This window comes from Haliotis rubra, unplaced genomic scaffold (genome assembly GCF_003918875.1).
Source record: "Haliotis rubra isolate DU_JTF1 unplaced genomic scaffold, ASM391887v1 Scf320, whole genome shotgun sequence".
NCBI lineage: Eukaryota > Metazoa > Mollusca > Gastropoda > Lepetellida > Haliotidae > Haliotis > Haliotis rubra.
Genome location: NW_025766992.1, coordinates 1,131,351 through 1,199,416, shown reverse-complemented (window position 1 = coordinate 1,199,416; position 68,066 = coordinate 1,131,351). Strand labels below are relative to the sequence as shown.

The window sequence follows — 68,066 nt, the reverse complement described above, 5'->3', positions numbered from 1 at the left end:
TTTATTTAATAATGTATAAATTATATATATACTACCGGGCCAGAGAAAGTTTTAAATCAATTGTATAAAAACAAAACGCTGGTACAGGTTTGAACTCAAGCACAAAACGTTTGCAAAAACACATGGTTCCGATAACAACGCAGCTGTCTGAAAACTTCGTACGAATCATACATTTTTCAAAAAGTGAAAAATGTAGTTGTGGGACATTGGTCTAAATGCACATGCATAAAAGGGGCATAAATACCGATGTTGGACGGAGCAAGCATGCAGTAACCAATAAGAACACCACAATCATGCCAAGACTTACACAATCGTAACGAGACATAGCGATCGGTTTCGCCAATATGGTGGCTTAACAATGTCAGCTGGCAAGAATCTTCAACTGCAACCAGGCCACCATCAGGAAATTGATAAACCGCTACCAGCAAGCATGCCAGACACAGGACCGCCCAAGATCGGGAACACCACCTCCGGAACAGACTCGTGACGGCGATGTCAGCACACAAAGAGTCCTTCGACGACTTGACTGGTATATGGCTGGTATATAAGCCTACCAGCTGGAATGACCTTGACCTGTCTACACTTCAATGCAGACTGCAATGAGCACGAACTGTACGTCGGTGGCAGCGACGTGTCTGCGTGAGAGTGCTCTTCACAGATGAAAGTTGGTTTAGTCTGTTCAGAAACGATGGCAGTGTTTGAGTTGTTTGACGTAGAGGAGAGCGACTGGTGCCCAACTGAGTTCAAGAATTTCATCACGGAGGAGGCGTCATGGTATGGAGCGACATTTGAGGCCAGAGAACAAGAAGACGGATTTTCATCCAAGGAAATCTGAATGCCCAGCGATACACGGATGAAGTGAGACCTTTTGTGGAGTCCTCTATTCGACAACGGCCGAGATGGGCTATTTTGCAGCACGACAACGCAAGCCCTCACACCGCCGGAATTGTTGGAGAACACCTGCACAGTGTTAACGTCAACAAACTGCCTTGGCCAACGCATTCTCCAGACATGAAACCCACTGAACATCTCTGGGATCATTTTGATCAGCTGAAACACTGTGTGCCACCTCCAGCGAACCGACAGGAACTTGAGCAGACGTCAACGAGGAGACGCGTGTTGGCGTGTATGGATGCCCAGGGTGGTAACACTCGCTGTTGATGACTCCTGTCTCATTATTTGACTTTTTATGCATCTTTTGAATGAACTCTTATTTGTGTAATTGTTAATTGTGACTCCTTGGCTCTTTCTTAATGAATTGCGGCAAAAATATAAGACCAGCATTACAATGAATTTTCTGCTTGTAAAATAATTATCATAAATCTCACATACATCTATGTTTCTATGTTTTGGTCAAGTGAAGTAGATGATAACTTTCTATTGCCCACTAGTTTAGCTACTGTAACTTAAAGTGTTCTCAGGTATCTCAATGATCACAAAATCACGACAGTTGTCAAGGTTTGTGGGATGGATGTTGACGAGTCCATGTTTGTGATTGAACACAGATCAAGACCCCGTATACAAAGTAGACACTTACATTAAGAGTAAAGGTCATGAAATATTGCGGCTATCACCATATCATTGTCATCTTAATCCAATCGAGATGATACGGGGTATTCTAAAGGTGACGTTGCAAGATCAAATACCACGTTTAAATTACGTGACGTTGAGGCCTTGGTGACCGACTCGCTGGGTAAAAATCACTGTTGACATGTGGCAACAATGTGTAACAAAGGTTATCAATGAAATTGAAGCAGGTTACTGCTCTCGTGATGGTCTCCAGTCGCACCGTTTGTTATTTCAATGAGCTGTGACTGTGATGCCACTGATGACGAAGTCACAGATCATTCAGAATTGATTTTGTGACGCTGTCCTCCGCACCTGTCTATTGCCGTTGCTTCCGTGCGCCCCTCCGCGCCAACTGTCAACAATCAATTTTACAAGAAACGAAACAGAGTAAAAGATCATACTGATCTACCTCATGGCCCCCGGTGACGAAATTGTTTCCGCATATACACATGTATGAAGCGTTCGAGCTTGCATGACCTCACGCACAATGAAAGCTTCTGAAGCGAATCTTTATGGTGCAGCTTTCTTGCAGCACCTTGGGGCATACGCTTCTTCTTGGTACCAAGTCTGGGGATTCGCCGAGCACTTATGGTACTTGTTATCAATAATTCATCTCCTCTGTGGTTACCAACAACCCCATTGTGCAAGGCAGTCATTTGTCATTGTTACATTACGTCCTTAATCACATGCTCTTTTCATCTCATACCACCTAGCTTCACAACATCCAATGACTCATCCAGGACAGACCACATTTCGTCCCCCCATTACATCCAATGTGACACCACAACACCCATTGCATCCATTTTAGCATCCCGCAACCCATTGCGTCCAATCAGGCACCATGCCAATCCAATCTAGCAACAGATCACCTCTTTCATCCCATCCAGGAAGGCACCAACTATTTTATCCCGTCAAGCAACACGCCGCCCATTTCATCAGCTCTAGCGACACGCCACCCATTTCATCAGCTCTAGCTACATGCCACCCATCGCATCAGCTCTAGCGACACGCCGCCCATTTCATCAGCTCTAGCGACACGCCGCCCATTTCATCAGCTCTAGCGACACGCCGCCCATTTCATCAGCTCTAGCGACACGCCGCCCATTTCATCAGCTCTAGCGACACGCCACCCTTTTCATCAGCTCTAGCTACAAGCCACCCATTTCATCAGCTCTAGCGACACGCCACCCATATCATCAGCTCTCGCGACACGCCGCCCATCTCATCAGCTCTCGCGACACGCCGCCCATTTCATCAGCTCTAGCGACACGCCGCCCATTTCATCAGCTCTAGCGACACGCCACCCATTTCATCAACTCTAGCGACACGCCACCCATTTCATCCAATCAAATCACGCACTTCATAACATCGAGCAATAAACCAACCATTTCATCCAATCTAGCAGCAGGAGTGAGTGAGCGAGTTAATATTTAACGTCACATCGGCAATATTTCAGCCATATCGTGACGAGAACATTTTACATTGAAATGGAATATGTGTATATTATAAAACCTGTCACCGAAGGACAGTAAAACAACTAGAATATCACAATTAGATTTAAAACTAGTGTGGAACTTTAAAACTAATAGCACTATTAGGACAATACAAGATAAAAACAGGCTATAGATCGCCAACAATTGACTAGCAGCAGGAGCATCCAGCAGTATACCAACCATTCCATCCACTCTAGCAGCAGGAGACCCATTCCATCCGCTCTAGCAGCAGGAGACCCATTTCATCCACTCTAGCAGCAGGAGACCCATTCCATCCACTCTAGCAGCAGGAGACCCATTTCATCCACTCTAGCAGCAGGAGACCCATTCCATCCACTCCAGCAGCAGGAGACCCATTCCATCCACTCTAGCAGCAGGAGACCCATTCCATCCTCTCTAGCAGCAGGAGACCATTTCATCCAAATGGAATATGTGTATATTATAAAATCTGTCATCGATGGACAGTAAAACAACTAGAATATCACAATTTGATTTAAAACTAGTGTTGAAGGTTAAAACTAATAACACTATTAGGACAATACAAGATAAAAGCAGGCTATAGATGGCCAACAACTGACTAGCACCAGGAGCATCCAGAAATATACCAACCATTCCATCCACTCTAGCAGCAGGAGACCCATTTCATCCAATCTAGCAACAAATCACTCACTTCATAACATCCAACAATATACCAACCATTTCATCCAATCTAGCAGCAGGAGACCCATTTCATCCAATCTAGCAGCAGGAGACCCATTTCATCCAATCTAGCAACAAATCACTCACTTCATAACATCCAGCAATAAACCAAACATGTCATCCAATGTAGACAAGCCACCCATTTCAACCCATCACTTATCGTCCACATGTATTAACCATATTTTATCCCATCTGGCGACACGCCATTTCCGCTAATCAACACATCACTCTATTTCATCCCATCTTGCAAAACCACTACGATATTTCACTCAATCTGGACGAGCATTACCGTCGTTTCAACACACGTCTCTCATCTGATGATATTACTTCAATGCTGCTGTAACACACACACACACACACACACACACACGCGCGCATTCATTCATTGCACAGTCTGTGCAGACAGGAAATTACACGCACCAAGTACAACTTGAAAGTCAGTTTGTGCCATGCTACATAGATTGAAGTAATGGTGACGTACATAAAGTCATAGGATTTGACAGTCAATATGTGCCAACCTGCATAGATTGAATATTGCTGAGTACAGCGTTAAGCAATAAACAAACACACTATGTCCTACCCTTCTCCTCTGTACTGATTTAAACATGTTATATTCATTGAAAAAGAGGATTGGGTACAAGTTATCCAACTTCGTGATTCCCTCTCCCAATATTTACAACAATTATATTTACAACATGATATAGGTGAGGTGATTGGGTTTTACGTCGTGCTCGAGAATATGACGACGTGCATGCGTCTGTATAAGCCCAGACTTAAGCTGGTCAAATATGCAATACCCCACTCAGACAATTATACAGAGAAGGGACCAAGAATGACCACTCCAGCTCATGATCGATTCATCCGAGTGATGGACGCTGCGGGACAGGTGCCTGATCCTAGTGGAACTTGAGACCAAACCATTAGAAATCGTCTGAGAGAAAGGGATATCGAGGATATCAACCAAAAGTTGGACCTGTCCTGACACGACTACATCGACAAAAACATGTCCAATGGTGCAACGGGGTACAGGCGTGGAACGCATGGAGCGCGTTTGGTTCAGCGATGAGACGCGTTTCTTCCTTCAACGACGGATGTGAGATGTGAGACGTGTCTATCGACGTCAACATCAACGTTTTGTGCCGAACTGCGTTCGACAGGTGGACATATATGGTCGAGAAAGCTTTATGTTGTCGGGAGTCATGTCCAACACGGGCAAAATCGGAGCTAGTGGTGATTCCAGGCGTTGTTTCGGACATAAATAAAATAAGTTTCTTATTTTGTATGGTTTCAGCTTGAACCTGCTTCATGTGATATTCTACAAAGCAACAATACGAATGTGTTTCACCAAAACTGTCACAGCATATAGCGGTGAATAGGAATTTTGCAGATTCGGATGTTCTTGACTTTTGAAACTGACAGTAGGTCAAGTACCTTTTCTATGGCTGAGAGTCTAGTTTGCACTTTTGGTAACAGTGTGTTCAAGAAGACAAGCTTATTTCTCCCTGACTAACCAGGCCTGGGTTACACGCTCGTCCCAGGTGACAAACGGTCTCGGCAGACTGAGCTATCTGCATTTGCATCTCGTCAATTGTCTTGGCAGCGAGGGATTTAGCTATCTCTGATAGTCGTTATACTGTAGCTTAGCTTATCAAGTTATATATTTCCTCAAGATCTGTTCACCAGCGATCCTAGTCAGTTTTAATGGGGATCTTGATCCCATAGGTGATCTGTCTTTAGTTACACTTAGCAGTAAAAAAAATGACTGTGAACTGATACCATATTTTCTGGTACTACTATGTATTTACTAACATCTTCATCCAGAGAGTATAGCCCTGTGGCAGAATACTGCTGACTCAGGTGTTTAACAGCATAGAAGCAAACTCATTTAGTTTTACATACCCGCACATGTTGGCAGTCGTACTGACGATGAGGCAGACAAGCACCGAGCCAAGTGGATTGACCATACAGGTTCCTGTTAGTGCGATGCAGTATTTCTCTCTACCTCTGCCTGTGCACCTCCCTCTCTCTCTCTCTCTCTCCCTCCCTCCCTCTCTCTCGCTCTCTTTCTCTCTCTCTCTCTCTCTCTCTCTCTCCCTCCTCCCTCCCTCCCTCCCCTCCCTCTCCTCCCTCCCTCCCTCCCTCCCTCCCTCTCTCTCTCGCTCTCTCTCTCTGGTTCTACCTGTTATTCTGGTATCGCTCACCCTCTTTCGGGTAATTGTGTATCTGTTGTGTATCTCTCCCTTCAATGCAATCTCCCTTTGTCTGTAATACTCTGTAATATTCTTCTCTTCCTACAGTGCTATATGTATATATACATATACATATATAAATATCTTTCTCTGTAATGGTGTTATTCTTCTCTTCCTCTTCCTGTAATACAGTCTCCCTTCAGTTGACGATCGCCAGCGTAATGACGGTTGAGTTGACGTAGCGAGATGTTTATCATGTATGTTAAAGAATACACATCCACATCCCCTGAGACACTGAGTACTCTTGACAATCAACGAGATGGGTTTTTTGTAGGGCCTAGCATAGAGTATGCATGTGCATCAAGGTTTGTTGAGTGCGCTTTCCTGGTTCAGTTCACATTTCATCGTACACATGTAACCCGAGGTGACACTGATGTTCCAGAGAGTCTATGCCGCTCATCAACTCATCACCACCGTGTTATGTTTCCAGTTACACTTCAGAATACGCCCGTAGGGGTCCCGCGGAGTATGGGTGGTGGGGTAGCCTAGTGGGGGTCCCGCGGAGTATGGGTGGTGGGGTAGCCTAGTAGGGGTCCCGCGGAGTATGGGTGGTGGGGTAGCCTAGTGGGGGTCCCGCGGAGTATGGGTGGTGGGGTAGCCTAGTTGGGGTCCCGCGGAGTATGGGTGGTGGGGTAGCCTAGTGGGGGTCCCGCGGAGTATGGGTGATGGGGTAGCCAGTAGGGGTCCCGTGGAGTATGGGTGGTGGGGTAGCCTAGTGGGGGTCCCGTGGAGTATGGGTGGTTGGGTAGCCCAGTAGGGGTCCCGCGGAGTATGGGTGGTGGGGTAGCCTAGTTGGGGTCCCGTGGAGTATGGGTGGTGGGGGAACCTAGTGGTTAAACCGTTCGCTCATCAGGCCGAAGACCCGGGCTCGTTTCCCAACATAGTTTCAGTATGTGAAGCCCATTTCTGGTGTCCCCCGCCGTGCTGGAATATTGCTAAAAGCGGCGTAAAATTTCACTCAAGTGGAGGACCCTAGTTCTATGTCTGAGAATTATAATGTGCATATAATAATAATGGTGGGTTCGAAGAGGCAGCGTTTCCCGAGCAAAGTCCCATTCTCTGTCTCCAGATCAGGAGAGTGGCCGAGTTCTCCACCGGAAGCACAACCTTTCTGACACTCTGGGTACATATTCTCAGGAAAGTTCTTGGTGGGTTCGACTAAGCAGCGTTTCCTGGGAGGAGTGCCATTCGCTGTCTGGGCTACGTGTAGAGGGGGCGAGGGCCCTGAGCTGATAATGAGCCTTACCAGCCTGACTCTGTCAGGATCACCCGAACCCTCTCTGCTGCATATTTATCTTAATCTGTAAAATATAATAATAATAGTCTTTTTACATTGCGCATTTATCCATGCACACTGCATGCTAAAACCGCTGGCATATTACCCCTGGTCAACGAATCCAGAACACTCCCTGAGGAGAACACAACCGGTCGCCGGTGAGGTGCTCAGGGTTCAAATTCATACTATCATCGTATCATACCAGGTACTGCTGGGTGGAAAGAGTGTACAAATATCGCGTGTGGGTGGGTGAGTCTTATTCCCCTGTCCCCATGACAGTCTCCTTCTGTGTCTCGATAGATCTGACAAAAACAGGACATGATCCACAACATATGAAGGAGTGGATCAAGAATGACAACACAAACGTCCAGGATTCCTCACACAGGTAGTATATGTGTTCGTTTAGTTAAAAACTCAACTTTACTAAATAGGAAAGGATGTATCTCTTTTTTGCAATTGGTAACAAAGTGTATCCTTTGAAATGCGTGAATGGGCAAGGAAAACGTCTTCGCTAGCTATTATTCCTTCTGGCACACCTGCAGCTGCTTGTTGTGACTTCAACTGTCACGTGAGCGTCTTGTTCTGTCTGTCCTAATAGCTTCATCCACAGGCTGACTGTTTCATTGTTAAAGGCACAATGTCCTTACGACTTGCCTGAAATCTATAATCGAAACTTCGGGGCTTACAGCTTCCAAAGAGAGAATGCTTACCATATATGGAATGTAAACAATTGCTCCGTACATCGAAAACTGTCACAAGCAATGTTGTCGGTGGTTTCAGTAACACCTTGAATTATAGAATATTCGTAAAGAGTGAGTGAGTGAGTATAGTTCTACCCCGCTGTCAGCAATATTCCAGCTATGTGGCGGCAGTCTGTTAATAATCGAGTCTAGACCAGACAATCCAGGGAACAACAGGATGAACAGGATGTCTACGCAACTGGGACACACGTGTCAACCAAGTCAGCCAGCCTGACCACCCGATCCTGTATTCGTAAAGAGCGCTCCAAGGGACATAATTCTATGGCGTTCGCTTGAATAATATTCGGCTGGTAGAGGGCGCGAGAGTCGTTTTAATGTAACGTTGCATTAATTCATTCGAACTTTTTAATTTAATAACGTAATCTAAATACGTAATTTGTTTTGGAATAACTTATATGGTAACTTCCCTGAGGGCAGGTAGATAATATTATTGAGAGAAATGAATTACGTATTTTCAGAGAACTGTGGTGTGAAATAGTGTCTTTAAAATTTTATGAGATTGAAATGATTTCTTTGCCCGTGTCCGAGTTCTACTGTTGTAAAAACTGACTTATCCTAAAATCCCAATGTACTATGTGGGTCAGATTATACAGAAAGTACACGTGGCAAGGAAGCCGCAGCCAGATATATGAAACTCAGATTTTAAGATCAAACACATCTTAGAGGTGGCCATGTGAGTAATATTTGGTTGTGAGTGTGCTGTTGTTTTTACTAAGGAAATTAATATGCAATGTTGTAAAAGATCGGGTTTTTTGTGACCAGCTGAACAGGAGCGCGATTTGAGGAAGACAATGCATCGTCACACATCGATGTCATTTTGTTTCATCTCTAACCAGAAAAGCCTTGAGTAAAAGTTACATGCAAATCCGAAACCAAGTCGTTTGAGGTAAAAATGTTTGTGAATTGTATATCTTTATCATCTTTATCATCACAAGGAAAGGGTGACTAAGTTTCAAACAGTAAATGTTATGTAATTTTCAACATTGCTACTTTATTGGACACAGAGAGTGACGTTTACAATTCCTTTTCACAAATAAAGTTTGCATTGTACATAGTACAGTTCTCATCATTCCACAGATAGTTTTCATAGCGCCGTTTGATATCCAGACAGTGTTCCAGACCACCACCGTTATCGGGTTGACCAGGACTCCAGTGGCTGTAGATCATGGGCTGCTGACCCTCCCAGAGCCAAGTTCCTTCTGTGTTCAGATCAGTAGCTCCAAGATAATAGTTAGCAGCTGAAATGAAGTAGAAGATGATTTTAAGTCCCAGTACCGTACCAGCTTACGGTTCAATGGAGTAAAGGAACAAGAATAAGCAGAAATGACATATCATATTGCCTAATTTTACCATTAAACTGTTGAAAGATTATTTATGCTATCTGCCGTCGTTATGGTTATTCTGAAAAAAAACACACTTCTGGCGTAGCGGGTGAATGAAATCAAGGGAGGTAACGACAGTTGTCATCTGCAAACTTTCCACATAGCGGATATGGGATTCAGCAAGTATATTTAGAGTTAACTCCCCTGGCGCTTAAAATGTTGAGTGAAATATATTTTACATGAGTAATTATTAAATAAGAGTCTGGAAATCTGAGAGCACAACCCTGTGAGAAAATTGGCGTCTACTTGTGATGGTGGTGATAATTTATTTTGACGTTTTTTTGCGCTTCAGTTTGCCTGTGTTTAGACACACTACAGGTATTCTTGCTTGACACCGGTATAAAAATCTACCCCGGGACGTTGCACCATAGTATAATAAAGAAGTTGGTATCCATGAAGTATGGTACTTTTTCTCATAAATACAGTCAAATCCCGATGAGTCGAATCGTTGGGGACCAAGTAATAAATTCGACTTATCGATGTATTCGAGACATAGGTATGTCTATGGGGGTAGAAAAAAAAAGATGATCCAGTCCTAATTCCTCCGCCTAAGCATTTGTTTATCTAATGATTTCCATATCACTAATAGGGGCACCTTATCAGTTCCAGTCTGATTAGCACAGACAGTGATTTCCATAAAATCACTAATCTGCCTTTTGAACTCACCCGTCAATGGCGGAAAGGTGTGAGCCGCGCTGGTTTGTTAATTGGATCAGTTTGCTACACCAATCAACTTCTCATTGACTGACTTCGGCTTATGTATACAAGATTGCTGTTGTTTGAATCTCATGGGACCAAATTTCCTTCTCGAGTCATCGTGTGTATTTATGAGACGAATTCGTGTAACTGGTATTCAAATGATGACAACTATAACAGGGAATGATCAGGACCGACAGATACTTCGAGTTATTCATAATATTCGAGACACCAGCATTCGACTCATCAGGATTTGACTGTATATGTGTCGTATCAATATATAAACATAAAACAGAAGGCACGCCAGTTAGTATTTAGGCATTAAAAACTAAAGTGTGTAAGAGTAATTATTCAAATATGGACATTGGTAATAACGTTTAAAAAAAGGTATTCTTAATATGTTCTGACATTTCATTGCAAGAATTTTTCAGACTATATTGATGTTTTAAACATGATGTCATAGAACAAACTCGTACAGGACCCTAAATTTGCAATGCTATCAGTAAATGTCAACGTTGGCGGATCTTACGTACGTATATGTGCATAGGTCAGTGACCTTGCGCCACATGGCCTTATGTCCCCATCTAAAACACCTGACTGACATGATCTCCGGTGAAGGAGAAGGGCCCAGATCATTGACAGAGGCACACGGATGGTGCGGCATGTCATAGGTGTCGCCTCACCAACGACGATGAAAAATCGTCCCCCGACTTCTGCATTCGTGCAAGTGACAGAGAGGGTCTCTGCACCAGGAGGGCGGTGGGGGAGCCTAGTGGTTAAAGCCTTGGCTCGTCACGCCGATGACCCGGGTTCGAATCCATGGGTACAATGTGTGAAGCCCATTTCTGGTGTCCCCCACCGTGATGTTGCTGGAATATTGCTAAAAGCGGCGTAAAACCAAAACTCACTCACTCACTCTGCACCAGGAACATTGGTCACTCATTCACAATGTACGTTCTGTCACTTGATTACCGTCAAGTTTTACCATTTCGACCATTATTCGACCAACTACAATTAACATGGCTGCGGTCATCTTCAACTCTACCGCTGACTTTTGTCTTCCGTCTGTCCACCATCCTGAACTCTGAATCGAATGCTTTTTAGCAATAACATAAGCCGTAGATAGTGGCATCAAGCAACAATGTATCTAACTATCTGTTGATTTCCTTTTTTTCACCCTTGTCCACTATCAACAAAGGCAACGTGTGCAGTATTGGCCTCTATCTTAATAAATGGCATCTGTTATTTGTAATCATTGTCTTTGATACAGTGAAACACGCAGGCATCTAACACTTTCGGGAAAGCTATCACTGGATGTTTAAATCCAAGATTCATCATATTTACAGATTCGTCAACAAAATGCAACAAAAACTTACTCTTCAACACAACATATACATTTTCCTTCTTGTTGACTAGAAGACTACTTTATGTTCCACTGAATAAAACTGTTAACCCAATAGTAGTATCTGTCAGTTGTGTGCAATGTGCAAGACCGGAACTCATCATTCCTTCTTCATAGCTTTTTGCTGTGAGGTTGTGTTCACGATTTTCTCTGACATTATTTGACTGCCTCCGTAGTGAAGTGGTTAGAGCATCCTCCTGGAGAGCGGAAGGTCGCGGGTTCGATTCCCAACCGTGTCATACCAAAAGACGTTAAAATATGGTACTTGTTGGTCCCTGCCTGGCGCTTGGCATTTATGGGTACAACAAGGACTGGTCGGCTCGGAGTCAGTATAATGCGTCTAGCACTATAAAACCAGCATAAGTCTGGGCTAGTACAAGCAGCCGCACATGCACATACACACGCATGCACGTCGTCATATGAGCGAAATATTTTCAAGCACGACGTTAAATCCAATTTCACCTCACCTCACCTCTGATATTATTTTAGTGTTTACTCTTTCATCGGGCCTATTGTGTGTTTCATTGAGGTCGTGTTTCAATTTTGATTGTTGCACAACTATATTTTGGTGTTAGATTCGTATTTTCTGTCATGTTGCGTGTTTGATCAGTTTGTTTACTGGCGGCTTAGTCGAAGATGTCGGTGTTTACTACCAAGTCATCCTCGATAATCTTCAGGGTATACGTTCCAATAATTCCCCACTATACCCTGGATGCATCTACGGCTCGAGCCGATGATTTTATTACCTCCCTTGGTTGGCTTTTTATCAAATTAGGTGTCTACGCTGAGAAGTTGAGCATACCAATCACAACTCACTTTCGCTTATTAAAATATCTAACCGATTTAACTTGGCAAAATAATAATATATTGTTGCAGAGGTACTCTGAAAGAGGTAGGAGTTCTTGCATATATTTTTTTTAAAGATTGCAGATGTGTCGATTTGTCTGTATGTTTCCCAACAAAATCTGAGTCGCACTGCGAACAGACTTTCGCGGATGCGACCGCTATCTTTGTCGACACTGGCAAACTCGGTTGTTACGGCTGCTTATCTCATTGGCTACTGTGAGAAAGTGGAGCCACCAAAGGGAGGTAATAAAATCGTCAGCTCGAGCCGTAGATGCATCCAGGGTATAGTGGACATTTATCGGAACGTATACCATGGAGATAATCGAGGATGCTACCAAGTGTGACAAGTGTCCCAAAGAGTGGAAGGATCCACATGGTTGGTGTCCCGACTGTTTGGACATGACGTGCACTAAGGTCCTCCGTCTGTCTCGGCGCGGCTTAGTGCCTCTCCGGATCATGCTTCCGGTGTTGAGGATCTTGATACTCCTCCCCGTGTTCCATCTTCAGCGGAGGTCTAGGTCAATTAAGATTTACTCCAAGTGGAGCCAGGCAGACTTTAGAGCTTTGGTGAAGACATTGCGGTGGACCTTTAATGCTGACTCCCGGATTAGGGAATCTTCCACGGGTGGTAGACTTGCACTACCCCTCATAGAAGTTCAGTGGACACTGTGGTGACTGTGGAGAAGAAGGTTGCGGCGGCGGCGACCTTTTCTCATTCTGGCTTTGCTCCTTCAATGACGGCTCTGGTCAGTAGGAGAATTCCCATTACCTACCCTCACATACTGGTTGTGCCTTGGACATCAAGGACCTTGTGAATGTGGTTTGTCACAAGCACAAGATTCAACACTCCCTGACTGGTTAAATGGGACACGGAAGTCCGAGCCATGGCGGTTCTTTCTGACATGATAGTGCACACCTGCGATGCCCTTGGTTCAGTTCTAGTTACTGACAAGCTTTGGGAGAACTGGCAAGCATTGTGCTCAGATGCCAGCAGCATGAGAGAGCTTGACTGCATCGATTCTCTTGGCCTGTAAATCCTGCTTTCTGGAGGGTGCGAAGCTTCCCGATCATCCGAAGACAGAAATCCGCACATCCCCAGTGTTTCAGATCAGCTTTTCACTGGGTCAATATAGTAGACAGTAGTATAAACAGGCATGGGTCGATCTCATGACCAAGACAGCTGAGAACTCTTTCGCAAGGTCGTGGTGTAATCGACTCCTTAGAGGCCTACTTTTCCGTCACTCCAGGATCACATTTGGCAAGCCAAAAAATTAAGAAGTCCGACAATGCACCCAAGATCCTATCCAAACCCCCTGGCAGGGGGGCGTGGCCAGAGGAGGCAGTGACGTGGCATGGGTGTCTCCATCCCTTCCCGCTCCAGCTATAGACCCCAGCGCATGTGTTTCTTTACCAGTTGGTAGTCGTCCGTCGATGTTCCTACCCAGCTGGCATCAGATTTTAGATGACCCCTTCATCTTCTCTGTTTTAGATACAGGTTTTGGTTTCTCCACCGTTTACCACTAAGCCAATAGAGGCACCCCTAGCCAGACAAGAAGCTTCAGTCTGTGTCACAACTTTTCAGGGTGATGCAACCACTAACGCTCTATTTGCACCAGGTCGGCGTTCCCTTGGAGATGTACCTTGACAAAGTGTTCGTGGTTCGACTTTGTCTACGGCTGCTTGTCAGACAGAAAAACTAAGTCATCAGTCTTTTTCATCGATTGCATATTCATTGGGGTCACTTCCGAACGTCACTTCGTCTGGTAGTTCCCCAAGAGAGGCTTCACGCCTACTAACCTCTGATCCAGCAGGTGCTGCGCACTTCCCTCAAGTTGAGAGAGTGACAACACCTATTAGGCTTTCTCAGCTCCACTCAAGATCCAACGTCCTGAGGACGCCTGATGCTCACAACACTTCAGAGGTTTCTGACCCTGTGGGTCAGTCGCAAGGACATTTTCATTCGGATCCCTTGTCCCCGCAGTCTCCACCAGTATCTAGGGCGGTGGCTCCAACCATTGAGTGTCCTGATGCCATTCGAGGCTACTCACAATCTTTTCATGGATGCGTCCAAGGGTGGGGTGCTCTAATGGACAGGACAACATCAGCCAGGTTGTGGTCGGAAGAACAAGGTCTTCACATCAACAACCTGGAGTTTCTGGCACTGATCCTAGCCTTAGATCCCTGTGATGGTTGTGACCGACAATGTGACAATTGCGGCATTCATCAACAAATTGGGCTCAACGAAGTCGGCATCTCTATTTATCCTGACCTTCCGTCTTTTCAGTATCGCGGACGAGTTCAGAATTCAAGAGAATGCGCCTCATATTCCAGATGTAACCACCGTTCTGGCAGACGCCCTCTATCGACCAGATCTTCTTCCACTGATGGAATGGATGCTGCATCAAGCCGTCTTTCGCCAGAAAGCTGACCTCCGGGGTCGACCCATCATGGATATGTTCGCCACAAGATGCAACAAGCAGCTAGAGACGTTCATTTCTCCAGTCCCGGATCCTCTGGCATGGTGTCTTGATACTCTTGCCGTCAGCTGGGATGGGTTGGATGTGTACGCCTTTCTCTCCCAGGCCTCATACTTAAGTAGTGGAGAGAAGATTGAGCCCACCAATCTCCTTAGAATGCGTCTGGTAGGGCCGTTCTGGCCTGCACGCCAGAGGTTTGTGGCACCAACAGAACTGACAAGCGGTCCACCTCTACCTCTGTCGGAGTCAGAATGGTTTGCGCTGCACATATATGGCTTGACCCTCATTGGGCTCGAGCCCTGGGTCAGAAATAATGTAAGGCTGTTTCTGGGTTGGAGAGACCACCTTCACCAACCACTACTTTCGCGATCTTGCCACTCAGGACCTGGTTGGACTGTCCTCCCTGGGTCCCCTAACCTTTGCTCAACACACACTGGTCAGATCGCGAAGTCTCCCCAGACTGTCATGTATATATCAGCATTTGTCCTTCACTTTGTATGGTAAGTAAACAAACTCTGTGACAAGGTATTTTGCTTACGTACGTTGTGTTCTGTGGTTTATAGAGAATGGGGAAAAAAATGCCTAAACTTGAGCCTATACCAACCCTACTCTCTCAAGTCACGCAGTCTGTGACACTCAGTCTCCCACAGCCCTGGCGCCAGTGGGCGTCTGGGATTGCCTGCTCTGGCATTTTCCTGTAGCAGGTAGCCCGAGGGTACCTCTGTATCTGTCGTGGTGTAAGTTAAAAGAATAGAAAATTCAGAGTAGGTTCTTATTTTTATACTTATGCTTCACAGGTAAATACCCGGCCTCCCCACCTACCGGGGCAACTTCTCATTTTATACTTTTCGACGGAATGATGAGTTTCCAGTCATGCGCAGTGCACACATATGGGGATACATGGAACTCAACAACCTCCAGTGTAGGTGGCTAGTCCCTGTATAATCGGTAGCTGACCTTATCCTGCTACTGTTGTCTGCGGAGGATGCACCAAACGCACCTTAATGCCTAATCCAGTTTTAGTGTACGCTCATTACGTCCATAGAACAGGCCTAGGTGCAACGCACATCGTTGGTTTAGGTTTAGGACATAAAGTGACACAAGTGAAGTTTCTGTTTTGGTTTAGTAAACTTATTTACAGAGGCCATTCGAGCCTTTTGACAGAAAATGATGATCACAATGCAATGTGGTCGGTTCCATATAAGTCAACTGCAGTCACTCCACACACGTGTATGTGTTGGTCAGTTGGGCTTAACGCCCCAATGCTTCACTGTTTTATAAAATTAATATCGTGACATGTATATTTTTTCGGTTTGACCATATTCACAATTAACTTTCCTGATAAATCAGATATAACTGTATAACAATAGATGAAACACACACCAGTGTTAGCAGTGGGGTAGCCTAGTGTAGCTCTCGTCACGCAAAGCCAGATTAAATTCCCTATATGGATACTCTGTGGGTTGTGGAAAACAATTTCTAGCAATAACACCTTTGTAGTAATAGGGCACTTGTTACAGTGATAAACTGTGATGTCGCCTAACTACTTGAGGACAACTTACCTCTTCCATGGCTGGATGCATAACCTCTGACAAAGTCATCTTCATCCTTGCTGGTCACTTTGGCGAGGTGGCTTCCAAGGTACTGACAGAAGGACTGTAAGGATTACATTAACAATTAAAACGTGTATATTGTGAACTTCAGGTGTGTGGATTATCATTATATTACAGGATATTTATATTTATTATAGGACAGTTATGTAGCGCACAGATCCACGTAACTAGTACATGCTCAAGGCGCTGGTATTTTCCCCCTCGATCATTGGATGTCAATCTCAACGGCATATCGTAGTATCAATCTCGGCTCCTTGGATATCATACAATTCTTGCTGCCACAAGGCGCACCGAGGACCTTTCCCATCCTTACGAGGTACCCATTCACAGTTGGGTGGACTGGACACATAGTCACAATACTTTGTCCAAATTTACTGCACGTTGCTATACCCGCAACTAGGTGTTCATGTGGCCACCATCTGGTCATATACCAACATATTCGTGGGTTATTTTAAGCGCACAGGGTTGTGCAGTGTACACTGGGGGTTGTGACTGAAAGAGTCTGCACACAAAGTTGACTCCAAGGTTTTTACACCCGGTCACAGGTGGGCTCGATCCCGAGACCTCAAGTTCCCGGGATCACTAGCCTGGCGCCTTAGCCAGCTCGCCTGCCATACTGGGGCTCAATAACGACAATCAGGACCATTCCCCAAAGTTTAATTATTATATCAATAGCTGCAATATGGATCGAATGTAGAATGGTTGCACACTCTTCAAAAAAGGAAACGCATAAGCCATTTTTAGAAGAATGTATTGCGTTAGTTTAAGTGCAATCATTTCATGTAGTGTAAAAAGTCTAAATTTCACACGTCTATAGACAAAGAGTTCGCCAACACAACAGCAGCCATTATTGTTGTTTATTGTTTACTTGAGTCCACAAGATCAGTACTTTGGATGGCCACCATTGGCAGCAATTACTACTCGGCACCGTCTCGGCACGGGGTATTCTCGGGACGCCAGACAACAGACAACATTTTACAAGACTTCGGGCAATACTAAATTATAAAATTATAAGGAAACGAAACAAGTTTGTTTTTTTCTTTACAACTTAATATAAACACAATGGCGGTGGTTTCACAATTGTTCAATCTGTCCCTGGTGGCCTAGTCTCTTTCTTGAAGGTTGGAGTATTTTATTATTAGAAATCGACAAACCTCAATTTCATTCGGAACAGCAGGCTGGTTGTGTGCACTGGGCCGCTTGGTGAGGATGTCGTTGACGGTAGATATAATTGATTTACAATCCTTAATGAATCATTAGTCTTCGCTTCAGAATTCTGTAAGTGTGCCCATTCACGCGGAAGTATCTTCCACTTCGAGATCTCGGAATTCATTTTTTGTAATTTAACGGTACGGTTGCCACAGGGAAAGTGATGATGATTGACCTCATTTTGCCAGAATTATATAGTGCTATTTATTGACACTGATTAAACGTTTGAGAGAATTTACGCACCTATCATTCTATATACTTATCGGATTGAACATATTTTATGAAATCAGACAACACTGAAAACAATTTCTGAGTGAACGCACTCCCCTATCATAGTTTCATGCTTACCAGAGTGAACAGAGTTCATGAAACCTCAACAATTCCGGATAACACAGTTCACATGTAAACATTTCCCGACCAGTTACTCCCTTCCAAAAACAACAGACATCAAACGTACAGCGTCTGTCCACATCCTGCGAATGCAAAATTTCAGGTCGTCCAGCCCTGAGAATGAGCCCTCGGCACAGTCTGGATAAGTCGACGAAGTCGTTCGTGCGGAACTCTTCCACACTTTTCCTGCATTGCGATGGTCAGTTGTGGAAGTACCTGGGGCCGTGTTTTGACGTTGGTGTACACGTTTATTATCCCACAGGTCTATCAGGTTTCGATCTGGTGACCGGGAAGGCTATGACAAGACACTGACGTTAGATTTTGGCAAGGCAGCGGACCGTGACGCCTGCTGTAGTTGAAGTAGTGTTGTCATGCTGGAACAACTCCCTCCGTCACTCCATAAACAGAAGCATGTGACGTGCGTTGATGGACAGATTTGCTGTCAAATGCCCCCTGAAACACTACTATATCAGATCTATGTGTGCTGGATATCGCACCCTACACCATGACACTGCCTCAACGAATCTGTTGACCTGTCGAATGCAATTAGGGGCAAAGTTCAATTCTCTGACGAGAAACACGCTGTCCTCTATCTCGCCGGTGAAGAATAGATCGTGCATTTTGATTTGCATGTTTTTGGTGACGTTTTGGCGTAGATTTCTTAAAACGCTATTAAAACACGGGAAAAAGTGAAAATTGCCGCGTTTTTGTGCTGAGACTGTTTACAATCACACAAAAATGACGTTTTGGAAAGGAAGAGTATATTTGTATTGCTTTGAGTCAAATATTATCGAAATCACCTATGCGTTTCCTTTTTTGAAGAGTGTGTTCGTCTAATGATCGTCTTGTGCAGCATGCCAAAACTCATGATGAAAACAAGGCACTCCACAGCTATATAAAACGAGTCAAGTATGTTGGACAGAATCTCAATGTCAATGTTGATTTTGTTGACGGTTCTGGACTGCTGGATACAGAAATGAGATTCAACCAAACGAGATGGCATAGACAATCAGCCCAGACATTTTGAAGGGAACGTTCTCTGATCACCAGCTGCACCGAGGTGTATGTGAAGTGTGTAGAGGGCACATTTGGTTGTGGATGCAGTCGGCTGGCCTGAAGAGTGAGACACAAGGCCTCCTGCTTGCTGCTCCATCATTCACTCCCCATGTGTGTCAAAATGTAACGAATTTAATGAGACTGTCTGTGTCAGTGGATCCCTGCCAAGTACTGACACAAATATCTTAGGCGACATGACGGTATTGTTCAGTCCTTTGCCATGCCTGTGGCTTTTACTCCAAGGTTCATTCATGGTACTACCCAGAGTATGTAAAGGGCGTCATGGAAAATTTTACAAAATTACAATTACAATATTCTTTGGAATAGGCCCGTATACAGCCTCATATATGATCTTGTGAAAAACCCAATAAAAACTATATGTATCATTGAATTTCATGTCCCCTTTGATTACAATGTTGTTGACAGGATTCAGGAAAAGCATGATAAAAATATGCGGACCTCGCCTTGCATCCTAAGTCCACTATGGTCAGACTCCCCATTGTTTTGAGTGCTCTTGGTTTGGTACCTCCTGATCAGGTGTGCGCCAGCGTTCTCCACCAGCCCATCTGACACTCCGGGTAATGCAGGAGGCTTCAGTGTTGGGGCGTCTACATATTCTCTGAAACGTTCTTGGTGTCTTCGACTCGCAGCGCTTCATGGTAGAAAACCCATTTGCTGTCTGGGCTACGTGTTCATGGGAAAGGGTACCTGAGCTGGTAATGAATGCTACCAGCCTGACTATGGGTCACCCGAACCCTCTTTGCTGCATACTAATTTTAATCTATAAAAGATTATGATTCTAAATTTGTATTTTATGACTGTGCCCTTGTGTACGTCACCATTTTCCGATCAGGATCCCAGCCTGAGAATGATTTTACTAAGGTGTATAGTCAATAGGTAACACAAATCCAATGCTATGAATACAAGATAAATATAAGATACACATAATATTTTATGTAGGTGTTCAAAAACCCTATCGATTCAAAACAGGAGCAGAAGCGACTGTCGAATCTGAAAAAAACCTTGAGGCGTAACATGTTACTGGTTGAGTTTATGACAAGAGCTATTCCTTTGTTTTTTTCAAGAAATGTTTGGGGAGTTTGATTCGTGTTTGACGTATTCCAGGTGTGTGACTAGAGTCAGCATGTGAACTAAAGTCTAAAATCCAATGATTTGCGTTAAAGAGTGAGTAAGTGAGTGAGTGAGTGAGTTATTATTTAACGTCACATGGGCAATATTTCAGCCATATCGTGACGAGATTTGTGTTAAAGAAAACTCATCTTCGCAAATGGGATATTATGATGAACTAGCGAGCCTGACTACAAAATCACGTTTGTGACATTTTACCACGTGTCGCGGGTTCCTTAAGATTATTTCAAACCCTTGTTTTCAACTTCGGTTTACTAAACTTGTCCATAAACTTGTATATATTAAATCAAATAGAAACTTTGTCCATGAATATACGTCTTCTATATCAAATGTAACCCAGGTGTGCGGAAATAAAAAGTAAATAAACCCCCAAACAACAACTCTGACAAATTTCCCGATGACCATTTTAAAGAATTTATTTAGTAAACCAATGTTAGACGTGACGTAAGGTAAGAAAATAGTTTTCCTGCTATGCAGGTGTATTTTGTAAATCAAGCGTTAATGCAGTAAATTATCTGTCATTGAAATGGAAATCTTACCCTTGCTTCAGGAAAGTTTGCCATTGTCGAGGAGAACCAGTAGCAGGACTTCTTATATAGTACAAAACCTGGTGGACATGGCGAGTTAACAGCAACAACTGATGCAAGCGCGAACACCAACAGGGATGCTGTTTCACACCTCATTGTTTCACTTACACAGAGCGAAGTTTCTCCACGTCGTCACAGCTTCGCAGCGCTCTCTCTCTCTGTGAATTGTGCAAAATAACCAGTCAGCGTATATATTCCTAAATGGCAGGTGATCACGGATATATCATGTGACGTTAAATGTTAGCGTGACTGAAACGATCAAACAACACCAGCTTGCTGAAGTGTTCTGAGTTTTAACAGAACGTTTACACCAGGCAGGATGTGTTCACACCATGGCAACCGATTGTATCTCAGATTTCACTGATGGTTCGTCGATTTCGTTGAAACTGGTGGGTGTGATCACTGCGACATGTTGTAACACTTGGTTGTAATCCAACACGGATTTGTTGAGTAAATAGATATTTTGTTTGTTTGGTTTTCCTGATATTATAAGTAGATGCAGTAGCAAGAAACGTTGCTGGTCACCAAACCCGATATCAGCAATATTTTTATTATAGGATATTTATATAGCGCACATATCCACGCACTAGTGCATGTTCAAGGCGCTGGTATTTTCCCATCGGTCATTGGATGTCAATCTCAACGGCATATGGTATTATTAATCTCCGCTCCCTGGGTAGCATACAACTCTTGCTGCCACAAGGCGCACCAAGTTATTGCGGCTTTCTCATCCTTACGTGGTACCAATTCACAGCTGAGTGGACTGGGACACATAGTCACAGTACTTTGTACAAGTTTACTGCACGTTACTGTACCCGCAACTAGGTGTTTGCACGTATACATGTGGCCACCATCTGATCATATACCAACGGATTCGTGGGTTCTTTTTTAAGCGCTCAGGGTTGTGTTCTGTACACTAGAGGTTGTGACAACACTGAAAGAGTCTGCACACAAAGTTGACTCCAAGGTTTTTACACCCGGTCACAGGTGGGCTCGATCTCGGCACCTCATGCTCGCTGGATCACTAGCCTGGCGCCTTAGCCATCTCGCCCAACACACCCCATGCCATGAATACATCTGGGTTTTTTAATGAAACAGCTTTAGTACTCACTATTCTACTGCATCAATCGATTTTTCCAATTTCTAAAACATGAACACATCTGCAAAATTAATGTAAACTGTGTAACTGTTTTATCAGTATGATTATAAGTGTGAATGCTTTACTTATACTTTGATTATATAGTCCAAGAGCAACCCACACTTGTCGAGGATAAATATTTCAATGTCAAAACAGTGAAGGATCTTTTTAATGCTAATTATCATTTTTTAAAGAAATAGAAGTACTAGATAATGGTTTGTAAATAGATAAATATTTTATTATTGGTAGTTAAGATTAGTAACTGAGATTGTTAGAGGCGGTACCCTCAAAGGGGGTTGAAGTACTGTAAAATTATTGTCGTCCTGAGACAGTACGTAAGTCCGAAAGCATTGAAGGTAAATTTAAACCTACTATTATTTTTAATCGTAGTATATATGTTGTTTTATTTTGTGGCTAGATTATCTTAAATTGCTAAAAGCTGAAGGTGTGGTGTAAATCCAGCTGGGGTTCACGCAGGAAGCAAATGTACTGTAAGTCCCCATGGTCCCTAGAATGGTGATCTACCTTCAGTTGTTGGCAATACATAGCCTGGTTCTATATTCAATTGTTCTCTTTAAAAACATCATTTCATGATAACATGCTAAAGCTGGAATAACAGGCAAATCAAACGTCAGCATCTTGTCATGGCGTCCTGATCCTGAGATAAGCATCTCTGTGACGACATCGATAAATGTGTACGTCAACGTCAACTTACGCTACAAATATTTGCATAATTAGCAACGAGCTGCAGGACAAATAGACTTAAATTCCACAAGACAGGACCAGTATACACATCCCATCTATCCAAAAGAGGTGCAATGAAGAGATAACAGTACACTGTGGTCACACAAGGTACTCCCCAGAACGCAGCGCCCTCGTGGACGGACGTGCCTCGTGACAGGGACATCAGTTTTGCAACTATGTCGACAGAACATGCGACTATCACCATGCCAAGTTTCATCCTTGTATCAATCACATGTATGCACTTACAATGCAGCACAGTGAAATATTCAGTAAGCCCGTGGCTTTTTTGTTATGACGGTAAGAGATGGTTTCATGGTGTTTTTCAGGTTTGCACGGAATAGGGAAACATTGTGTTTATGGATGTTATGAAATACAATATCGTTCTTCCTTCTGATGTAGTGTCTAGTGAGGGACAGACATTCGGTCACCTTACATTCACTGCAGCATTGAATCAACAATAATTGCTGATGCTTAGATGAACACGACATCGGCATTGGAGACATGAACATAGATATAAAATATATATGAGACATGAACAAATAAATAACCCCCCATATTCTATATATGGTATTTAAAACAGATATACAATAAATGGTAATATTCGAGTTTTGGAACATAAAAACACATCCACAAATGTAGGATTGTCGACATGGGGGTCATGAACATCACGTTTTCCTTATTTCCCCTTTTTATTTATTTATTATGAAAATTACTCGTGTAGATCATTGTTTGTGAAATGCAGTGATTGAACTAATTTGCTTTTTACCTTACATGTTCCAATATCCAAGAAAACATTAATCTGGATTCTAAATTTTCAAAACTGTGAAGTAATACCTTTTAATATTCTACCACTTCGGGCATGATCGTCACTGAACTGAAAAAAGAATGTCTGTAAACATCTGGTGCAAGAGTAAATATTCAGCACGATGTGGACGGTTTCCATCAACGGAAATCTACCAACCTCAATGTTATATAATCAATAAATACATAACCTGGACATCTGGTAACTTACCCACAGTGGGATTGATTGGTGTATAATACTGCTATCATCCAGGTAACAATACCGACGATGTAAAGTGGCATTGTTTCTAGATGGGGTGGGAGATGAGCGTGTACAGAGAGATCAGGCAGGACAGGGAGGTGTAGTGGAGGGTGGAGAGATCAAACATGAGAATTGGGGGGAGAGGGGCGATCAGGTAGTAGAGGAGAGGGTGGAGATATCAGGAAGGGGGGATAGGGGGTTGAGGCAGGTGACTGATGCGTCTGTGTAACACTGGTCGAATATGCTTAAATGTTGCATTCTTCTGGCGTATGGCGTTAAATTTGACGGAAGACCATGCTCTGGCTGACACGATATTACGGCTGATTAAGAATTAGTTGTAAAAACAAAACAAAACAAATATAACAAAAACATGGCTGGACGAGCACTCCCTATGCATTGGGATTATGTGTATATATTTAGATACTGTGTGTATACATCTAGATACTGTGTGTATACATCTAGATACTGTGTGTATACATCTAAATACTGGGTGTAATCTAGATACTGTGTGTATACATCTAAATACTGTGTGTACACATCTAGATACTGTGTGTATACATCTAGATACTTACTGTGTGTACACATCTAGATATTGTGTGTATACATGTAGATACTGTGTGTATACATCTAGATACTGTGTGTATACATCTAGATACTTACTGTGTGTACACATCTAGAAACTGTGTGTATACATCTAGATACTGTGTGTACATCTAGATACTGTGTGTATACATCTAGATACTGTGTGTATACATCTAGATACTGTGTGTATACATCTAGATACTGTGTGTATACATCTAGATACTGTGTGTATACATCTAGATACTGTCATTCTAGATACTGTACATCTAATACCAATCAATACTGTGTATACATCCATGATACTGTCGTAAATATCTATACTTACTGTGTGTACATCTAGAAACTGTGTGTATACATCTAGACAAGCTAATTGTGTGAACATCTAATACTGTGTGTACATATCTAGATACTGTGTGTATACATCTAGATACTGCGTGTACACATCTAGATACTGTGTGTACACATCTAGATACAAATACTATTTTCTAACGCGTGTGTATACATCTAGTACTGACACATCTTACATCTAGTGCGTGTATACCTATTACATCTAGATCTTGACGCCATAAAATGATGGACTAATCTAGATACTGTGTGTACACATCTAGATACTGGACACATTGATTGTCATTAGTTTGTCCAAATAACAAGTATTTTCTGATACTATCGTCGAATGTTCCAAAATATCACTGCAGTCTATTTTGAATTACATTTCACTTGTATCCACACATAGAGGTTATTCTCAACTGCATTCGTTTTCCATTTCTTGTTGAATATTGACAAAGGTTTTTCCACATAGTTTATTTCGTTATTATACACATCGCTCTATTATATCGATCTAATATGTTGCAATAGGTAAGTGTTCTAAAGTGCTCACGGAAATAGAAATAAAATGGTTTGGGGCGTATATTTCGTAGTTTTGAACGCAACTATAGTTTGATTGTTAAATATTCTATCGTTTTCCTCACATGTTTTTTTTACACATGTTGTAAAATCATCCGAAATGAAATTGAAATTTCATCCAAGTCAAAATGTACGTTTCTGATGCAAGCAACTGTGGTATTCTCTCCATACGTACGGGTCCATACTATATTCTTTGAAACACGTCAGGTACCATTAATCCTTTATTTCTTTCATCCTAATTGATATACAACATAATTGATTTTGGGATTTTCTTAGTACATTTTTCATGCCTGTACCTTTGTTGAATGTTAACTATTCTTACGCGTTCATTCATAGCTTTGATTGCCAATTACACAATCGCTATGGCAACGCACGTGCAAATGCATATTCCCGTCTAAACAGTGCTGCGGGTAGTTGTTACCACCCATTTTTGAATGTGACGTAAGTTATCAATATGTTGTTAATATGTCAATTTTCGTTATTTTCACCAGTGAAATGCTATTTCACCAGTGAAATGGATGATTAGAGGACCAACTTAAAAGGCCTAGATGGGAAACAATAGGTAATTTTACAAATATTAAAATAACTATATTTTAATAAACAAATAAACACTCGAACCGTTTTATTTCTACTTCCGTGTGTACTTTAGGTTGACTTTCTGGGTTACGAGTGCCTAGGTTGGGTTAGGCTGGGTACTGACCCAATGTTTCACCAAAGTCTAAACGACTGGTACTGTCAAACACACCCCAGCGGTGTGACATGACAGTTATGATAAAACGGAAATATTATGCCTGATCAGAGCCACGTTAACTACCCGAAAATTCAGACACAATCAAAACCAGAAGAACACATCTTTCCAAAAGAGTTTATTTCAGTAAAACGTGGGTGCATTCAAACACACACAACATCAGCAGGATTGCAACGTATGTAGAAGAAACCAAACAGTCTAGCGGAGCGGTGTTCAACCGAATATAGTGATTGTGCTGTGTCAAACAGTAAACAACATTCTTGTCTACCCCATTGTATTTATGCTTGAATAACGCCCATTGGAATCGTTTGAACCGAATCGAGTTACCCGTGCATACAATTAGTAGCCTTCTTGGGACATGCACCTTTTCTTGCCACCAAGTCTGGGAATCCCCTGTGCACTTATAGTACTTAATTATCAATAACTGATGACCTTCAATACCTATAATCACAATATGCAATAAAACATCATTCTAACAATGTTACATTACATCCTTATCATATCGTCTTTATCTGTAAACCAACCAATCTATATCATAACATAGCAGCACAGCATCCGTTACAATTCAGTTTCGCAGCATCCCATTACTCATCGTCCACTTGCATTCTAAACAAACGCCAATTCATCGCATCAAGCCAAATTTGAAACAGATCACCTTCTTCAGCCCATCCGGCTCGCGACACGCCATGTCCTCTACTAAAACATCATCCCATTTCATCCCATCTTACAGCTGCGGTACATTACTCATTCCAAGAATGTAGCGTTCCTGCAGGGGACCAATACAGTATGTAGTTTCAACACACATTTCTCATCTGATCATATTACTTCAATACTGCAAAGGATGCTGATGTGACCAGGACACGTATACCGTTTATTGGGTGTGTATCTTACAGGTGATTTTTTGAAGAACTGTGCAGGCACAAAATCACACGTACTAACTACTATTTAGTTTACGTCTTTTTGAGATATAAAACGGTAATGTGAATAAATTCATATGAACTGACACTGCCTTGACCTTGCTTTCTTATATGTACAACAATGTTAAATCTGCTATTCGGTGCAGTAAGCAAACTATGACCGATGTATTTTATTCTATGACAGGAGTCCGTCAAGGTTGCAGCTTATCCTTATTCTATCCATTCTATATATTAATGAACTTAGAGATACCGTGAACAGTGACTACAGCATTGCATTTATTGACGCAGCTGTTTACGCACTTTCCATTCTCCTGTTTGCCGATGTTGTTGCAATGTTTGTATGCTATGAATGAGAATTGATATTTTAGAAATCTATTGCAACAAGTGGGGACTCTCTGTAAGTACCGACAAGACCAAGGTCGTAGAGTTACAAACAAGGTGGCAACGTATCAAAGCATTAAAAGTAGTATATTGGTAATGAGAAACTTGAAACTGTCAACTAATATAAATGTCTTGGATTAACTTTGTCATTTAGAAATTTGTTTTCTAAAGGTTTTGATGTTGTGTTGTTATCCAAGCAAGTCGAGGAAACTCTATATCCAATCAAGAAATGTATCTATGCCTTTAAAGCAGTACTTCCAGAGATTGCTTTTATAATATTTGTTGGAAAAATCCAGCCTATCCTACTGTACGGCCAGAAATCTCGGGGACAGTGTTTCGACACAACATTGAAATGGTACATTCAACTATTTGTAAATTTGTCTTACGAATTGGTTACCGGTCACCCACAAAAGCTATCCTAACTGAATGTGGACTATATCCACTACATGTAAATTATTTTGCCAGAGTAATATCGTATTGGATACGGTTGCTCAGATAGCCCGATTACCGTAATTCGAAACGATCTTATGTTAAAACGTTTAAAGATGATTCTCGATATGTTAATTGGACCTTGGCGGTGCGAAAGTTCCAGTATGTTGTTCCAGTATGGCTTGTCCTATGCTTGGTTAAAGATGTTGGAAGTATCTAATTGTTCATGTGTATATTCAAGCAAAGATGTAAATATATTTATTATCAAGAGTGGTCAGCTACTGTGACTACTTCCAAATATCTACGCACATATTCAACCTATAAACTTGATATAATGCCGGAAACGTACCTACGAGTGCTACCTTCTGTTCATCTGCGTAGAGCACTGACGAAATTTCGATGTGGTAATTCTGGTTTTAACATACAATCATACAGACGTTTGAAAAATGCAGATATCATAATTACCATGCGCCCTTATTACGTTTAGCTGTGTATTCTACAAAAGTAATGCCTTCCCATACAATTCATGTTTAAATCAATGCCAGGCACTCAGGACCCTCAACTACACTGTATTATGATTGTCGATTCGTACAAATAAAATCTTCTGTCTAGATCTGGCACTCGCTTTGTACAACCTGCATAGATTGAAGGTATGGGTGTTCGTCGAGTGTACGCAAGCTACTTCACCGAAAGTGAAAATCAATCATTAAATGTCAATCTGACAAACGTAATACATCGCCAGCTCGCACCGCTCGTCATGGAGACCGTCAGTGAATACGGTCATGCAGTTTTCATCCGTTGAATTTGCGGGTTGGTCTGGAGCCCAGAAGGAGTTGACAAGAACCCTGCTGTCTGCCCACACGTACTCCCCTTCAACGGCAATGTCGTCAAGGCCAATAAACACACCTTCAGTGGCATCTACAAAAATATAATAAAAATGATGAAAATGGTTTGCCAGGACCCGGTTGTATCAAACTTTAATAAAGCTTTAATCGTTAATTAAACCATGATTAGTTAATCACTGATTATCTTCAGTTGCATGGAATCCTTAATAAAGGAATCCCTTCATTAATCCATCATTAAGCTAATGAAGGTTTGGGGGTATCATTAACTCATCATTAGCTGTATCAACATGGCAGACGACATACTGTACCATCAACTTCGACGTCGGAGAAAAGAGAAACACTTTCGCGAAGGGATTAATTAACCCCCACCGGGTGCCACAGGGACATATATGTCCTTCCTCTTTATATAACCCTCACTTTGAAGTTCAATAACATTCTAAATATATCACATATTTATATACAAATATACTTCACAGTTTTGAATTCTGCGGGAAATTCCCTGTTTCTTGATACCATCCACTATTAAATCAGACAAAACTAAAGTGCTTAAAATAACCTTTCAAAATAGACTTCGTCGTGTCGCGATTTTTGACACAATATGTAATCGCGATTCAGAGAGTTATTTGCTGTAAGTTTTGAAATGTGAAAATTTGACAATTACTGGGAATATAGAATTTCAAAAATAGCATAGCAATGAACACTGATATCAGTTTTTCATAAAATCACTAATGGGGGCGGTGGGGTAGCCTAGTGGGTAAAGCGTTCGCTCGTCACGCCGAAGGCCCGGGTTCGATTCCCCAAATGGGTTAAATGTTTGAAGCCCATTTCTTGTGTCCCCCGCCGTGATATTGCTGGAATATTGCTAAAAGCGGCGTAAAATCAAACTCACTCACTCACTAATGATAATTCTGAAACGTTGCCGATGAACCTAGAATCGGTTGGGATGTTTTCTAAAATACACTTACACAAACGCCGAAGTGAGTTTTCCGCCATATTGGATACTGTTTACAAAATCACGTTTCGCGAAGGCCGGTTTTGAGACGCCTATTACATCACGTATATTTCATATTCAGCTGCGAGAAATACACCACTGAATTCCCTATACATTTTGGAATCAAATTACAAATGGTCTTTGTCACCAATACCAACTGTCTAGATGAAATGAAACGAAAGATATTGGGACGAAAACGAACATTGTACTCGGAAGATTGCACTTGTTTGAAATGAAAACAAAGAAAAAATCCGATTTTACTCTGCGTAGCATTTTCTGGAATTGTCCGACACCCAGCCGTCCATTCTTTGCTTGCAATGGCTCAATATTTTTAGAATATGCATGGAAAGAGTATCGTGCCAAGAAACAGGAAATTAAAAACAGATACAATGCAATGATTTGATAATTCATAAGAATTTATCAAGGTTTCCATGCAGTGTGACGCCATGACTGATGCAAAATAACGCAGAACGACAACGGTAATTATCAACATTTCTGGCTTCTTCTCTTATTTATCCAATGAAAACTATAAAAAACATATAACAATACACAGAGAGCGAGAATAATTCTGATTACTTACATCACATATTTATGTACAAATGATCCCTGAATCAAGGGAAGAGTCCTCGCCAAATTCTGTGTACCCTTGTCAGCGAAGTCGCCATTTTGTAAGAAATCGGTCAGCGATAGTGATGTCATACGTCAACATTGTTGCATTAGGCAATTTCTTTGAGGTGAAGGTCGGCTGAACAAGCGTAAACACAATCGCCCAATCCTTTCGATTACACTGTCAGTATTATGTATTTTGCGTATAGTTCAGATACTTTTTCATGAAACTGACTTCAGTATCTACATTTAGTTTTGTTCAATATCATATCATACGTGGATATAGGGTATACATTCTATATTTTTTGAAAGTTTTTGATTGTTTGAATAATATTTACATAAGAAATTGACATATTTAGTGTAGTAGACCATATTCTGTCTGAAAACACTTTTTATTTGCATTTTGAAACATGTTGTTCCATTTTGTATTGATTTCTTTGGACGTTCTATTGCTTACCCCAATGCTATTGAGCTAAGACGTTTTTTTGTCCCATATCTGCTTCTTTTTGTCATTAGTAATGGAATTAGTCAGTTTGCTGTTTAACACACTGATATGATCTTCAACCAGGCCTGTATTTCACAACTTTCAAAGTTTTTACTGTGATTTCTGACGGCAGCCATTATGCAGACTATAGATGAGTGTTTACCTGCAATGCATCATGGATAATAATTAGGGGATTTCCCTAAGTTAATCATGGTTTAATGACGGGACCTTTGTTAGAGGCATACTTACTTAATGGGTGTTTAAATAAGGGTTTATACAACCATATTTAAACACTTCATTAACTAATCAAACATTATGAATTTAATCAATGATTAGTGTTTAATTGATGATTACATAATTACGCGTTGATACAACTGGGTCCAGAGCATCACAAATACTGACAAAAGTTAGTCTTTTCCTGAAACAGCCCGTGTCATTCGACCACATTTGTCTGATTAAATCTGTTTGACAAAAATAGTTGCTAAAAAACCGTTCACCGCGTACTTATGGTGCATCGTGATATTCTTCTGCAGTGACCACACCTCTGGGTATGTTTTAAGGGTACTCGTTTCTGACCAAACAGAGCTCACTTGCTCCTCAATCTTTGACAGCATTAAATTGGGCTTTGACCCATCATATCCACCGTAAGTAACATTTCGCTACCATTTTCACCAAGACAGGCCCGACACATTTGAGAGATTTTTTTCTGTTGACATGCATGGTGACAAGATGAGCCCTTAACTATATCTTCCTTTGAGACCAATATATGAAGTCACAGACACTATTTAGTGCATATTATCACGTGCGACAGCATCACGTGCGACACCAAGCAATTGGCACTCTGATACCTGTTGCTGTCGAACATTATTCAGAAAGGAAAGTCCCTTGAAAATGCTGGAATATATACAATAACTGATATTCAGACGGACAAATCGGCGGAAACACACGTTTTAATTAGCAATGCGCTGAACAGTTTAGGACTAAGACGCTTGAACGGCAGGTGTCCGGGTTTTTTTATAAATCAATGCGTTTGTATTTGCTCTCACTTGGAAAGTATTGCAATGCGTTCAGAAGGCGCATTCGAATGGCCATGTCTTCCAGGACGACCAGATGACCCCCATCTCCTTCACAGTCAGTCTTAGCATCAGTCCAGTTCTTCTTCACCCAGCGTGTGCTGTAACATCCTGGCGGGTTGTCCAATGCTATGTAGCCTTTATAGTAGGGACATTCCTCTGAAACAGACAGTCAAGTGTGGATCATCACTTAGGGGAACAATGTTTTACTTCTTAATGACACCATTATTAATGGCCCTGGTCATCTTGTTCTTGGACACTGAGAGGGGTCGAGTTACTCTGTGCAACACTAACTAATTGGTGCAACTTCTGTAACATTAGTTTCTTTTAGAATTTCTCGTGCTTCGATAATGTTTCTCGTTATTTCGAGTTTCTCTCCACCTTTCGAAATGTCGAAAAAATATTTTAAAAATGTTTGAATCAACGAGGAAAACAGACATTTCGATTTTTTACTGCAATAAGACAACGGTACGAACAAGGAGCAATTAAGCTGGAGAAGAAGTAGTTGGTGATATTTAATAACCTTTATAATCTTAGTCTTGTTTCATGAACAACGATTGTAGTCGAGTAAATGTAGGTAACCCGTGACCTCTAGTATAGATTCTCTGCAATCCATGCTTGACGTAAGAGACGACTTACTGGATCGGATGGTCAGGCCCGCTGACGTAATATACATGTCATCCTATCTCAAATGCATAACTTTATGTACATGCCAATCACAAGTTTGTGTGGTTCAGACTGGATTGTTTGCAGACCATTGTCATGTATGTTGTATAATAATAAACAAAATACAAACAATCGACGGATCCGGACATAGGATCCGGGAAGCAAAAGGACATAACTCTAGACAGTGAATGACAGAAATTTACAATGATCGTTCGTAAATAATAATCCATATCTACCTGAACCACGGTAAAAGAATCGGACGCCAGGAAGGGGACTTAGGATGGGAGCAGGGAAGAAGGCAGGCAACAGGCGACATTCGCCTCGGATGCTGTTGATGCTGAATAGAGCACAGCTGCTGTTGTCGTTACATGCTTGTGCGCATGTTTCTTTAGTCTTCTTTGTAAACTCGGCAATACTCGATGGAGTTGTCATGGCCATGTTGTCAAACGTCGAGAGCCAATAGTAATGACGACGTTCATTCAACCTAAAAACCACAGCAACATCCAATAATTAGTTAAGCAAATGTTTTCTTCAAATACAAATTCAAGTGTCCATTTAAATTGAAATGAGTAACAAAATGAATTGATTCATATATTTTTTTCCAAAAGGATATACTGTGTTTACACAAGATTTCATATATTGTAATGATTTGTAGATGTGTAAATGAATAAAAAATGATTATAAGGTGGCCTGCCAGAAATCCAGATCTCAATCCAACAAAATATCTAACTTTTGCAAATTGGTTTATAGTTTAATTTACTTAGATGTTGTTATTGTATCCTTTAGGGATTAAAGTTAATAAATTGTCTATTGTTTGTACTGATTGTGATTTATATGTTACAGAATTATTCTTATTTTCCAAGAAGATATTTGACTTCCATCTGAAATTTTTCACTCTGTTTTACAATAGATCGAATCAAATACAAAAGACTGTGGCCCAGGTGCTTAGCAGATATGTATACACTGAGGTCAAAGGATCCATACACATGGAATTAGCTGACTTCTGGAAATATATCTGATGCAAAGAAACGTATCCCCTTTGTGTCCATTGGAGCTGATCATGCACGTGAACAACTCAACAGACTAATGAAGGTACACACTGGTCTCTGTGGCATATCACGGAATGCAAATGCTAGAGACTAGATAGTGGTTATTTCTGGCAGCATCCGAGTTGTCATGCTTAACAAATGATTTTGAAGCTGCTAAAGTCAAGGACCATCATGAGCTTGTGCCAGGTGTTATCCGGCGTGGCCAAATTGCCGTTGACAAAATCAAGAATGGTATCCTGAGTCATGGGAATTATTTTACTGTTGAAGGGGACAAGCTGCAGAATCTGATAACACATGCCATATTCAAGATCAGTAGGTCTCTCAGATATTCCGAGCAAAAGTTGTGTGAAGAATATGTCGTAGAAAGGATCAATGGATCAGCCTTAGGGCTCCACGAAGGATCTCTACATGTCTGATAGCAAGAAACACACAGTGAAACATCGAGACAAGGTTATGGACCTGAAAGAAACAAAGGACGTGCATGCAAGATCAAATTGTGATATTGACCTGAAACATGCTATGAATTCACACTGACACCAAGAACATTCTTTTCCCCGGACGGCATGTTGTTGCAATGTCGAGACAAGTCAAAACTCATCAGTTGCCTTGATCCAGAAATGACCTATCAACCTGTCCAAAGCGACTCTACAGTGATAGGATTGCTGTAGTTGATGGTATGGATCTTCTTCAGAAGATGACACAGTTACCTCCTACAGCGGAGACAGTAAAGGATCACAGTCAGTGCTTCATTAACTGACTGATGAGCCTCACAAGATAATTTAATGAAGTCAGTCTTGTGTTTGATACCCATAAACCTGCCTCACTTACATGGTCAACAAGAGAAAAAAGACGTTATGGCAAGGATCCAGCCCCGAACCAAATAACTGTTGAAACAAGAATGAAGCACATGGCATTTAAGCGATTCGTATCTCACTCACTCACCAAGTTACCTTGCACAGTACCTAGCAATAAAAGCCCGTGGAGTACAGCAAGGATTCATCAAAAGTAACAGCAGCATAAACATTGAGTCAGTCAACCATGAAGAGACTGACACACTCATGATCTACCAAGCCATCTGTGCATCTCAACGAAACTTGTCTTCTTCTCTCCAGATACTGACGTCCTCGTCCTAATCATAGAAAATTATGATCGCCTGCCAGGAAAGACACCAATCTCCATGGCATCAGGTGAAGTACAAATAATGCCTATATGGAAATCACTTTGGGTTGAAAAAGCGAAAGATCTGGCAGCCTTCCATGCATTGTGGGGATCTGATAATACAGGTAGATTTTATCTTGAGTTGGGAAGACTACTTGCTTCAAAAAGTTTCTAGGAACCACCGAAGACACTGTTGAAGCGTTACTGTTGTTGTCTTGTAGAGAAGATCTTGATGAAGAAACAGTTTTAACATTAGATATATTTGTATGTACTGTGTATTGTCCAAAACAATCACCTTGAATAAAATTCAAGAACTCAGATGGTATCTCTTTTGCAAGCATACAGCTGAAAGTGACAGGTTCCCTCCAACACTTGGTGCCTTGAGATTGAGTTTAAATGAATCATGGGTATGGGCTCAAGTTCATGTTGCCAAACAAGTCTTCTTGGACCCAATGAGTTACAGGTATCATAAGGATAAAGATGCTAAGCTTGGGCCAGGCACCACAGATGTTCTTCCTGCTCCCCAGATTTTTGAGATGGGATCGATGCCAGTGCAAGACAGATTGTTCAACTCAACGATGTACATGCAAATCAAAAGATTTACTATGTACTGAATGGTAATCAATGTGAGAATGACGAGTCTCAAACAGTTCCTGATGATAACTTTGATGTACTGATATATATATCATCATGATGAGTGTGAATAGTTGTGGAAAGACCTCTCCTTTCGGTGATATTGCAGATATTGACTTTCATCATTAATTACAGCTTATCTATTGGAGAATGATAAGATGTATTAAATGGAAATCATGGTGATATTGATGAATTGCTGTAAAGAGTGTTGTGTATGTGGTGCTTGTGATGGCTGAAGATTGCAACATCTGACGATAGACATTAACCTATAAATTCTGTGACATTGTGGACATTCATCTTCAACCATTTGTTTCGCCACTTACACCACTTATCAACACGTTAGTAGTTTAATTCATGTTTAATAGCTAATGTGGTTATCATAACATTCATAATATTCTTGTTTTCCACACAGAGCAAAACCAGTATAACAATATATAGGTGTCCGGAGTTCAGTGTATAATTATTTATAATAAATAGCTGATATATAACATATAATGTTTCAATCTGGTACATTTTCCCTTCATGTATACACAGTAACTAGCATAATGTTTTTTCAAATATACTGAGTCAAAAAAGAAACCTCACAAAATGTAATTTGAAAAACAATGAACAATTTTTCTCTGATGATACATCTATGTATCCGAAATGGGATCCCTATCTTTCGACTGTAGAAAAACGTGAGCAAAACCCACTCATACCCATCCATTCGTCGTGCAAATGACGTCAGTGCCAAATCAGGTTTTGCACGTGCAGTCGATCACGTGATCTTCGCATCGAAGTTTTCTACATATGCACGTGTTTGAATTGGCCTCAAGAATTGAAAAAAACACTTTTAAACCACATTTCTAACGGTATTTGAAATGCCACGATTGTCAAATGTGCAACGTGAACGTGCCGTTGGCATGTTGCAAGCGGGAAGATCAGTTATTGACGTCGCAAGAGCAATGGAGTGCACCCGTCGTACTGTGTATGACTTGCGATGTCGTCTACAACAAACTGGCTCCACTTCTGATCGCCCAAGCTCGGGTCGTCCCCGTGTGACGTCACGAGCAGAAGACCGCAAATCGTCCTACGTCACCTACGTGACAGATTTCTGCCGGCTACATGAACCAGGGCTGAGATGTTTACAGGTCGACTGTCCTCATAGACCATTCGAAATCGGTTGCGGGATGCCAATCTCCATTCTCGACGTCCATATCGTGGGCCAATATTGACGCCGTTTCATCAACGTCAACGTCTGCTGTGGGACCAACGTCACCTCCGATGGAACCAGAGAGACTGGAATCGAGTCGTCTTTAGCAATGAATCCAGGTTTACCCTCAGATTCATAGAGTCTAGAGACGACGTCGTGAACGGTATGCCCAATGTTGTGTACAGGAAGTCGACAGATTCGAGGGCGAAAGTTGCATGGCGTGGGGTGCTTTCTGTGGGAACAAACGTTCCCGACTTCTGGTCATCCGTGGAAACCTCACAGTTCCTGCTTACCGCGACCAGGTGCTCACCCCTGAACTCGTTCCTTTCATGGCGGCTCATGGCCCAGGTCTACAGTTCCAGCATGAAAATGCTCGGCCGCTTACCGCGATCCAATAGATGACCTTAATCCAATACAGCACGTTTGGGATGCACTTGGGAGAAGGCTTTGTGGTCTTAGGAACCAACCTCAGAATTTGCAGGAACTTGGCGCTGTCTTGCAAGAGCAATGGCGCAGAATCCCCAACCACGTGTTCACAAGCATCAGGCAGTCGATGAGGAGACGGTGTTTGGCAGTGGTGAATGCGCGGAGCGGCCATACACGATATTGAACTGAGAAATTTCGCATTTTTATTCTTGTGACTTGACATTCTGTATACCCATGTTTTGGAACGGCGGTGTAGCCTAATGGAACTGATTATGGCACTGTCAGTGTATCGAGTACATCACACAGATCTCAGCAATGAAATAATAACAATTTAACCACCTTACCATCTCTTGTTCTTTTATAGTACCCTGAAGAAAGAATGTGAAGTTTCATTTTTGACACAGTATATATAGTGGAACTAGAAACAGAATAGCATTTAAAGGTGAAGAAAAGGTTGCACATTATTGAAAAAATGGGAATGACTTCTGAAACATAAAGGTACTTTATAGTCCATTGTATAATGTCTTTTCGAGTACATCACACAGATGGGGATGATGGTGAAAATTGGAAACATTGCTTTTTATGTTAAGTGTAGTGAGTGGTTTCAGATTTTTTCCCGTCATCCCATTGGTGGCCATCTTGGATTCCAAAATGGCCGCCAATGGGATGATGGGAAAAATTGGAAACATTGCGTTTTATGTTAAGTGTAGTGAGTGGTTTCAGAATATGCATACTGTTGCTAATCTCCAATTTCTTTGAGCGAAAATACATTATACAATTGCCTATAAAGTACCTTTATGTTTCAGAAGTCATTCCAATTTTTCCCGAACTGCCGGGGTTACACGCTCTACAGAGCGTTGAGTTAGTTAACTCCCAGGTGACAAAAGGTCGCAGCCAACTGAACTGATTGTTTTTGCATCCTGTTGGTTGTCATGACAGCGAGAGGTTTAGCTTATCTTTTGTAGCCGTTATACCGTTACTTAGCTTATCAACTGGTTATTATGTCCTCAAGATTTCTTCACCAGCGAACCTTGTTAGTTTTAATTAGGATATTGATCCTGTAGGCCATCTGTCTTTAGTTACATTTAACAGTAAAAATAAGACTGTGAGCTGATACCATGTTTTCTAGTACTCCTATATTCTCTTATTCATTGACATTTTCATCCAGGGAGTATAGCTGCAAGACGGATTGCTGCTGACTCAGGTGTTTAACAACTTAGAAACAAAACTCATTTAGTGTTTACATACCTGCACATGTTGGCAGTGGTTCTGACGATGAGGCAGACAAGTAAAAAGCCAAGTCGGTTGTCCATACTTCTTCTTCTTAGTACAATTCTGTATTTTGCTCTTCCTTTGACTCTACTAGCTCTCGCGTCTTCCTCTGACTGTGTACTAGCACTCTCTCTCTTCCTCTGCCCGCGTACGTTTTCTCTTTCCTCCGCTACCAGTTATTCCGTGTCTCTGTTACTTGTCATACAATGCTGTATTTCTTTCTTCCTCGGCCTCTGTACTTTTTGTCTCTTATTCCTCTTACTGCAATGCTGTATCTATCTTCCACAGCAGTGTGTCCTTTCTCTGTCTTCTTTTCTGGGTAATATGTTGTTCTCTCTCCTTCCCACAATGTTGTATCTATCTTCGTCTGCTATGTTCTTCTCTCCCTCTCCTGGCTGCATATCTTCCTCTGTAAAGTTGTTCTTCTCTCCCTCTTCCTGTAATACTGTCTCCCTCAGTGGACGATCGCCAGCGTAATGGCGCTTGAGTTCACGGAGCAAGATGTTTATCATGTCTGTTAAAGCATGCACGTCCACACATCCCACCGCGAATTCTCTTGACAAATAACAACAGGGTTTGGGGATAGAGCTTAGCATGGACTATACATGAGCATTAAGGTTTGTTGAGTTCGCTTTCCTGGTTTGGTTCACATTTCATCGTACACATGAATCCCATGTTAACGCTGATGCTCAAGGGAATCTATGTCGTTCATCAACTTACAAACGCATCTTTGGTTTCGTTTCCACTTGCACTGCAATATACAACCATTCATGGTCCCGTGGTAGACGGTGTCTGAGTAATTCCATGTACAAATATCGTATGTGGGCGGTGCGACCTATTCCCCTGTCCCTCTGAAAATCTTCTTCTATGTCGAAGCAATGACATGATCTGTAATAGGCGGATAGGAATAGGTCATTTCCGGTTTGACAACACAGATTCAGATTCAGATTCAGATTCATTTTACTCAGTATTTCGGGCCTAAAGGCCTATAGTACAAATACACTTGCTTCAATTATATGCACGTGGTGGTTGTGGTGACATTTCTTGCATTGAAGACATGTTTTAAATAAATTGCAATAGATTTGATAATATCAATATTTTTAGAATTTAACAGACTGGACAATATTTGTTCATCTCTTACAGGTGTTGATACAAATGATAAATACTTACTTCTTAAATCTAAATACTTGGTACACACAAATAATACATGAAATTCACTTTCAATATTACCTGTATTACAATTTTTACAGATGGATTTGTCTTGTAGATTCATAATATAAAACTCCGGTTCTAACAAAGATTTATGAGAAGAATAGTGCTCTAAGAAACTTGAATTATCTATAGACATAGACCATTCTTTGAAGAAAATGTCCTCAAGACGTTGCTTAAAAACATATAAAAAATTACATTCATTTCCAACCATTTGTGAAATCCAGACATGAGACCACACAATCCAGTGATTGTCGCAAAAATCACCACGACTATGGGCGATCACAAAACTACGGCTTTCATCCACAACTAAATTTCACTTGCATAGAGTAAGTGAGTATTGTTTTACGCCGCTTTTAGCAATATTCCAGCAATATCACGACGGGGGACATCAGAAATGGGCTTTACACATTGTACCATGTGGGGAATCGAACCCGGGTATTCGGCATGACGGGCGGGCGCTTTCACGATTAGACCACCCCACCGCCCCTCAAATGAAATAATAATAATAATATGTTCATTAATAGCGTAAAAACTCCACACTAGGTATGCTCATAGCGCTAACAATCAAGGCACAGCACATTATTACCCCGGAAAACCCAAGCTGCCTGTATGGCGCTAGAAGGTTATAGTCATATCATATGACTTTTTCCACCGGGTACCCAATTTCCTGCTGGGGGAACAGAGACAATTTTGAACAAACTCACTTGCATAAGGTGAGACCACATGTGTCACAAGTGCTTCGTTGTGGGGTAGGACTCAAGTCCTAGAAACTCTCAGGAGTCAAGCTGCCAAACACGGTCACTCATCCAAGGACTCTCTGAGCTCGACGCTGCTTAACTTCACCGATTTGTGACCTGAGCTTTGAGCACAGGACCAAGCGCCACCACAAATGCATAGACATTTAATGTGTGTTTGGCACGGTTGTTATTAACGTCCATTGGGTTTCTTGGGTTCGAATCCCAGGCTCTCCCTGTGTATGAACCTTCGTCTGTCAGCTTCACATTTATGTTTTGGGGTAATAACGTCGAGACCTATCCTTACCGGACATAGGCGCCGATCTTCGCCATGATGAGTCCGACAATGGGTTCGATTCTCAGATTCTCTCTGATTATGATCCTTGGTTTGTCTGGATCATAACGAAGTTTTTCCATTTCACCTTTCATCCTACATTGACCCGTAAAGATCCATGCTTGTCGTAAGACCCATGGTTCCTAGTATGGTGATCTACCTTCAGTTGTTGGCGATCTATAGCTCGTGTACATTGTATTGTCTTCTTTAATTGGAATGTTTTAGCTTAGCTCGCTAGTTTTATATTATAAACTCTGTCAAAAAAGAAACGCAACCCCTGTCCTCAGATATGAAAAATTCGTTTGAATGAAGTTATTGCTTCCAAACTAAATTTTATTCGAATGTATTGAAATGATACACGTAATTAATGAAGATTACCATCCAAACAACTGCATTTGTACGCATAAGTGTATTTTATTGCTTATTCCGTCACAACGCATGAAATGACCCTCATGGTGACTTCGCACAAAAAACACATGCAAATCATGAAAATGGCAGTTAATGTAGGGGTGTATAAAAGCCCATGTGCTTCCGTATTATATTCATTCATTTGTCGCCGAAAGCTGTGTTAAAATGCCACGATTGAGTGCTGCCGACCGAAATATCGCCATTGGTCGTGTTCAAGCCGGAGAAAGTTTTGGAACTGTTGCACGGCACCTAAATGTTCACAAAACAACGATATCCCGACTTTGGAGCCGCTACAACAACTTCAATTTGACCAACGATCGCCCGAGAAGTGGAAGGCCAGAATCACGACCCCCTTCAAGATCGGTACATCCGGGTCCATCACCTGCGTAATCGGCATGCCCTACCAACCGTGACTGCCACACAAATACCAGGTTTGAGGAGAGTGTCAGCTCAAAAGATTAGGAACCGTCTGAAAGAAGCGGGTTTACGTGCCTGTAGACCAGTTGTTGGACCTGTACTACGCCCCTACATCGACGCCGACGACTCAGGTGGTGCAACAACGTAAGGATACGGACTTTACAAAACTGGAGGCGAATCTGGTTTTCTGATGAATCACGTTTTCTTTTGCAACGTCACGACGGAAGACAGCGTCTGTATAGGAGACGTCATAAACGTTTAGCGCCCATCTGCGTCCGACAGGTGGACAGATTTGGCGGAGAAAGCGTCATGGTTTGGGGACCATCTCATACAACCAGAAATCTGACTTGGTGATCGTTCAGGGAACCTGACAGCCCAACGTTACATCAACCACGTGTTAGAGCTTCACCTTCTCCCGATTATTGACCAACAGACACAGATTTTTCAACGGGACAACGCCCGGCCTCATACTGCACGTGCAACAATGAACTTTCTGCAGAATTCCAACGTCAATGTCTTGCCATGACCCTCTAAATCACCAGACCTCAACCCTATTGAACACCTGTGGGATACTCTGGATCGACGCGTACGTCAACGTCAGCCGCCGCCACAGACGCTGCAACAGCTCGCCGTTGCACTGCAGGAGTGGAGAGCCATTCCCCAGGAAAGAATCCGGCGTCTTATCCGTTCTTGTCCAAGGAGATGCCGTGCAGTGATTGCAGCGCGTGGTGCTCATACGAGATACTGAGACAGACGCCCCCCTGGTGACAAACTGGTGTCTGTGAGATGACTTTTTTAATGACAATTTTAAACATGCCCATCTGGGTTATTATTCTGCCAAATTTCAGACTTCTGTCTTAAATAATAAAAATGCCGTGTCGTCCTAAAACTTCAGATCAAAATCTCTAAAATACAGGGGTTGCGTTTCTTTTTTGACAGAGTTTATGTGTGATTATCTAGTATTTTTACTGTCCATCGTCGACAGGTTTTAATCTTCAAAATGTTTTCACTATTTCCCGTATAAATTATTTTCGACACGATATGGCTGAGAGATTGCCGATGTGACGTTAAATATTAACTCACTCACTCACTTGTCGTAAGAGGCGACTAGCGGGATCGGGTGGTCAGGCTCGCTGACTAGGTTGATATATGTCATCGTATCCCAATTGCGCAGATCGATGCTGATGCTGTTGATCACTGGATTGTCTGGTCTAGAGTCGATTATTTGCAAACCGCTGCCATATAGCTGGAATATTGCTGAGTGCGGCGTAAAACTAAACTCACTCACTCACCCACTTAATCATCCCACACTGATCCATGATGTAACTGGCGCAACTCACATATTTAGATAAGTCACATAGATAAATAACTACATAAGTTCCAAACAATTCCCAACTATTCTACGTTGAATAAAATTTACAAATTCCACAATGTAGAAGCGTAGACAACGCAATTCCTTCTGCAAAATGTTGTATTTACGACAGTGGTGTTGGTTGTTGTCAAACTAATTAAAATTAAGTCAATATATGTGGTATTGGTATTTGGTAACTAGAACTCGGTTCCATTTTAAAAAAGGAAAATATATTACCCCATAACGTCTACCACAAAGATATTACCACCCAAAGCCCAAAACGTTGGGTATTGTGGAAACTCCAACAGTGCTATTGATCACTAAACACCTAATCGATAAAGTATCGTGTAAATAAAGAAACCGTATTTCGGTGGTGGGCAACAAGTATTTGTAACATGACACTTGAAACTCACATATATTATGTCTGAATGAAATCTTATTTTTATATCCGCAACAATGCCTTGGTACGGAAGTACATGAACAAAAGAAGCGCCATCTCCTTGGTCCATGCCTGTGTGTTGTCACGCATTGACTACTGTAACTCACTCCTGCAAGGTTTGCCATCATGTCTGGTCAGGAAGTTACAAGTTGTACAAAACTCAGCGGCCCAAGTCGCAACAAGAACAGCGAGACATGATCACATCACACCAGTTCTCCAACATTTACAGTGGTTGCCAGTGCCACAGCGGATCAAATACAAAGTTGTCCTGCTTGTCTTCAAGTATCTCCACAATCAAGCCTCTCAGTATCTCTCCAGCATGATAACCAGATATCAGCCAGTCAGATCTCTTCGATCCTCTCACCAGTGTCTCCTTCAGCCACCTGCACTAAAACCCAGTCGGATCACCAGCCGTTGTTTCCAAATTACCGGACCAAGCTTGTGGAATCAACTCCCACAACACCAACCACGACCTGGACTGATTCAAATCACAGCTAACTTTAGACTCACTGCTTCTGTGAAGCATACAACAACTAACGTTTCGTAAGATTCTCAAGTGCTGCAGAACAGCTTATTCGGGATACAGCGTAATGTACGTGTTTCCATGGATGGATGGATGGATGGATGGATCTATTTGGGTGGTGTGTGTCATCAGCATTCAGTTATAAAACGTTCTTGGTCAGTACAGTAGATTCCCGGTACACACATCTACAGACAGGTATAGTATAAAGTACAAATATATCCCAACAGTCAAAAAAGTATGGTTGAACTTTATGTGTCCATTTCCATTCCTTGTTCGCCAATCTGAGGCGCACGTAAAATCTCGTAGGTCGATCATAGATTGAAATCTGCGGAACATACTTCATGAACCATCAAATTAAGTTGTTATTTCGCTGTTCAGCTTACAAACAGTAATTTTCGTTATAGCTTTTTCAATACAGTCATTTCTTCTGTTCCAGGTGCAGATATCCAATACCACCCGTAAACAAGCAGAACAAATAGGGGCCGGTGGGGTAGTCTAGTGGTTATAGCGTTGGCTCGTCACGCCGAAGACCCGGGTTCGAATCCTCACATGGGTACAACGTGTGAAGCCCATTTCTGGTGTCCCCCGCCGTGATGTTGCTGGAATATTGCTAAAAGCGTCGTAAAGCCGAACTCAGTCAGTCAGAACAAGTAGAATCAAATTGCAAATGTTTTTATCTTCTTTCAGTTTAAAAAAATCTTATTATCTTTATTTCAAACCGACCTTCCAAACTTTTTATCACGGTGGCTTCGGGAAATTTGGAAAAAAAGCTGCCCATGATCACAGACAGTACAGGATTTTACTTAATTGCCATTATTGTCTGTTCAGATAATGTTTTATGCATATTATTGCATTCCCCAAATCATTTGTGTTTTTGTGTGTGTTTATTCAGCAGTATTCCGTCCATACATTCATTCAGACATGCATGCATGTACACCTGCATGTACGCATGCATGCATGCATGCATGTACGCACGCACGCACATACATACACACATACACACACACACACATACATGGTAATATTCGTATAGCACCCATATCTAGCTCAGCTGCTACGTTCTAGTGGTGTGACGATTCATCGATACGCATAATCATCTACTGTAAGAATGACAAATCAGCGGACTAAACAACATGGTAAAGACATGGTACATCTCCTGTACCACCCACCAGCTCGACATGTGAACTATACAGTTTCTAGAAAATTGAATTCAAGCGGCGAGATGGGAAGGTGTTAGTATCAGTGTTTCATAGACACCTCGGGTTGCCCTCTCCCAGTGGATCTGAGAGCCACTGACAGGGTTAATAATAGTGTGCTTTGGGAATAATACCCAGCTTTGAATGCAATGCCAACGGTCTATGCCATTGCAGAATGGCCACGCGTCTTATAGCAATCGTGAGTAAGTAAGAAGATGGACACATTAAACAATACGCCACAAGGCAGAGTCAGGAAATAGTACGTCAGTAAACGGAATCTGTGCACTTTGCATAAGGTAGCAGACATGGTACATATCTCATCAAAATAAATATGGAGATTGTTAACGTTCCCTCGAGTAGCAGAAACCTTAAACAGTAAGTCAGATGGGGAAATCACATTGGGTTCACTAATGCGAGTAAACAGGAAGGGAGTAGTAATGTTAAACAGTAAGTCAGATGGGGAAATCACATTGGGTTCACTAATGTGAGTAAACAGGAAGGGAGTAGTAATGTTAAACAGTAAGTCAGATAGGGAAATCACATTGGGTTCACTAATGCGAGTAAACAGGAAAGGAAGTAGTAATGTTAAACAGTAAGTCAGATAGGGAAATCACATTGGGTTCACTAATGCGAGTAAACAGGAAAGGAAGTAGTGATGCTAAACAGTAAGTCAGATGGGGAAATCACATTGGGTTCACTAATGTGAGTCAAGAGGAAGGGAGTAGTAATGTTAAACAGTAAGTCAGATGGGGAAATCACATTGGGGTCACTAATGCGAGTAAACAGGAAAGGAAGTAGTAATGTTAAACAGTAAGTCAGATAGGGAAATCACATTGGGTTCACTAATGCGAGTAAACAGGAAAGGAAGTAGTGATGTTAAACAGTAAGTCAGATAGGGAAATCACATTGGGTTCACTAATGCGAGTAAACAGGAAGGAAGTAGTAATGTTAAACAGTAAGTCAGATAGGGAAATAACATTGGGTTCACTAATGCGAGTAAACAGGAAAGGAAGAAGTGATGTTAAACAGTAAGTCAGATGGGGAAATCACATTGGGTTCACTAATGCGAGTAAATTAAACAGTAAGTCAGATAGGGAAATCACATTGGGTTCACTAATGCGAGTAAACAGGAAAGGAAGTAGTAATGTTAAACAGTAAGTCAGATAGGGAAATCACATTGGGTTCACTAATGCGAGTAAACAGGAAAGGAAGTAGTGATGTTAAACAGTAAGTCAGATGGGGAAATCACATTGGGTTCACTAATGCGAGTAAACAGGAAAGGAAGTAGTGATGTTAAACAGTAAGTCAGATGGGGAAATCACATTGGGTTCACTAATGCGAGTAAACAGGAAAGGAAGTAGTGATGTTAAACAGTAAGTCAGATGGGGAAATCACATTGGGTTCCCTAATGCGAGTAAACAGGAAAGGAAGTAGTAATGTTAAACAGTAAGTCAGATAGGGAAATCACATTGGGTTCACTAATGCGAGTAAACAGGAAAGGAAGTAGTGATGTTAAACAGTAAGTCAGATAGGGAAATCACATTGGGTTCACTAATGCGAGTAAACAGGAAAGGAAGTAGTGATGCTAAACAGTAAGTCAGATGGGGAAATCACATTGGGTTCACTAATGTGAGTCAAGAGGAAGGGAGTAGTAATGTTAAACAGTAAGTCAGATGGGGAAATCACATTGGGGTCACTAATGCGAGTAAACAGGAAAGGAAGTAGTAATGTTAAACAGTAAGTCAGATAGGGAAATCACATTGGGTTCACTAATGCGAGTAAACAGGAAAGGAAGTAGTGATGTTAAACAGTAAGTCAGATAGGGAAATCACATTGGGTTCACTAATGCGAGTAAACAGGAAGGAAGTAGTAATGTTAAACAGTAAGTCAGATAGGGAAATAACATTGGGTTCACTAATGCGAGTAAACAGGAAAGGAAGAAGTGATGTTAAACAGTAAGTCAGATGGGGAAATCACATTGGGTTCACTAATGCGAGTAAATTAAACAGTAAGTCAGATAGGGAAATCACATTGGGCTCAAATCACATTGGGTTCACTAATGCGAGTAAACAGGAAAGGAAGTAGTAATGTTAAACAGTAAGTCAGATAGGGAAATCACATTGGGTTCCCTAATGCGAGTAAACAGGAAAGGAAGTAGTGATGTTAAACAGTAAGTCAGATGGGGAAATCACATTGGGTTCACTAATGCGAGTAAACAGGAAAGGAAGTAGTGATGTTAAACAGTAAGTCAGATGGGGAAATCACATTGGGTTCACTAATGCGAGTAAACAGGAAAGGAAGTAGTGATGTTAAACAGTAAGTCAGATGGGGAAATCACATTGGGTTCCCTAATGCGAGTAAACAGGAAAGGAAGTAGTAATGTTAAACAGTAAGTCAGATAGGGAAATCACATTGGGTTCACTAATGCGAGTAAACAGGAAAGGAAGTAGTGATGTTAAACAGTAAGTCAGATAGGGAAATCACATTGGGTTCACTAATGCGAGTAAACAGGAAAGGATGTAGTGATGTTAAACAGTAAGTCAGATGGGGAAATCACATTGGGTTCACTAATGCGAGTAAACAGGAAAGGAAGTAGTAATGTTAAACAGTAAGTCAGATGGGGAAATCACATTGGGTTCACTAATGCGAGTAAACAGGAAAGGAAGTAGTGATGTTAAACAGTAAGTCAGATAGGGAAATCACATTGGGTTCACTAATGCGAGTAAACAGGAAAGGAAGTAGTGATGTTAAACAGTAAGTCAGATAGGGAAATCACATTGGGTTCACTAATGCGAGTAAACAGGAAAGGAAGTAGTGATGTTAAACAGTAAGTCAGATGGGGAAATCACATTGGGTTCACTAATGCGAGTAAACAGGAAAGGAAGTAGTGATGTTAAACAGTAAGTCAGATGGGGAAATCACATTGGGTTCACTAATGCGAGTAAACAGGAAAGGAAGTAGTGATGTTAAACAGTAAGTCAGATAGGGAAGTCACATTGGGTTCACTAATGCGAGTAAACAGGAAAGGAAGTAGTGATGTTAAACAGTAAGTCAGATGGGGAAATCACATTGGGTTCCCTAATGCGAGTAAACAGGAAAGGAAGTAGTAATGTTAAACAGTAAGTCAGATAGGGAAATCACATTGGGTTCACTAATGCGAGTAAACAGGAAAGGAAGTAGTAATGTTAAACAGCAAGTCAGATAGGGAAATCACATTGGGTTCACTAATGCGAGTAAACCGGAAGGGATGTAGTGATGTTAAACAGTAAGTCAGATAGGGAAATCACATTGGGTTCACTAATGCGAGTAAACAGGAAAGGAAGTAGTAATGTTAAACAGTAAGTCAGATGGGGAAATCACATTGGGTTAACTAATGCGAGTAAACAGGAAAGGAAGTAGTAATGTTAAACAGTAAGTCAGATAGGGAAATCACATTGGGTTCACTAATGCGAGTAAACAGGAAAGGAAGTAGTGATGTTAAACAGTAAGTCAGATAGGAAATCACATTGGGTTCACTAATGCGAGTAAACAGGAAAGGAAGTAGTGATGTTAAACAGTAAGTCAGATGGGGAAATCACATTGGGTTCACTAATGCGAGTAAACAGGAAAGGAAGTAGTGATGTTAAACAGTAAGTCAGATAGGGAAATCACATTGGGTTCACTAATGCGAGTAAACAGGAAAGGAAGTAGTGATGTTAAACAGTAAGTCAGATAGGGAAGTCACATTGGGTTCACTAATGCGAGTAAACAGGAAAGGAAGTAGTGATGTTAAACAGTAAGTCAGATGGGGAAATCACATTGGGTTCCCTAATGCGAGTAAACAGGAAAGGAAGTAGTAATGTTAAACAGTAAGTCAGATAGGGAAATCACATTGGGTTCACTAATGCGAGTAAACAGGAAAGGAAGTAGTAATGTTAAACAGTAAGTCAGATAGGGAAATCACATTGGGTTCCCTAATGCGAGTAAACGGGAAAGGAAGTAGTAATGTTAAACAGTCAGGCTGCTTTACGAGCTACGAAGTATAGTGAGTGAGTATGGTTTTACGCCGCTTGTAGCAATATTCCAGCAGTATCACGGCGGGGGACACCAGAAATGGGCTTCACACATTGTACCCATGTGGGGAATCGAACCCAGGTCTACAGCGTGACGAGCGAACGCTTTATCTACTAGGCTACCCCACCGTCCCAATTACCCCTTAAGCATTGGCAGTACATTTATATATAAAATACAGACGTGGAGGCTAAGTGGATAAGTGGATAGGATAAGTGGATAACAAAAGATTGGAATCGTACATCACTATAAATACATTCCCTTGGCATAATAGATGTGTTTTCGAAATGGTAGCAACAAACCGTCACTGTTTCACTTTGAGTTGGTGTTTGAGGGTCAAGTACAAACGGGATAGATTCCATTATAATAAATTGAAAACTGTTCTTCAAAAAGGTGCAAAATTAGATCTAAAACCATGTGATATTGAATAAGTGTAAAATACGTGTACAAGAAAACTACTTCAACAGACAAAACGATGAATTATGAAACATCAAATAATAAGCGTGACAAAATCTTTCTTGAAATTTCCTTAAAGTAACAACTTAAATTAAATATGACATTAATGCATAGAATCAATAAATATCAAAAGTTAAAAGGTACAGATAGAGATAAACTAGTATAGATGCTATAGATGATATTAGGTGCAAAACTAAAACCGTATGATATTGAAAAAGTGTAAAATACACGGGAAAGACTACAACAGACAAATCATAACCGCTTGTCAAATAAAAAGCGTGACAAAATCTCTCTTGAAGTCTCCCTAAGAGTAACAACTTAAATTAAATGTGACATTAATGCATATAATCAATGAACATCAAACGGATAAAGGTGCAAATAGAGATAAAATATAAACTAGTATATGTGAAATATGATATCATAAAACACAAGTTGTATTTGCTGACACATGACATAAATCACTTTATTACCCACGTGGTCAACGTATGGGTAGTTGCATACTAATCTCGTACGTCACACGTGTGTCGTATCGCGTTGACCTGTGTCGTAACGACTTGACCTGAGATTCTAACGATTTGATTGGATAACCGTTGACCCCTCAATTAGGTCACATTCTGACGTAACTATTTTTTCATTCATAACAAACACGTGAATTCATTCATTCTACAACTTAAATGCATTGTGGGAATGTAAACATTGCGAACGTTGCCGTGTCGCTGTTTAATTGTGAGTCGAACTGAGACATTATATCCGTCGAAAAACATAAACGCAATGTTTCCAACAGTGATGTTAGCCGAATGAAGCAACTGGAAACCAAGAAACGAGGTGCAACGGAGTAGTTTACTGTAGGGGGCTGTACGAGGCGATGACAACTGACATGCATCGTGACGTCGGTTACCATGGCAGTGACGTCATTAGTGTGACGTCATGCAAATATTGTACTACAGTGCAAAACTCTTCCGCAACCTCTTTATGAAACCGGTTTCGGTTTGAAACCAAAAACATAACAAAAATACGCTATTTTGTCAATTTAAATGCATGTAAGACGTGGGTAATAAATAAAATACCACACTCGGTCTCATTACATACGAATTATACGAAACTCGTGACCTTCCTATGTTATCTGACCTCGCTTTCGCTCGGTCAGATACCATAGGAAGGACACTCGTTTCGTATAATTCGTATGTAATGAGACCTCGTGTAGTATTCTCTATATACATATTGCTTGAACTGTGAACACAACTTACACAACATTCACTATACATATTGTTTGAACTGTGAAGACAACATACACAACATTCAATATGCATATTGATTGAACTGTGAACACAACATACACAACATTCACTATACATATTGATTGAACTGTGAACACAACTTACACAACATTCACTATACATATTGATTGAACTGTGAACACAACTTACACAACATTCACTATACATATTGATTGAACTGTGAACACAACTTACACAACATTCACTATACATATTGATTGAACTCTGAACACAACCTACACAACATTCTCTATACATATTGATTGAACTGTGAACACAACTTACACAACATTCTCTATACGTATTGATTACCCGTGAAGATCCGGGGTAGAATAGGTCTTCAGCAACCCATGTGCTTGCCATAAAAAGGCGACTATCTTGTCGTAAGAGGCGACTAATGGGATCGGGTGGTCAGTTTCGCTGACTTGGTTGACGCATGTCATCGGTTCCCAATTGCGCACATCGATGCTCATGCTGTTGATCACTGGATTGTCTGGTCCAGACTCGATTATTTACAGACCGCCGCCATGTAGCTGGAATATTGCGGAGTGCGGCGTAAAACTTAACTCACTCACTCACTCACTATACATATTGATTGAACTGTGAACACAACTTACACAACATTCACTATACATTTTGATTGAACTGTGAACACAACTTACACAACATTCACTATACATATTGATTGAACTGTGAACACAACATTCACTATACATATTGATTGAACTGTGAACACAACTTACACAACATTCACTATACATATTGATTGAACTGTGAACACAACGTACACAACATTCTCTATACATATTGATTGAACTGTGAACACAACTTACACAACATTCACTATACATATTGATTGAACTGTGAACACAACTTACACAACATTCTCTATACATATTGATTGAACTGTGAACACAACTTACACAACATTCATACATTACTGTGAACACAACTTACACAACATTCACTATACATATTGATTGAACACACAACACACAACATTCTATACATATTGATTGAACTGTGAACACAACTTACACAACATTCACTATACATATTGATTGAACTGTGAACAATAACTTACACAACATTCACTATACATATTGATTGAACTGTGAACACAACGTACACAACATTCTCTATACATATTGATTGAACTGTGAACACAACTTACACAACATTCACTATACATATTGATTGAACTGTGAACACAACTTACACAACATTCTCTATACATATTGATTGAACTGTGAACACAACTTACACAACATTCTCTATACATATTGATTGAACTGTGAACACAACTTACACAACATTCACTATACATATTGATTGAACTGTGAATACAACTTACACAACATTCACTATACATCGTCACTAATCGTGGGCGTGGGTCATTATTAAGGCTGCACGGTTTTACCGGTATAACGGTAAACCGCAATACGAAATTGTAACAGTTACGTATCGCGATTCGTTTATGGTGTGCCGGTAAACCGAAAAAGGTTTTATGTTCAATTTTAACCCATTCAAAACCGAGGTAAAACTTTCGGCCGTATCCCCCTAAAATTTAACAATGAGAAAAAATATATATCTATAATTATGTATGTGTATATGCTACAGGAAACAAGTATAATCAGTGATTATGTGCAATGCCTGTTTCACTCAGTGGTTATATCTAATTACTGACATCTTCAGTAATTAGACATAATCACTGAAATGAACCGGTGGAAATTATACATGTTTACTGGAAGCATATTCTTCAGTTGTTTTGTGAGATGCAACTGTGCTGGGGCCACGAGTGGCACTTAAAATGTTAAATTAAATATAATATTGTACGTGAGTAATTATTAAACATGAAGTTGGAAATTTAAGAGCACAACCCTGTGAGGAAATGGGGGTCTACATTTGATGGTGGCGATATTTTATTTTGATATCAAAAATATTTTTCGAACCGAAGCGAGGGAAGTACGTTGCCAGCAATCACAAGTTCAACGAAGGATATTCGTGAATAGCGTACCAAGGGACATAACTCTATGGGGTTAGCTTGAAATAATGTTCGGCCGGAAGAGGGCGCGAGAGTCGATTTAATGCAAAGTTGCATTAATTCATTCGAACATTTTAATATAATTTTGTAATCTAAATAAGTATTTTTTAATAGATTATGTGGTAGCTTGGAAAATAGAGATAGTATGGAAAATAGGGAAATATACATAGCTGTATCCTGTTGATGACTTTCAGAAATTATGACTCTATTTTTAGCGTAGTTTGTATATCCACGGTGCTTTTGGTTATCGAAAGATATTGTTACAATGAATATGGGAAAGACATAAAATATTTGAGGTACGCAAGGTGAAAGAAGCGCACGTAAAAGAATATCTGCTCTCAGTTCCTGTCCCGGTATGTTCACGTGGAGAAAACGTAATTTGTTCTAAATATTCTTTATGGGCAAAAGGCTTTCATCAATTTGGACATATGATGTTGGTCATTTTCTGCATGCATTTAGCCACCATCAGTCATGGATGATCTATGAGTACATTCATTTATGTCTTAATTTTCATTTAATTTGAAATTCAATATGCATTGGTTTATTCATAGGAGGGGTTGGAAAATATATTCGAGTTAAACAGATTTCGATTACTTGCTCTGGAAAAGGGCTGAGGTGATACAAGTCTTTGAGATGTACCACACGATGAAATGACGAGCATGAATGTTGTGTTGTGTTGTTTGTTTGTTTCTGAACCAGTCAATCCAATAAGTTCATGAAAATCGATCAACATAACACGCTGGTCGTATCATGCTATCACCGAAGTAAAATATTAACATTGGCCAGAAGGGTACGTCGTTGACGAGAGTGGAACCGGTGACCAGTTTTATTCTCTGATGAGAGCAGTTTTAGTTTTGCCTTTTTGTGTTTGACAGTTTGTCTCTGTGTATTTGTCTCTGTGTGTTTGATAATTTGTCTCTGTGTGTTTGATAGTTTGTCTCTGTGTATTTGTCTCTGTGTGTTTGATAGTTTGTCTCTGTGTGTTTGATAGTTTGTCTCTGTGTATTTGTCTCTGTGTGTTTGATAGTTTGTCTCTGTGTGTTTGACAATGTCTCTGTATATTTGACAATGTATCTCTGTATGTTTGACAGTGTGTCTGTGTGTTTGACAGTGTGTCTCTGTATGTTTGACTGTGTCTGTGTTTTTAACAGTGTGTCTCTGTGTGTTTGACAGTCTGTCTCTGTATATTTAACACTTTGTCTATGTGCTTGACAGTGTGGCTGAGTATGTTTGACAGTTTGTGTGTTTAACAGTGTGTCTGTGTGTTTGATCGTTTGTCTGTGTGGATGACAGCTTGTCTCTGTATGCTTGACAGTTTGTCTCAGTGTTTGACAATGTGTCTCTGTGTGTTTGACAGTTTGTCTCTTATATGTATATGCCTCTATTTTATGTATTGGCGTCCAGATGTGGAGGCTTTGATATAAATATGTAGTTTGCTCGCACCTTGATATGCTTGAGACAAGTTGACCCGTTACATTAACTCTCGATATCTCCCTGCGTCTAAAATGGATTAGGATCTACAGGATACTATTGCTAATATATGAAATAATCTATAAAATTCTATAAGATATATTTCTCTGAATGTCTACATCGGTTCAACTAACATGTAAGAAATCAATATATATACCTGATGTTCAACGAACCAATACATGACTGCCACTTTAAGAAAGATATGACTGTCGTGTACTATTTACTCAATGCTTGAAAACAGGTCTAGAGTAGTGAGCAAATGTTTGAGTGTGGTTTAACGCCGTCTTCGGTCATATTTGAGCTATTCCACTGCCGAGAGTACACGAAATTTGCTGCAGCCATCGTGCATCCAATATGTGGAATTAACACAGATCCCTCGGCATGGCGTATGGCGTCACAGTTATTGACTGCGTAGCCGCTTTTTGTGGGTAATCTAAGCTGTACCGGGTAACTGCAGCTGCGGTAGTCACTGTTAACAAAGATGTAGTTGCCAGAATTAAGGTGAGGTGAAATTGGGTTTAACGTCGTGCTTGAGAATATTTCGCTCATATGACGACGTGCATGCGTGTGTATGTGTATGTGTATGTGCGGCTGCTTGTACTAGCCCAGACTTCAGCTGGTTTTATAGTGCTAGCCCACTGGGATACCACTGTTACGACGTAAATTGTAATAAAAACGCAAATTGTAATACTTGCAGCAAATTGTAATAAACTTGACGTAAATTGTAATAAAAACGTAAATTGTAATAAAAATTGACGTAAATTGTAATACGCAAATTGTAATAAAAATTGACGTAAATTGTAATACTTTTCGTTGCGGTAAAATGTTATAAATATTTACGTAAATTGTAATAACAGTTTTAATCACTCGTAAATACGCGTGTTTGTTTTTCGTTGCATTTCATACATCAAATAAGCTTGTTAGGGCGATAACTCAAGAAAGAAATGATGGATTTTGTTCAAATTTGGTACCAAGGTATATTGGCGAGATTCACCGACACAAGTGAAATGGAGTGACCTTGAGATAATTTTAAAGGTCACAGCAAAAATCTGAGGGTTTTGCCAATATAAAGATTGTTAGCGCGATAACCCAAGAATGAATTGACAAATCTTAGCTAAATGACGAAAATGATATTCGTCCTGATATATAATCGATATAAACTGTCCTCTGTATCATGTCTTTTCGCAAATATCTTTTGAGGTTTTGATATGTATACATATAAAGTGGGGTGGGTTTTCTAACGGGTATATCTAACACACTTGCATGCATGTAGAGTCGGAGAGGTGGGTGGGTGTTCTAACGGGTATAACTACGAGGGGCGTTCAAATAGTAGTCAGCCTCACCTAGAATATGATACAAATGCAGCTGTTTTTATGTTTTATTTTTCTACATATTATCTGTCAGCCTAAGCAAATTGGTTTTGCTATGTTGCAGCCTCACGATCCCATTTTGTGAGACTTTGTATCTTGGCTTGGTACTCCCAAAAAACGTAAAATCTGCAATAAAATGCATCACAAACTTCAGGAAACAAAATATGCTATGTTTGAGATTGGTAGAAGTCGTCTAGAATCAAACTTAGATATTAAACTGCACAAAAAAGCAATTTGAAACTACAATCGCTTTTTCAAATGACTCCCCATTCCGTTTACTGAAAGAACTCGAGAAAGAAATGATGGATTTTGTTCAAATTTGGTACCAAGGTTTATTGACTGGAGATTGGAGATTTACCGACACCACTTGAATTTTGTGACCTTGAGGTCATTTTAAAGGTCACAGCGAAGGTGCAACAGTTTTGCACATGCCAAGCTTGGTAGCCGCCAACTCAGGAAAGTATTACTAGATTTTGATCCAATTTTATATCAAGGTGTATTGGCGGGATTCCCCCGACACCAATTGATTGGGAAAAATGTGCTCATTTTAAGTTCACAGTGAAAAGTGTTTTGCACATGTCTAACTTTTGAGTGCGAAAATACAAGACAGAATTAATATGTTTTGCTTAAAGGTAGTACCAAGATGCGTTGGGAGTATCGTCTAACGCCAGTCGAATTCAGTGACCTTCGGATTATTTTCAAGGTCACAGCGAGTATTCTTGGATATCTCCAAACCTAATGGATGGAATTTGTTCGCATTTTGTATCAAGGCATCAGATGACAGTTTCGGTAACGTTTACATAATTTTCAGGGTCAGACAGAGGATAATTGCTACATTCAGATATCGACATGTGGCGGGGGTAATAGCTATATGTTTGTGACAAACGCTTTGTCATTACTAATTTTCAAATTTTTGTTAGCATATGGTTTCTATAATTTCATGTTAATTCTACCAGCTGGGAAATTATTCGTGACACGTCGTAAAAAAGCCAGAAATTATTTGTGTATGTTTCGAAAATTAAAGTTAATTGTTTTTCATTATGGAGTTATTTTCGATGTTGACGCAAGGACATATTTTACGAGCAATAGCTTTCAATAATTTTATTTTATTTCTATTACATTTTGAAGTTCTTCATAGCATATCCCAAAATTACAGGATATTATTTGTTTACGCTTTGAAATGTACGTTTCTTTTTTCTTCATTTTCGAACTATTTTCAATGTTGACGCAATGACATATTTGAAGTTAATTTAATGTTTTAATCATATGTGATTTATTATGATTTATGTTTCGATCATACATTCATATATTGCATTGTCATAGTTTAACCTGCTTCGTATTATTTTCTTCATCATATTACTACATATTATTGTATTTTTATGAGAGGGAATTTTAAGTTACATTTGCTAAGGATATCATAAATCGCTGGCGCCTGGTTATTCCTTGCCACATAGCAGTCAATCTGTCTCCTCATTTGTTGTATTTGATTGATGCATTTAAAATAAAATGTAGAAATGATATTGAATTGCATCATTTGCTTCAAGGAATCGATCAGATGTGCTCGTTATCAAAGTAAAGTCAAAAACTTCTTTCTGTAAGGTATACAGTGGAAGTTGACACCTTAATTGTTATGGGTAGACCAAAGAAATCATTTATTTAGTTTCACCGCTCAAAATACAACAAAGAATTCAACGGGTGGCATTAACCTCAAAGAATGATAATAACAATGCTTATAACATACGAGGGCAAATTTATCGGGGATAATTTGTTTTCATGCGATATGCACTTTGTCATGGTGACATGACATCATGAACAGTATAATGACGTCACGTTGCTTCTAAGAAGCCGCCTTCTAAATACAACGATGACGGGGAGCCTGCCTTTGTTGGAAAGTAGATTATCGCGTAATTTCCGCAATTAAAGACTTCGTTAATAAATAGAAAATTATATTCGTGACCATAATATGCTAGGTTAACGAGCTAAATATCGGCATATCCCTTCTCTGATTTCGAAAATACCAAGATTTAGGCAGTTGTGTTGTAAACTGATATTTATCTTCTATAAAGTCGTCTATATTCAAACCATGAGAAATGTCGTCAAATAATGTCTGATGACAGTTACCAACGTCCCAATAGTGTCCATATATTTTAGAAATCTATAACAATAAAGCACAACCTCACTACTTTTTTTTGATAAATGACAAAGGATTAATCAACCATATTAAAAGGTTTCCAGGGTTGAAGGACGAAGCTCATTAAAATCTATTGCCAGCTCCCTTTTAGAGACTGATAAAAGGTTCGAAAATGTGGGTCATAAATGCATGAACGTTTTTATTGTTGTTCATACCCGTTAGGCCTCCCGCTTCTACGTGTATTTGAGATATAACCGTTAGAACCACCACCTCCCCCTCTATGTCTTAAAGTATGCTAGATATACCGTTAGAACACACCACACCACTTTTCTGCCCATTTATTCAATTGGGCTAAATCATAGTTGAGAGTTGCTTCTATGGATTTTACATATTTTCCCGCAACACCGATTGATGTGTCATCGGCCAACATTATTGTGATATTTTGTAAATTTCCAGGTAAATCATTGATATATACAAGGAACACAAATTAACCAAGGGCAGATCCTTGAGGAACCCCTGCAGTAACGTTTAGTTTTTCATAATGTTCCATTAACAGAGACACACTGTCGTCTATCAGGGCCTTGTTGTTCAAAACTCGGTTATCTTTTAACCAGCCGTTTAGTACATTTAACCGACTGTTACCTAATAACAGAGGGTTATCTTGTTGTTCAAAACTCTGTTAACGTTTAACAGGCTGTTAACGTGACGTTAAGTTAACACACATAAGGACCGCCGCTAACTTTTTAACAGTGTGGTTAACTCGCAAATGGCGTTCATGGCTAACACTGCTTTCATGATGTCAGTACAGCAAAGAAAGGATAGGGTGTATCGTGGACTGGACTTCGATATTGAAAATTATTCTGACGAAGAGTTACATACGAAACTGTGTCTATGCACATCATAGGAACTAAAATACATGTTGTACAAGTACATGATGCCTACGTTTCATCTTTTAACACTTGTTAGGTTTATATATGCTTTACTACACTAAATGTGTGAATTTCTTCTGTAAATATTATTCAACAAACACTTTCAAAGAACATAACACGTACACCCTATACCCACGTATGATATGATATTGAACAAGGCTACATGTAGATAATTAAATTAGTTTCATGAAAAAATATCCGAACGATTACATTATGATACTGAAAGTGTAATCGGCAGGATATGGTGATTGTGTATACTCTTATTCTACCGACGGTCACCTCAGAGAAATTGCCAAATACACTCCCATTTTAAGAAAGAGAAGAAGCCAGAAATGCCGATTATTACCGTTGTCGTTCTGCATGATTTTGCGTCAGTCATGGCGTCACGCAGCACAGAAACTTGACAGTTTCGTGTAAACACATCACATTCCTGTATTGTATCTATTTTTAATTTCCTATTTCTGCTACTATGCTCTTTCCATGCAAATGGGTGTCTGAAAATTTGAGAAAATGCTACAGTGTAAAGTCTGAAATTGTCTTTGTTTACATTTCAAACAGGTGTTGTCTTTCGAGCACAGCAGTTGTTTCGACCCCCAATATCTTTCGTTTCACTTTATCTAGACACTTGGTATTGGTGCCAAAAAGACCAGTTGTAATTAGATTCTAAATGTATGAGGAATTCAGTAGGGCTGGGACGAGTAGGAAACAATGGAATCGAGTACCCGCATGTACGTACCCGAATCGGAATCGAGTACCCGGAAATGTAAGAAATACATTCGGGTCAACTTTCTGAATATTCAATCACGATTTGACAGAGATTATTGTAGAAAACTTGAACAGTTGGTAATAAGACATTAAAACTGACCCCAAGCTATTTAATTTACGTCTGTTTAACCAATATAGAGAGTAACACCATTACTTACACTCCTCGTTATAACAACGAACGTTGTCTTTGTTTACATTTCAAACAGGTGTTGTCTTTCGAGCTGTTCTGTGCTCATGCACAGATAAATTACAGTCATTAAAACTATGCTCCATTAATTGGACAATACCAATGATGTACAAACCCGTGATTTTCCGGGTTAAAATATGGATCGTCAGTAACCCATGCTTGTCGTATGAGGCGACTAAAGGGATCGGGTGGTCAGGTTCGCTCACTTGGTTGACATATGTCATCGGTTCCAAATTGCGCACATCGATGCTAATGTTGTTGATCACTGGATTGTCTGGTCCAGACTCGATTATTTACAGACCACCGCCATATAGCTGGAATATTGCTGAGTGCGGCGTAAAACTAAACTCACTCACTCACTCACTCAATGATGTAAATGTGTGTTACGTCAAAAATGAAAAAGACAAGCTATTGTCTGCCCTTGTCATTACCGAGCTCTCTCCCTTTCCGGATACTCGATTCCTAGAAATAGGACTCGATTCCAGCTGTACCCTGCCCGGATTCGAGTACACGAGTACCCGTCCCAGCCTTAGAATGCAGTGATTCGTGAATATGAAATGCAAGTGATGTAATTGGCGTTTCAATACCGGCCTTCGCGAAACGTGATTTTGTAAACACTATCCAATAGGGGCGCAAAGTGCACTTTAAGCGTTCGTGTGAGTGTATTTATGAAAACATCTGAACACGATTCCAGGCTTGTCGGCAACGTTTCAGAATTATTAGTGATTTTATTAAAAACTGATATCATTGTTAATTAATATGCTATTTTTGAAAGTCTATACTCCAAGTAATTATCCGATTTTGTTTTAATATGTCCGTCTGGCATCCCTTCCCATAGATGGATTTTAATTATATTTTTACTAATCATTTCAGCAATAGGCCTAATTTCTTTTTCATTCTTCGAATGTTTTAATTGAAGCAAATCATCTTTTAAAAATGCTGTATTAATTGATGAAAACTTAGTTAGCATAAACATTGCTCTCGCAACTGATGTGTAGGAAAATAAACATAACATTATCATGTATCTATTTCTGTTGTGAGTGATATGCAGGCCTACTTCGTAGTCACTTTGATTAAATGTTATATTTGAATATCGAAACCTTTTTGTCACAGCGAACACAACACTATTTCTTGTCATATTACACGATAATATTTGGAATTTTTAACTTATTTTATAACAATATCTGAATGCTAATGTTATACACTGATAGGTTCATATAAGGAATACTATGGCACAATAGTATTTCTCTGCCGAATCGTTGCAGCGTTCTATAATACACTTATGAAATATAATATATGTTTTCCGACCGTGAAGTCATTAACAAGAATTATGCATTTTCTGCAGTCACTTGTGAATTGAACTAAATGAAGGTTCATCTGATTAATGAGTATCGAGGAAATTATGTTCATCTATAAATTAGACGCAGCTTCATGTTTTCAAGACATCTTTCCGAATATGCGTCTGTGAAGGCGTTCAGATAATGACGATTTTGCACAGTATTATTCATGAGATTCTTGTCAAAAGTAAGGTCGGATAATAGATCGATTTTATTCAGCAGTGTTGGCCCTGGGGCCTATAGTACGATTACAGTTTGATTTATTGCACGTGGTGCTAGTAACATATTAACTTTCTATTGGTATTGAATGCATATTTCAGATAAAAGCTATGGTATTAATTACACAACATGTATATTGTTTGATGTTACAAGATTTGGCAATGTACGTTCATACATTACAATTTTTGACAGACTTGGCAAATAATTAATAAATGATATTGATAGCATCTTCACGACTTGGCCATACAGTCATGACAATTTAAGGTGTGAAAAGTGAGCGATAGGTCTTGTGGGAATTCAAAGATTCATTAAGACTGCAGCCGTCTAAGCGTAACTCTGTGTGTAATATTTATACATTTTCTATCCACTGACAACATGCTTCTAATATTAATATTATTTTCATCGATTCATCATATTTTATCTATAGCTGTGCTATAGTTTTTCATTAAAATGTCTTTTCTGTTGCTGGAATTGATGTAAGTCCCACACAGAGCTGGGATCATATGTCTTTGAAATATAAATTATGCAAACGGCTGGAACCTTGTGTTCCAATACAAAACGTTCGTAACGCTACGACATTCGCATGCCTATGATAAACTATAGAGTTGGCCTCAACCATTGACTGGATTACATTCTTTTCGTCAGCAGAGAAATTTCGACTTCTCTTTTTTCTTGGGGTGCAGGCGACAGTATGCGTTTCCATTTTTGGTAAACCGGAAGTAAACAGAAAACGGAACTATGGGATATATGGAAGCTAACCAGTGACGTTAACCACACTGTTAAACTTTGACGGCGACGTTAGCTAACGGCATGACTAACCATGTTCTGAACAACGCATATTTAACGTTCGGTTACCTAACGGCCGGTTAAGGATTTAACCGGCCGTTAGGAGTTAACCGGCGGTTAAGATAACCGAGTATTGAACAACCGGGACCAGATAGATAGTTAGTTAACCAACTAAGTACGTTTCCACGAACACCATCATTTTCTTATTTGTGCAATAAACCTTTATGCCATGCCCTGTAAAAAGCTTTTGAAATATCACAAAACAGCATACAGTAAAGGTGGTGATTATCTAGGACTGAGCATATATTATGATAAATGTCTATGTTGAGATGTAGTAGAATGACTAGCAGTAAAACCTGACTGGAATTTACTTAAAATGTTATGTTCATGGAAATGGTCGTGCACATGCTTTACCATTATTCTTTCAAGGATTTTCCAAAGGATAGTTAATATTAAACTAATAGGTCTGTAATTAGTTGGGAGGGATGCATTTCCTTCTTTCAAAATAGGAGTAACATTACCCGTTTTCTACAATGTAGGAAATACAGTCACTCAGTGATATATTATACAACAAACAAAGAGGTTCAGCTATAGATGTACAAATTCGTTTTAACACTCTCATGTTAATGCCATCAGGTCCACTAGATTTGTTTGCTGGTAAGGTCTTATCAGATACCTCCTTTTCGGTTACAATGACATTTGTTATACATTATATATACAAAATATTCATTTAATGTTTGAGCTTTATCCAAATCTGTAAAACCTGAAGGTATCCCAGAATCATCAGTGACAAGAAGGGGAATGGGTCCCGATGAAGTAGTAACAACCTGATTGAGTAGACTGAAGTGATAAATAGTTATCAAAAATAGATTAAAAGTTTCCCTTGGCTATTCTTATTTACTTTATTCCTTTGCTTTTTGTATTTAAATAGCTCAGAAGTATTCAAAGATCGAAATGCTTTTTTCCTTAGACGTTCTCATTTCTTTTAAGTATGTTACGAGGGGCGTTGAAAAAGTAGTCAAACTAACTATATTCTCGATGTCCAATATTTGAAAAACAGCTTCCATTTTATTTTGAAGGAATCATTAGCAAAGTCATATCCAAAATGTCATGTGGGTAATGTGGTTAACGAGATATTAGTCATCACAACATTGGGGTATTATGTTTCTTGCAAATTTGCAGAAAATGGAAAACGATCTTCCATTTGGTATCTAGTAATAGTAATAGTCCGCTTATATGGCGCTCACATCCAGGCACATTGCCTGCTCACGGCGCTAGGTACATTACTATCCCTGATCATAGGACACTATCGTAGTTTCCGATACTTTTTCAACTCCCTGGAGACTGTACAGCCATGCTTAACACTCACATTGCCAGCACATACTCACGGGTACCCATTTTACAGCTGGGTGAACTGAGTTAGTGTAGATCTAAGTATCTTGTCCAAGGATACTACGCAAATGTGCCCAATCTCGGGACCCGAACCTACGTGCCTCCTCGAAACAGGCCCTTCAGCGTGATAGGCAGACGCCTTACAACTGCACTATTGCGCTATCTCTTGGATAATGGTATACCCTCAGATACTATCATATAAAATATGTTCAGCATAATATTGGATGACTTCCCGTCATCATCAACATTCAAAGATTTGGATTGCTTGATTTACATTTAGGACTGAGGACACCCTCATTTTAAAGTTTCAAAAACATTGTGTCCAGATATACAACATATTGAGAGCTGACACTTGTGTGACCATTCAGTATTTAGTTTGAACCCTTGACACCATGTATGAATAAGTGAAAACTTTAGGATGAGCTATATCCTTATGAAAGGGGGTGGGTAGTGTCCCAACTGAAAGGGGGTGGGTAGTGTCTCCAAAACAAGCCCTTTCAGTAAACATGAAGGGGGAGTCACTTGAACAAGCGATTATAGTTTAAAATTGCTTTTTGTGCATTTTAATATCTAAGTTTGACTTTGACCAACATACAACATGTTTTTTGCATATTTTGTTTCAATTGGTGTAGGGGGATTCCCGCCAATACACCTTGATATAAAATTGGATCAAAATCTATTAATTCTTTCCTGAGTTGGCGGCTACCAAGCTTGGCATGTGCAAAACTGTTACACCTTCGCTGTGACCTTTAAAATGACCTCAAGGTCACAAAATTCAAGTGGTGTCGGTAAATCTCGTCAATAAACCTTGGTACCAAATTTGAACAAAATCCATCATTTCTTTCTCGAGTTCTTTCAGTAAACAGAATGGGGAGTCATTTGAAAAAAGCGATTGTAGTTTCAAATTGCCTTTTTGTGCAGTTTAATATCTAATGGTGCGGTCCCAGTGCCGACCTGACGCTACTCGACCTTCTCGACCTGAAGGTCGAGTAGGGGGTCGAGTTGGTCGAGTTTCAGAACGAGTTAGGTCGAGTCAGGTCGAGTCAGGTCGAGTCAGATCGAATCAGGTCTACCAAGTTTTTGAAGATTTTTTGACATGTCAAAAAATTTTCCCCGACTTCCTCCTCGACCTTCGGTCCGAGATGGGGTCGAGACCAGGTCGAGAATAGGTCGAGGTAGGTCGAAATAAGGTCGAGGTTAGGTCGACAGTAGGTCGAGTTGGTCGATTTGAAGGTCGAGGTGGCCTGACATGCCGATCTGTGTTCGTCTTAGAGTCGACCTGTACTTGACCTCGACTCGACCTTGAGTCGACCAACTCGAACTGGACTCGACTTGGACTCAACCTGGAGTCGACCGACTCGACCTGACCTCAACTCGACCTAATTGAGTCCGCGCCGACCGAATAAATGGTCGCCATCTTCCCAGATGCTTCATAAAAGCCAAACGGCAGCCAGTGGTAGCACATCATCTCCACACCAACCTGCTGCCACCCAGAGGTCCACCCTGAGCACACCACCCTCTGCAATACGCCGCAAAGCAGCGGATCTGGCTGGTATCTTCCCCAACTTTGACTCCAGCGCTGCAGCAGGTATATCTCTGTACCTGCCAAGCGGTCTCTTGGACCCTACACACACCTCAGAGGATCAGTCACATGTTCAGGACTCTCAGCAAGGACAGTGAAACTGAGAAGTAGAACTTGATACTCATATATTGTTATGAGCACTTTATACTGATGTGAAATGTTACCTTCAGATTATTTAAATGAGTTCCCAATACAAGATTTATAAGCATTTTTATCTGATATTTTTTTTGTAGTTTCCATCCATTGCTAGGTGTAAATGTAAATACATCTTGTACGATTGTAATAAAGTTTGTTTTATTCATCATGTATATAGTAAGTTTTCATTGTGTGTTTATTTTTTGCATTTACCAATTGTAAATAGTGTAAATAAATAAACAAACAAGTCATTAAGATATCATTTTCTCTTGCCAATGAACAGCTCCTGGGCCCATGAAATAGTCCTTCAAATAGTTTCTTTGGTTGGCGCCATCTAGTGGGGTAACGTTCCTCACACCCCGGTTATCCCCATCAGGCAGCTGTGTACAGGAGCGCCAGTCGCCAGGGATGAGTGAACAGTCCTCATTCCCCTGGTCTATGAGGTTCATCTGACTGTTCCGGTTCCTCGTTCTCAGCATGTTGTGCAAAGTGACGCAGGCCTGGGTTAACTGTTCAGCTCTGTCTGCAGTGCTATTTAGGGAGCCGAGGAAGATCTGGAACCTCATAGCCAGAATCCCGAAGGTATTCTCCACCACTCGTCTGGCCCGAGACAGTCTGCAAAAGTCACAAATTAAACATGTTTAAGGCAAATGCATTCAAAATTCAAAACCTTTGATATAATATTGCATACACGCAAAGATACTAAGTTATAATTTGATTTAGGTATTTATGGAAAAGAATAATTACCTGCAGTTGAAGATCTGCTGATCGGGGTCCATCTGCTGCATTGAAAAGGACTTCATCCAGGGGCGGAGTGGAAAGGCATCGTCGCCGATGATGAAGTATGGCACACCATACGGGGAATACAAGGTCATCCCCTCGTGATCAGATCTCGTGAATGGTTGAAGGCCATCAGCATCTGATACTGATACCTTGGCCCCGACATTGACCCACGGGAACTTGTAGTCGGCATCCGCGAATGCCAGCAAGACGATAGAGAAGAAGTTCTTGTAGTGGTAGAAGAAGGACCCGCTTTTGGGAGGCTTCTTGATGCGTATGTGCTTGCCATCAAACGCACCGGTGCAATATGGAAATTGCCATCTTTCCTTGAAAGCACGGGCTACAGTATTCCATCTATATACTCTGATCCCACTCATCTGACCGATACTCAGCTTTGAAGGCGTAAAGGATAGGATTGATGAGCTTACGGCTGAGGCTTTGGCTTTGGAGGAGGGTTGGCATTCTCCAGGTCATCCACCAGTTCAAGCAGGTGCCAGGCTATCTGCACCCAAAGGGTAAGCAGTCTTCGCTTCTCGGGGCTCACCAGGTTTACGTCAAGGTTCCTGATGGTGATGTTACTACTTTGCAGTCCTCTAACTGAATGGGTACCTGGTGAAAATGCACCCATTAATTTATACAATTTGGAAACCAAGGGTTTAATCGGCAGAAAAAAAGGAATTTTCGTCGAGAACCAGTGGCTCCGGTTGAACACAGGTCGCGGTGAGGCCGGGCCGGTCGACTTAGGACGAAATTAATTCGAAATTAGGTCGATATACAGGTCTAGCTGGTCGAGCATAGGTCTTCTCAACTTAGCCGACCTAAGTCGAGATAGGTCGACTGAAGTCGGACTAAAATCGAACTAAGGTCGTAAAGGTCCTTACGAGGTCGTTATGAGGTCCTTACGAGGTCGTTGTGAGGTCGAGATACCTCCCAGGTCGAGACCGGTCGAGTAGTTTGCGAGGTCGAGTCTGTCGAGCTCCCGAGGTCGCCACTGGGACCGCACCATAAGTTTGATTCTAGCCGACCTCTACCAATCTCAAACATACAAAAATGTTTCTGGCATGTTTTGTTTCCTGAAGTTTAATTTGTGATGCATTTCATTGCTAGTCAGCTAGGCTATTCCATTTGTCCGAACCACAACATACGGAGACAGATCATTTAGCAGACCGGGTGGTGTACTCTGGAATTGATTACCTGAAAATGTCAGAAAATCGGAAAATATCAACAGTTTCCGATCGTGTCTCAAAACCATCCTCTTCAAACGAGCATTCAACTAAGCGCACATGAGCAGGACTCTGGATATGTAGCGCTATACAAATGTCTAATTTGATTTGATTTGATTTGATATACCCGTTAGAAACCCATCCCCACCCCACCCTACTTTATATTTATACATATCAAAACCTCAAAAGATATTTGCGAAAAGACATGATACAGAGGACAGTTTATATCGATTATATATCAGGACGAATATTATTTTCGTCATTTGGTTAAGATTTGTCAATTCATTCTTGGGTTATCGCGCTAACAATCTTTATATTGGAAAAACCCTCAGATTATTGCTGTGACCTTGAAAATTATCTCAAGGTCACTCCGTTTCACTTGTGTCGGTGAATCTCGCCAATATACCTTGGTACCAAATTTGAACAAAATCCATCATTTCTTTCTTGAGTTATCGCCCTAACAAGCTTATTTGATGTATGAAATGCAACGAAAAACAAACACCCGCGTATTTACGAGTGATTAAAACTGTTATTACAATTTACGTAAATATTTATAACATTTTACCGCAACGAAAAGTATTACAATTTACGTCAATTTTTATTACAATTTGCGTATTACAATTTACGTCAATTTTTATTACAATTTACGTTTTTATTACAATTTACGTCAAGTTTATTACAATTTGCTGCAAGTATTACAATTTGCGTTTTTATTACAATTTACGTCGTAACAACCACGCCACAGTGAAGCATGAATACCCCACTCAGACACATTATACTGACTCCGAGCCGACCAGTCCTTGTTGTACCCATTAAAGCCGAGCGCCAGGCAGGGACCAACAAGTACCATATTTTAACGTCTTTTGGTATGACGCGGTCGGGGATCGAACCCGCTACCTTCCGCTCTCCGGGCGGACGTTCTAACCACTACACCACGGAGGCGGTCCGCCAGAATTAAGTTGACTGGAACTATAAGATAATATTACCGGATATTGTTTCAAAAGGGATTCTTATTTGAAAGTGAGCTCCACAGCATTAAATAACACAAATGAATAAGTGATATGTGAAAGGTATTATGTAACTCTGCAAGCACAAAGCAATGTACTGATAATGCATCTGTGAAGTTAATGAAATTGAAATGAAACCTGCTCGGGAACCTGATCAAGTATAACTTTGCATCTTTGTC

The 68,066-nt window shown here is 40.6% G+C and overlaps 2 protein-coding genes across 2 annotated transcripts; both read right to left on the bottom strand.

Moving 5' to 3' along the window:
- Nucleotides 1-9,018: 9,018 nt before the first annotated feature.
- Nucleotides 9,019-21,035, bottom strand: LOC124283772 (perlucin-like). Its single transcript, XM_046719797.1, has 3 exons — nt 20,807-21,035; nt 16,413-16,506; nt 9,019-9,285 (listed from the first exon to the last, which is right to left on the bottom strand). The coding sequence occupies exons 1-3, from the start codon at nt 20,948-20,950 to the stop codon at nt 9,062-9,064; spliced, it is 462 nt and encodes a 153-aa protein (XP_046575753.1). The 5' UTR covers nt 20,951-21,035; the 3' UTR covers nt 9,019-9,061.
- A 5,487-nt stretch (nt 21,036-26,522) lies between these two features.
- LOC124283778 (C-type lectin domain family 17, member A-like) lies at nt 26,523-38,489 on the bottom strand. The gene is made up of 4 exons (XM_046719801.1): nt 38,110-38,489; nt 32,640-32,887; nt 31,711-31,896; nt 26,523-28,656 (listed from the first exon to the last, which is right to left on the bottom strand). The coding sequence occupies exons 1-4, from the start codon at nt 38,172-38,174 to the stop codon at nt 28,445-28,447; spliced, it is 711 nt and encodes a 236-aa protein (XP_046575757.1). The 5' UTR covers nt 38,175-38,489; the 3' UTR covers nt 26,523-28,444.
- Between the last annotated feature and the right edge of the window lie 29,577 nt (nt 38,490-68,066).

Coding starts and splice junctions, on each gene's coding strand:
- LOC124283772 (XM_046719797.1), bottom strand. CDS start 20,950: ATGAGGTGTGAAACAGCATCCCTGTTGGTGTTCGCGCTTGCATCAGTT. Junction 16,507..20,806: donor CAAACTTTCCTGAAGCAAGG/GTAAGATTTCCA, acceptor TAATCCTTACAG/TCCTTCTGTCAGTACCTTGG. Junction 9,286..16,412: donor TGCATCCAGCCATGGAAGAG/GTAAGTTGTCCT, acceptor ACTTCATTTCAG/CTGCTAACTATTATCTTGGA.
- LOC124283778 (XM_046719801.1), bottom strand. CDS start 38,174: ATGGACAACCGACTTGGCTTTTTACTTGTCTGCCTCATCGTCAGAACC. Junction 31,897..32,639: donor ATTCTTTTACCGTGGTTCAG/GTAGATATGGAT, acceptor TGTCTGTTTCAG/AGGAATGTCCCTACTATAAA. Junction 28,657..31,710: donor CGCATTGCAATACTTTCCAA/GTGAGAGCAAAT, acceptor ATATTTTTGTAG/ATGCCACTGAAGGTGTGTTT.